This window comes from Cyphomyrmex costatus, unplaced genomic scaffold, assembly GCF_001594065.2.
Source record: "Cyphomyrmex costatus isolate MS0001 unplaced genomic scaffold, Ccosl1.0 scaffold374, whole genome shotgun sequence".
Taxonomy (NCBI): domain Eukaryota; kingdom Metazoa; phylum Arthropoda; class Insecta; order Hymenoptera; family Formicidae; genus Cyphomyrmex; species Cyphomyrmex costatus.
Window position 1 is genome coordinate 29,811 of NW_017277928.1, and position 72,089 is coordinate 101,899.

General features: G+C 33.7%; 1 protein-coding gene across 1 annotated transcript; it reads right to left on the reverse strand.

Annotated features, from left to right (window-relative positions):
- Positions 1-9,696: 9,696 nt before the first annotated feature.
- On the reverse strand, positions 9,697-49,076 carry LOC108776711 (uncharacterized). Its single transcript, XM_018543405.1, has 13 exons — positions 48,914-49,076; positions 27,107-27,243; positions 23,803-24,091; positions 22,908-23,170; positions 20,830-20,982; positions 19,955-20,149; positions 18,762-19,150; positions 17,539-17,775; positions 14,518-14,697; positions 12,694-12,841; positions 11,635-11,901; positions 10,944-11,278; positions 9,697-10,036 (listed from the first exon to the last, which is right to left on the reverse strand). The coding sequence occupies exons 1-13, from the start codon at positions 49,074-49,076 to the stop codon at positions 9,697-9,699; spliced, it is 3,096 nt and encodes a 1,031-aa protein (XP_018398907.1).
- Positions 49,077-72,089: the final 23,013 nt, after the last annotated feature.

Sequence of the window (72,089 nt, forward strand, 5' to 3'; positions counted from 1 at the left end):
CGAATTTTTTTAGGGCTTTATTCATACTTTCTCATCCATAGAGATTTAGGAGATTATTAGATAACCGTTTCACTAGTCATTGATCTTTGTAAGTATATTTTTACAAAATAAACGGTGTATTATAGAATATCATAAAGATAAAGAATCGCGAGATTATTACAAACAATAGCTATCTCGATACGCAAAGACAGCATCGATATCGTTTTATGTTACGAAACTTTATCAATAGCATTGATTAACGTAAACGCCTGTTTTCATTTGTTAAAATGACGACAAAACGAGGTAAGATTACTTATTAGGTATGAGACTTTTCGCAAAGTACCTAGACGCCCAAGGTAATAAGTGTCGAATCTATGCAATCACGCGAGTTTTCCGTCTCGATGTAATATTTGTTCATTTGTATAATAACTTCGGTAATGCACGAGATAATGCATCTCGTAACAAACAAGCAATTGTCATAGTTGTTTGTCTGTTTGCGCAACACAAGTGTATCAGTTTTCTTCGCTTGACATTTTCATCCCTATTTCATTTTGATACAGCGCTTTTCATTCGCTTAACTAATTTGGAATTGATTTCTACAGATCTTTAACGATAGGATCATAATTATAATGATAAGAGAGTCATTGTACTTATTCCATTGTAATAATGCATGAATAATAGTCATTAGTTTTCTGAACGTTAAACAAGTGACAGTGAGAAAAGCGAAGAAGAAGTGAACGCATAATGTAATGGCCAAAAGTTGAAGATACTTCAACGTATAGGTAGGTATTTACTATACCAAAGTCTTTCCTTTCCTAATAGTATACGCAAGTTATATTCATTCTGCTAGATTTGAAATATCTTAGCTCTCTTTCTGTAATTTTGTCCTATATTCTGTATGATTATTTTATTTCGTGGTTCTAGAACAACATTAAACGCCATAGAACCTTCATGGTTACAGAAATTAAAATCGAGAGCTAATAGTAAGAATGAAAGTGCGCGAAGATCCTGAAAGTACGACTTTGCTATGTAGCAACAATCGACAATTCGATCGACAGTTCGATCGTTTGCATCTTTCGCAATCGTAATCGCGGATATGATTTTACATCATTAGTAATGACGTCCAAAAAAAGGAATCGTCGTTCTACGTTTACTGACTTACATCTTGATCTAAAATCGCTTTAATTCGTACGATTATGCTTATTTACAATCGAAACACTAGCCGAGAGAATTGGCCGATAATCATAAATTTGTCTTACATTGACCATATCGATCATCTGTTTAACCACTGATATTTACACTTAGGTGAAGTGACATAGCGGTATCCCTAGAACACATTGTACTCTTTAAGGACTACCACTGTATTCGCAGAATAATTATCACCTTCGAAGATAAAGCACGTGGAAGTATGTGCGAGGCAGTGCGTTTCATCTGCATTTGCGTTTGAAACGTGATACGTAAACACGGTTTGCGACAAATGCGTCTGGCGTCTACGGAGATCCATTTCAGATTGAAGATCTTTCTCTCTCTCTCTCTCTCTCTCTCTGGATAATTATCGAATCGATGCGATAGAATTCGAATTTTGCGTTGATTTTTAAATAATTAAAAGAATGTAAATACATAATTAAAAAATTTTAGTAACGTTTTTGACATTTCCCAAAGTGAGAAGCATGATTTTTTGAATCTCTCTCTCTCTCTCTCTCTCTCTCTAATATTTTTATAAATCATATTTTTAAAAATCAAAGACATTTTTTAAACTTTAAATATATAATCTTTGTAAAAAATTTTATCAGCTAAACATAACATAATGCATGACATTTTATAGTCCGATATTTCGTATACAATAATCCAATAAAAGAGTGCAAATCATTATCTCAAAAACAGTACAAATTCAGTTTATGAAAAATATTAAATACAAATAAAATATCGAGCTGTGCATTGATCTATGCTTGTATCCTTTTTAAATTTGTAATTTGTTAAAACTAAATTTACATTATTTCTAAAATAAATAACTAAATCTATGGCGAGAATCAATTATGCTCTATAATACATTTAAAAAGTATCTCATATCTTCCTCTTTCTTTCTTTCTTTCTCTCACTTTGGTTGCTTGATGTATGAGTAAAGTATCGCATTCTTCAGGCTACATATTTCATTTAGTCATAATTTTGTTTTACATTAAAATCTTATTTAATCCTTAGACTTAAATCGAAGTTTCATTCTGTTTTAAATGACGAGGATTAAACATTGACTACCTTTTGCAAAATTTCAATAAGCAATTGCATATCTGTTCTTGGACTTTTGAATTTTAAAGGATTACTTTGAAATTTTATCTTTTCGTTTGCTGTTAAGAAAAACTACGTTTAAATAAATTATATGAAACTAATTACTCTCGAAAGTTCAGTAGCAGCTTCACGTGACTTTACACTAAAATATATCGACACTGAATTAACAACTTCTAACGAAATATCACGATAAATTCGTGTAATCTCCAATCTATAACAATATTTTAGGGAAATTATTGTCTAAATTTATTGAAAAACAAATGATAAATATATCAAAAACTTTCAGTGACTAAATAATAACTAAACAGAGAAACGGGCTAATGAGAATACAGCGCGGTTATTTATTGATTTTGTTTTGCTGATGAATGCGAGCAACATTTGTATCCGTCTTTATATACGTAAATGGCAATTACGTACGTTGCAATAATAAAATCACTCTATTGGGATAATAAATACACGGAAAACGGTTACGATTGCCACGAAAAGTTGCTCATCAATACATTTTTTGGTTATAAGAACTACAGTATGATTGTAATCTTATTGATAACCGTAAGATTGACACTTAACGGTTATGACTGTAAAGATATATTTTGGTTATTACAACCAAATAATGGGCAAAAATTATGATTATTTCCGGTTGTGGCAATCGTAACATTTTTTATGTGTAACAATGCGATCATCAACGTCGCAATTTATGCGTTTTGATAATACACGGTGCATTATCAAGATTTTTCATTTGTTTGCAGTAAACTTTTACTGTTCTCGGATGTGCGAACGCGGCGGATTTCGAAGGCAGTATTAGATACGTGTGATAATATTTTTATAAAGTCGTTTCTCGTTTGCGCCCAACGAAATACTATTGGAAAAATTTCATCATCGTTTCCATAAAATTTAACTGTTATGAAATTTTTATGCACACACACATACACACAAACAACATTTTTATTAGCGCTACAGAAACGAAATAACTAAATGCGTATCATTGAAATAGATTTTTCCTTCGTGTTGCTGATTTAAAAGGTAACGATTTTTCAATTACAAAATATCAAAGAGTATTATTACCTTTAAAAGGAGGTCACCGCTTGCGTTTGCAGAACAATTATTTTTTTCACTACTTTTATCTTCTCTCTCGGTGAATTAATTACATTTTCATAAATGGTGATGAATTCTATTCATGCGTGCAATTATTCAGGGTGCAGTTAATTATATGTGCTATTAGAAGTCCGTGAATTAATTTGCTCGTGCCAGAAACGATTAACGTAATTAAAAGGAAAACCTTCAATGACCTATTTTTGGAAAAATTTCTCTCCGGGTCGCGGAACACATCAACGGAGTTAGCGTTATAATCTGGGTCATGGCTTTAAAGCCGATATCGTTACATCGAGGCGTAATCATGACTTTAAATTATGGATTAAGTTATTATTACTGTAGATTTGTGTAAAATGTAATTTATAAAATAGAGATCGAAGAAATTTTATTTTTCTTTTAAGTTATGGAGTTCTTTAAATCATACAGAGACATTAATTTTGATATCCTTTTTAAACGCAACATTTCTTTTTATTTTGGAAATTTATTATCACAAATATTGATTGATTTACAACTATCACATCGTAAAAAAATGTTAATCATGGCAGTGTAGTTTTGATAACAGAAACAAAGTATGTAAATAATCAGTCTTTGATTCTCCGCTCGTTAATCAGTCGTGTCAATTTGAATTTTGATATTTATACCTGAGACGTTTTTGCTCAGTTGTATTATGTATGGCGGTTACGTCATTGACAGGCAGATGTTAGACAGTATCTTTGGTCCCAAGTAAATTAAGCTTTTAGAGATAATTAATATAATAGTCTGATACACATATCGTGTGACACGAGCAACGATCTTTTAATTGTAGGAAAATATCAATTTTTTTATAGTTGCATTTTATGACATCGCTTCACGTTTTTAATATAAACTTTTTTGAAACGTATTAAGACTCATATTTTAACATAGCTATCTGGTTACCTTCAGTCATATTATAATGGAAGGACCGAAAGGTTAAAATACAAATATATAAAAAACGAAACGGGTAATGAAACTGTGACCTCCTTTCCAAAAAATTTATATTATTTGTATTACTTTTTCGTGATTGAACACAAAGATAGTTAACTAAACTTATGCTTGCGTGATGTGTGTTGCATTGCATGCGTATATCTCATCGTCTGACTAATCAGTAACGTTATCACTTAAAACATACCGTGATAAATCTTATCTTCCCGCAGAACGTCGGCGGGTACGGCACTTCCGTATGTAACGCACGCATTTCCAGCGATCGGAGAACAAGGATAAGATGAAATTCGCTTTATCGAGAACGTATTAGAGCCAGCCATGATGTATTACATTGGCGATTGTCTTCATTCCTGTGAAGAGCTTAAAAATATTCCACCGCGCGCCTCAAATCGCTTTATTTCGTATCTGTGTTGATTATACGCGTTAATTATTGTTGCATGTATACTCGCAAATAGCGAGAGAATAGTTGGCGGTATTTCCGGTTAGCTGATGATATCAGCATGCGAGATCAGCACGCTGCGTCTCTCTTTGTTAATTCTTCACTTCCGTCATCTTTTGTTCTATTTCGGATGCACTCTATTTCGACAGGATTCTACTTTTTTGAAATTCTACGCTTATTGAGTAGTAAAGCGGCAAAATGCAAACTTCCGCTCGCAATATCAATATGCATTATCGTGCAATGTACAAAAAAAGTCATTGACAACTCAGTAAACACCAACTAAAAGTAACATAATATCAATAATAATTATAATTATAATAATTATATTTTACATTCAACAATATAAATGCAATATAACACATGTATTACATAATAATTCTATTGTTGAACGTGAAATTATAATATTTATGTTGCGTTATTTTTAGTTGATATTACTTACTAGGAATATTGTTTATGACCAAGGAGTTATTTATTTTACACACATCTCTGCTTATATATCATTAAAAAATATTTTTAGTCAAAAATTTAAAAGGAATTGTTCTCATTTTGTTATAAATATTTTTTTTTGAAAACTGACTAGTTTTATGTCTCACTGGTTAATAAAAAGTAATGGCTCCTGCGAGACACTTTCAAACTTTATCACTATAGATAACACGCAGGCCATATAGAGCTGAAAGTTTTACGAGTCAAAGCTGTAAATGCCCAAAGTTTTATCGCTTGACATTGTGACATGCGGGCAAGTAAAAATATAATTAAAATAGATAAATTCGATAAAACGATTGCAGCTTCCATTCGATCACACCCGGGGATTTAGAACTGTTTAAACAACACTTCTCACATATGCGACTACATTTACAGTTTTCTTAGCATGAAAATCGTATCCTGAGAATCGCAATTTTATCTTTACTAATTAATGCGAAATATATATGTAGATAAAGTAGACTCTCGTAATGTCGCCTCTGAAATCGCTGATTAAACTTTAACGTTCGGATGATAATGGCAGTCGTAGAATTGTAAGAAAAGTGCGGGTTGATTTAATATAATTAAAACGAAAATACATTGTATATGTATATACTCGGCAGTTGAACCATGCGAGCGGAAGTACACACATCATTATTCGATACAAATAGATAAATTATCGATTATGTACAAGTATGAACAAGGTGTACAAGCCGTGGCGGTGACGTCGGTGTGCTCGCATGCGTGCTTAAGGTGGCCCTCGAGGTAAGCCACATATTCGGCTACCCGTTTTGCTCTATCTCGCTAAACTTTCGCGTGCTCCGCTCTAATGCTATTATCATTGCGGCAACGCGTTACGTTGAAAATATAGCGAGAGGAAGAAAATTGCCCCTCGAAAAGTTGACATGAACAGAGATCTTCAAGTAAGAAATTGGACACTGTATGTTCGATTCATTGACTATATGTTGATATTTTTTAGAATTTATTTAAGAAAGAAAGAGACAGATTATGACATTTAAAAATATTATAGAATTTAATGTACGATACTTTTAAAAGTTGCACAAGTTAAATTTAATTTCATGACGTTACATTTTTAAATTTAATGTATCTGTAACTGAAAAGTATATATTTATGTACATGCACATAAAATTTAATATATCTTATAATGTACTTTCCATAAAATTTTATGTCCATTTACGTGAAAATAAATGCACGTTTATTACACTTGAGATTACTGTAACTTTCAAGTAAATCATTCATTACTTTTCAATTACCTGCTTACAGTCACAAACTTCCGTTACATGATAAATTCATTAAGAAATTTCTAACAGAGAATGAAAAATTCATGAATCTCATTCTATTTTACGCATTTATTACGAGCAATATAATGAATTCAGGATTTATACATAACGGTTGGTCAATATAGATAATACCTGCTTTATTGGTAGACCAAATGCATATTGGTCGGCCAAAACAGGTGTGCATTATGTATATTGGTCGATCATTATGCATTATACTTGAATTAATCAAATTTCCTGTAAAACACGTCTGTTTCATTCTATCTTAACGAAAGTCTGAAAAATACGACGGATTAATCAGAAAGTGTCTAAACGGTGTGTGTGTCCAATCTTTTACTTGAGGATCTCTAGACACGGGTGTTCAGCCCTTCGGAGTAGGCGCCGTTCGCCCGGCGTAACAATAATGTCGGAGCACAGCTCCGAGGAAAACAGCATTTATATATTATCACATAATTTCAGGCTACTGAAGTCTACATATTATCCACCCCCCTCCGAGGTGGTGGCGCTAAAATGAATAATTAAGTCGCCTAAAGTCGGCTATCGCTTTAAACTTGGTCAGTATATCTCTAGCTGAAACTTTTCCTCGTCGGCCGAGGCTGCGTCTCAACGTGAGCTCGCTGCGATAACGCTGCATTTTCACAATCAGGACATATATTTCTGATCGATAACTTAGAGCTCCCCTCTCGTAGAATTTATTAGGATTTCTTCGCTTGCTCGGCCAATAGGGTGAGCAAAATTTTCTCCCTTTTCATCACATGAATTACTTCATCCATCGCACTCGTAGTTTAAGTTGCAACTTCATGCACTTGCTCACGTCGAAATGAAACCTGAGCGCAATGCAGACGTCTGAAAGAAGTCCGCGGCCATGATACGAAAAGGAGGAAATCCTTGCAATTCCTGTATCGTGTGTTCGGTATTTTTTTTTACCGCGTTTTCTTTTAACGAAATAATAACAGTTAGCGCAATAAAACGATTTATAAAAACTGATCGGATTCTATGAATAATACCGAACACATATAACTGTATAATACATTTATATGCAACGCACATGTAAATGCAATATTCGAAACTTTTATTCGCTGTCGGCGAGGTATAATCGACTACTTTTGGCAGTAAACGATAAGTGGTAACGGTTGAAGTTTTTTTTTTTTTGCGTCACCACGGCCGCAATATGGTACGTCAAATTGCGATAAATATTTAACACCTCTCTCGATCGACGTCTTGATTTATCTAGTAACGTTGTGACGATTTGACGCGCGACGTGCGCGACAACCATTCTGAATTATCTATTTTTTACAGACAATGTCGTGTGAGTATGTCACGCGCGACCAAAAGGAAAGAAAAGTATGGAGACGAGACAGGAGAAGTTCGCCTCGGCTCTAAAATTGCTTGTCTACTCTTATTCCCAAGGAGACCTAACGTTTTTAGTACTAACACGTTGCGCGCGACGCTCGATGTCTCGGATTTCCGAACGAGGTGTTTTTTTTAAACGAGACGTGTCAATCGGACCGACGTGGCGCCTTGGCAAATTAACGTCGTCGATGCGAAAATTCGTTCTGCTACGATCCCTCGAGCGTTATTTCGATAACGTTCGCGAAACATGTTGTGTAATATCAAATATAAATACTTTGTATATTTGTTAATTGGAAAAAAGTGGCTCTATATGTAAGACGATTTTATCTTCTAAGTGATGTTAATGTAAACGAGAGGTAATATATACTAGGCCAGTTTCATCAACATCTGTTAATAATTATCGTCTTTAATAGAATCAGAATTACATCGAACTTAACCGTTAAAACGCGGTTGAGGTCAACGCGATGTTGATGAAACTGGCTTATGAAACTTGCTATAATTCGCTAACAACGCATTATCGATCTGCTAAGCCTCCCCCGTCACATCATTTACTTTATAGCGTTCTCGGCATTGCGTCAAAATGTGGCAATCCCATACTACATGTATAATCATTCAGCTGCGCTAATCGTCGAAGTTCAATCAAGGCGCAGCGTCGTTCGATCGTCACTAAGCCATTCTATCGTAATAGCGACATACTACTAGGATTTTATTACTTATTGTCCTCGTTAAAGTAGTTCCACTTTAGTTTCTCTGCGACCTACATTACGCGATTTTCTCTCTTTCTTTTTAACTTTTTTCCTCCTTATTTTAGATGATTTTCGGGCAGCTCGACGGGGAATCATTAAAACTTTCTCGTGGATCCGGGATGGGACGTGTAACGGTACTTCGAGAAGTAATAATGCTTCGTGCGAGAATAATAAGATCTTGCACGCGAAGATAACGAAAGTATCAGAACTCGAGAACTTCCGGAACCCGCCGGTTATCGCGGCAGTGATTATTTCGATGTCTGCGAAGATGGATCGAGGCTTCGACAGAGAACTCGATCGCGCGTCTGCTAAAAATTGACAATCGAAAACAAGTATCTCAGATACGTTAAAATTTGTTTATTTATTATAAAACGATTCAGTCTTTTAAAATGAGAAGATTCGACTGGCAGTATATCGTTAGAAATTTACTTAAAAAAATAGATGCAGACGACTGTGTGACGTACTGACCAATGAAAAGTTATACGTCATAAACGTTGCATCACACATCGCCGGATTAATCCGCCGTTACACGTTTGACTTCGCACTGTTTTGTGCTGCGAGACGTAGTCATCACCAAACTTATAATCCTAAGCACGTCCCAGTCGCTGCTTTACAATTCACGACGTCCCCTGTAATCAGATCGCCCGACTTTCCATCAACTCACTCGTCATTATTCCCTGAATTTAAAACGAGACCTACCTCCCAAGAACAACCGACCGGGAACGAAAGCATATGCGTTCGGTAAAAAAAAAAAAAAAAAAAAAAAAGAAGAAGCGTTCTCCCACTCGCCCGAGTCATCGAGCATCGAACGCGTTTTTCTGATCATTATATAGATGAGCTCCGGTTTTTCCATCTAACGTCCCAAATCTCTCGCACACGACAGTTCTGCGCGTTACGCGGAGGTAGTTCCGCGGATCCTCCGGTGGCGGCCGGCCCAGCGACTCCTTCAGGAGAATAAAGCCGAGCAGAGTCTGACCGCTGATCTGTAGAGGACCGTCGGAACTCGTACCGACGACGACGTGGACGACGGCGATCGTCACACAGTGGTGACCCGGTCGACCTCGACGTAACGCACAGAACTGTCGCTGTGTCAGCATATCACTTCCTTGCCGTCGATTATCGCCGTCTCGGAGGAGATGCTCTTCAGACGGTGCTGGGATATCGAGCGGCGACCGCGCCGTCGGCAGGCCCGCCAGACGATGAAGCAAATGACACCGAGGACGGTGATTACAAAGAGCGCGCCCAGGGCCAGTTGCAACGGCGGCAGCTGCAGCAGCACGGAGCAATGCGTCAGGGCCTCGTCGTAGCCGGACGGACAATGGGACACCCCGTCGCACCATAGCGAGGCATTTATACAGGCGTCCAGCTCCGGGCACCGTTGCTCACAGTCCCGCGACATTTGTAGACCCGCCGTTGACGTCACCGACGGTCTGCGGGTCAAACGGAGGATCGATAGAGTTGTATTGTTTCGCACTGCGTAACGACATACAATAATGATTTCCACCGTCGCGCGAATTCCCGCTTCCGCTTAATCGAGGACAGATCGGTCGTCGGATATTAATTAAGGTATTTTCCAGAGAAACATTCGAGTGGCGCTTAAACGGTCGTACTATCACGATACTGTACTTCCACGCGCGGTTCTGATGCTCTATGATGACGTAAGTCAAAAAGCGCATGAAGTCTCCGGGCAAACTCAAATCGATTTATTATAACAAAAACAGTAAAATTGCAATTAAACGTCATTATTGTTGTCAACATATTATTCTTTAGCAACACATCTTAATTTTCACTTATCTTTATTCCGAATATAGTTTGTACTCGTATAATGCTTCGCAAAACTTTTAATATCACTTCATTGTATATTTTTCCTCGGAGAGTTTTGAATTATCAATTATCAAGAACATTTATAGCGAACTAAAACGTTGTAAAACTTTAGCTATACATTTTGTATACAGTGAGTTAGCAAGAGACCTTTTGCAACTTTCTGGCAGAGATGCAGATACACCGTGCAAATCTATTAAGACAATCTTCGTTTCTACGAGATTAATTATTCTGCGCAAGAGATTGCGAAAGTTATAGATAAATTACGGCGAAGTTTAATGAAGGGTTCTTTTTTTTTTTTTTTCTCCTTTTACAGAGGAGGTCGCGTTTATAAAGACTCTATTAATTAGGTACGGTCTTTGTCGTGCTCGCTATCAGAAGTGCTCACTATCAGCTTTGTTCACTTCCAATAATATTCGTAATTGACATAATACCCGCGATCCATATAGATATACCAGATTCTTTATTTTACTCTTCCATTCTCCGATATTCCATCTATAGAAATTTTATTATTACCTTCTGGTGAGCTCGAGCCATGTCACAGTGTAGGAAGCTGGTTCTTTCACAATAAATTCCACGGCGATAGTCCTGATTGGATCCTGTCCCGGCGCGAGGATCATCGCGTTGCTACTGACAGCCCAACCGTCGCTAAACACCTCCACCACATGATGACTCGAGTCAGCAAGTGGTTTCGGGCATACCGACACGTGTATCGCTTTGCCTGTGTATACGATTATGCGATTCTTGGTCGCGCACTTCGTGCTATTCGATATAATTATTCCATCCATTTTCACGTATAAATATTGTCCCGGACCCGGGTCAATTAGCCACGGCTGGTTTTCGCAATTTTTCTGTCAAGGATACAGAAAAGCATTGAGAGATAAGACATAATATATTATATATACTTGCACAGTTAACTGTTCAAACTATAATTAAAGTGTTTCTTATTCATTATTTTGTTTCGACGTTTTAAAAAACTGAAATCGTATTTTCAAAATACGATTTTAAAATTATATGATTATTTATGTTATAAAACTTTTAAGCATAGTCTGAAACTAAACGATGTTACACATTTATTTAAAATTCTTTTATCATGTATTGAGAAAATAGATTTCCCAGCATAATTTTATCTCTTTTTTAAAATAATGTTTTAAGGTTAATAAATAAAAATTAATTTAAATAACATATTAACGTTTATCTCGTTTACCTCGTCATCGTCGATTGGTGGCGTGTATTTAATTTTACCGGACGGCCCTCTGACTCTACGTTTCTGCATGCAAGGCATCGTCTTGACGAAGTCCCAGGTGCCCTCGAAGAAGAGATTGTTGTAATCATCCAAGGCGTCCATAGATCGAACGGTGAAATGTACCTCGGCGATATTAGAGGTAGATTTGATATTGATGGGTAACGATCGATTCGAACAGAGACAATCCCGCTGGATGGGCGGCGCGTTTGGCCAGGGTAAATCAAGCACCTGTAAACAGACAGTAGACAGATGTTTCTGACCGTCTTTCGCCTCTCGAAATAGTCATAATTTATTACTTTTTGATCAATATGTCAATATTTCATTGTTGAAGAAACTATTTCAGATAAATGTTATTATCTCGCTACTATTTTTGAAAAGTGCTTGGCAATTATTAAATAAAAATACTTTAGACTACAACTCGTAAAAATAAAGTCTCGTATTGATAAATCGTTTCGTTGAATTGCGATTCTAATATCCGTACTCCATCTATCTACATTATTAAATATCGAGTTAATAAGACAAAGCGTGGCACACGCCCGAGTCTGATTCATGTCGGTATTGACTACTTAGAAACTTTAAAGCCTGTCTGTTTACTCCGGTTTACCATGTTTGGATTCGGAGATTGCTGATACTTGCTATCGCAAAGCCACCGTTAATTACTCGATCAAAGCCACCTGTTAGTACTTCTATGTAACTTCTATTGTATCTCCAAGTTTATCGCTGATAACTTTCCAACTTGGACTTTCCAAGATAATTCGTTCCAAGACAATTCGTAACTCATAGAAAACTATTGTTTAAAATGTTCTATATAGCAATTCCTCTTCTTTAATATAAGTTCTCAAATTTTGTTGGTTCAAGTTGAAGTAATGTCAAACGTGTACAAAACTGTATACGCAACAGATCCAAACAAGTTAATAATTTTATGATATATCGATGGTAAAATTTAATTTTCGCGCGAGAGATTGTATAACAGCTTTGGCATGGGACTAATTGCAATTACTAGAAGTTTCAATTACGCACCTTAACTGAGAAGTTCTCTGAGTCAACGCAAAGCAGCCTATTGAAATCGGAGTTACCAACGCTGCGGCAGGTGCGATTCCCATTGAGAAGCTTGTTGAACCTCAGCTTCACCACCTCGTCGTGTTCTCCTTCGAAGCGGTACACGCAGCTGCAAAACCAGTTCTGGCCTGCACTTTCAGTATTTAATCGAATCTACATGCCTCACCAGCCAGGCAAAGGAGCCGGTTCAGTGATCGATACTGCAGGAAGATTACGAGGAGCGTCGAAGGTTGGACGCTCGTTAATCGGAAAGCGACCAAAGTGATTCTAGGGGTGGATCATGGCAACGTACAACCACCATTACCGTGTTTCTGGTCTCTTTTAGGATATCGGGGTTGGATTATCTTGCCAGAGAACATTCCTGCTTTTCATTACTTGGATTGGAAATGAATTTCTTGGCAAATGCAAATAGCAGTATTAAAAAGATCAAATAAAATCGATTTTAGTGTCTCCTAACACACATAGAAGTGATTTAATAGCTCAGTGAATAAATTTATATGAATAAAACTTCAGTTTAGAAAACTTAGTTGTAAATTTATATTCTGTAGTATATAATAGCCGATTTCTAAATGCAGACACATCGATATTTACCGCATTTCTAAAGCATTACGTAAGAAAATAGTAAGATAAAAATGTAGCTGTGTGTATGATACCGATGTAATAGAAATTTTGATTTGCTAGCAAGAAAATTTCGTTTTCACGGCGTGAAGTTCATTTTACGATTGTCGTAAAGCCGCAGTTTAACTGATATTTTATCGAGATTGTGGAAGATTCGATCCTGCGAATAGTAATAAAAGATCGCGCGGCTTTACCGTCAAAGACGGGGCGTAATATATTTGTTCCGTAGGTACCTGCTCCGTACCTCACTACACATCTCGGTCAGATGCATTTGAACGAGGTACAATAAAAATTTCACGAGATTTCAAGATTTGAAAAATAATTCGACGTAGATTGCGACAAGCTTATTATTGGAAACACAGGGCGATTCGCCAGAAATAGAATTGTAAATTGCATCTCACACATCTTTTATATCCTCAAATGTAAGAAAAAGTATCAGATATCTATAAAGTCCTTTAATTATGATAATACTCCATAATATCGATTTGATATTCGTAAATAAAAACTTACATCTTAATCATCAATATACGTAATTCTTTTATAACGAGAGTACTAGATAACACGTGATAAAACTTATAGCCTTTTGATTAGTGCACATTATGTATGTTTCTAATCGTCATTTAGCGTGTGGCATTTGCGTTTTTAATCTTATCTTCAGTTTCGCAATATGCCAGTCGTCGATCGTAAAAAGAAGATATATGGAAGTATATTTTACGACAAACCGATCTACGACACAATGCGGTCTGTTAATAGTAGACCTGTTAATAATAGGCTGCCACTTTGACGAATGATAACGAGCTGACGATATTGTAATGGCGTCATTATATCGTTGCGTTAGCTTTCATGACGGTATTCCGAACCGATCCAATACGATTCTATCGTAGACGATAAATATCTAACTGTCAGTATAACGCTGTATCGGCGAATAAATTAATCACAGATAAACGATATCGTATCAATAAAAAAAAGCTATTACACGATCATATTACCCATAAATTTCATAATACATTTCAAGACACGAGATCCACGTACTTGGTAATTACCAAAATTAATCGATGAAATTCTTGTACAATGCATATTTTCGGTAAACAAATTCAAGGGAATATCTCTCCTTACTTGAAGACATCTCTAATTTGCTATTACAACAGCAAATACGGCAGCTCTTACCTAATGTTCTTCGATCCTCCACGACCGTATAAGAATATGTCGCGCGGTCCTTGGAATTTACGATCTGAATAATGGTCTCGAGTCCGACTATAGAAAATGCGGGAACACGGACCGCTGCCGTAAGGATCGCCATCCTGGTGAAGATCGACGAATTCATACAGAGCGCGAAAGTTCACAGGTCTGGAAAAAAAAATCGTATGAAACTAATTTATGTTAAAATTATTTCATCTAGAATTTTCTTTTATTAAAAATTAGTTTATTGTGTGATACTCTCTCATTAAGCGTAATCCGTAAATGTGTAATATTTCTGTAATTATTTTTATTCTTCGAGATTTAGGCCACACTCTTTTGCTTCTACTTTTGGCTACGTCCATGTATTTATTTTATTTCTATGTATTTATAACATCAATTCGCGAAACAAAGAGATAAATAAGAGAAGGATTTTATAATCAATAAATCTTCATTATCGTAATAATAACGCGACGTCTCCAACGTTGTCGAATGACGAATTAAACTCGGGAATGGTAATAAACCTCATGCGGGGGAATGTATATGTATTAACGTGACAATAATAGCGCGCGAGAAAGGGTTAATAGGCGGCGGTGTCCGGAGCGGGTTCGGTGCACTGATGAAGATCGACGAACCCCAGCGGATTGTGAAAGGCGGCGGGCCTTGAAGAGAGACGTTGCACCGACGACGGTTGCGGGGATGTTATTAAACCGGCTCGAGCTTATTATAAAGCGCCGGTAGGCTTTACCTCGCGCGGAAAGGATTAACTAGACCGTGCGATGCATCCGCATTGCACGTCACTCACCGTCGGCTATCACGCCCGAACACGCCATATCCACACATCGATAGACACGTGCGAGAGGGGAAAAAAGACTTAGAAAGGGAAGAGGACGATGACATGCAGATACTCTCGTTAGACATGGCATGATAAACGGATGTAACGCGTGCAAAATGTGAATCGGAGTGTGTCACCGACAGGCACACGCCACCATGGAAAAACCAACTCTCAATTATTCATCGGCAAACGCCGATCTGAATCTTTGTTCGCGTTGAAGGATCGTCGGAATTATCGTGCGCGAGCACGACGGAAAACAACAGGGAGTGGTGCGAATATCCCGATTAACGCCACAAAGACCGATGTAATCGCGATTTAATTACCATTCAACAGAGATGAACATTTTTACGATGTGTACACGCGCGAATATTGCGCTTTTAATCTCATTTTTAATAGCAATTTCGTTAATATTCAATCGGCTTTTAGACCGTCAGCACTTTTGCCTCTCCTTTATTTGTAAATTAATTATCTGCAAAAGCTTTCAATGAAGCATACAAAGCGTGCTATTTCATTACATTTAGATTAACATCCATGAATGGATACAACGCGCAGCGCGATGTAGTGCACGTAGGACAAATTACTGGTACATATAGCAAATACGAGCGCACCTGAAATTTTTCATGAAATCTGCTTCTTCGTGTTATTAAAATTCACATTTTCTCATGCGCGACACGCGAGTTCATTTAAATAATTTTTATATTTGCGGAGCAACGAATCAAGAGATAAATGTAACACCTTTCGCACAGATGAGAAGAGGAGAAGAAGGAGTAAAAAAAAGATGGAAAGATGTGGAAAGAGCTGCGTATAAAATTAAGCAAATGGGATGTGGAAGCCACCGTCGCCGCGTGTCTCGGCATTCCTCTGAATTCCGCTATCCTTCCAGGGCGAGGGAAAGGACGGGAAAAGGGAGAGAATCCCTCATGAATAATCTATATTGTAGGTAACAGAGAAGAGCAAGAGAGAGAGAGAGAGAGAGGGAGTGAGAAAGTAGCATCACGCGACGGCGAATGAAACGTGCTACCGTGGCAGATATTGCGCGTCGTATTTCTATAAAACGTTTCCGCATACTTCGCTTGTAACGCTCCGGTGGTTCGATCCGGCAGTGTTGTAAGCGAATCGAATGAAACATGAGATTACAAGTACAGGTTGGAGCACTGCTTCTTAAACGTTTTACCATTTACCGATACAAATCGCCGACATGTCCGCTCAAGATTTTCAGAAATCTCCATTAAAATTCCATTACTTGATCAATTTATTCTTGATTAAAACAGAGAAACATCAAAGAACATTTAAGGCCCAGTTGTGCACCAACGTTACTTCGACTTTAAGTGGGATTTAAAATTCTATCTATCTTGTTTTAAAGCCGAAAGACAGAGACAGAGGGAGTTTTAAGTCTTGATAAAAATCAAGATAACGTTGATGCAATCGGGCCTTGGATATTTTTTGAGCTTTTGAACTTTTTAGAGATTTGCAGTTAAATTCACATGGGTGCGCTTTTCAATTTTTGTTACTTTTTCTCCAAATTATTTTTTGAAAATAAGTACTTAAGTAATAGTTAAATAAATGGCTGTTAAAAAATAATTCTACGACTAATACTTATAACGTATTGATATTTCTCATTTGTTCGTTTAAATTTCTAAGTATAATTAATTAAGGAATAAGCTGTGAAAATTATATAACTTTGCAAACATGTATTAAAAGTTTTAAGTAGACTAGTGGATCTGCGACTAAATTAGAATATAAGTGATACTTAAATTCGAACATTAATTTTACTTTTAATATTAAGAATATTAGAATTTTTTTGATAATTAATTATTTATAATAAAATATGATACATATACTAAAAGACACTTTGTTTAAGCAACCATGAAAAAACGTTATGGAATATTGCAATAAAAATTAAAAATAATAAATAGAAGATACACTGATAAATAAATAATACAAATAAGAGAAAGAATTTTATATTTGGTCGAATGAGAAATCTTTCGCGGTACTTAATATTCAAATATAAGTTTTGCATAAATATATTTTTTAGTTCTATAAACTGCTTGCTGATTTGGTTTGTCAGACTTAAAAAGCAATTATAAATTAAAGTTGGAAATATTATTACAAATTACATTAATCGTCAATTTAATAATGATGCTAAAAAGCATCTTAAAACAAATAAAAACACTTACCTGAGTGCTGTCGACTCGATCATGCGCATCTCTATAGTTAAACTGCTGCCAGAGGAGACAAAACTTTCTACCAAAGAACACGGACGACTGGTGTTCTGTAGAATAGCATGATCGCAAGTCTTTGGTACTTTGTCCTTACAATATCGCGCTAACAATGTGGTATTGCTCGAGGGACGCGCAAGAACGGGTTGAATTGGATCGCCCATTCTTTCAGCGTAACGTTGACGTTCTTTTTCACTGAAACAAATGTTGAATCTGCAGTTCTTTTCACAAATACTGAACGTTGGTAATTGAGAAAATCACCAAGGATTAAGCAAATTAATATTAATCATTAATAAATGAATTAAAAAGAAAAAAGAAAACGTATGTCACAATAAAATTAACGAGGAATTTAAAAACTTTGTGGAACATCATTTTGCAATACTAGTGTGAATGGTCATTTTCAACGTATTATATTTTTGTCTGTTAAACATGAATCCATTGACAAAAATTAGTTGTTACGTTGCAATTTTGAAAAAAATCGCATCAAAAGGATAAAAAACGTGACTATTCTTTTTTCTGGCATCATTTTTCTCAAAATTATGAGATGATTGTTAACTTTACAAATAATTTACAAAAAAAAAAAAAAACGCTCTTTGATTCGTTTAGAATTTCGATCAAATTTTGTCTTTCTAACGCGTTAAGACATTTTTGTCAATTTTTATTTTTAACGGATTCATATTTAATAAACGAAAATAACTGGTCACGCTCGTGTTGCAAAAAAAAGATATAATTTTGTTGGGTAGTTCGTTACATGGAAAAAGAATTACTTTTAAATTGTTATATCTCGGAAACAAAAAATTGTACCAAAATGAATCGAAATGCACTTTAAAGCCAGAAATTGATTTTTTCAACAGCATCTTCAAAACTCTCAAAATAATTGATTTTGCCTTTTCGATGCCTTTTTTCTCAAAATTGACGTGACAGCCAACTTTTGCAAATGGATTCGTGTTTAACAACCAAATACATCTGAAATCACTTATATTTACACACGTGTGGTAAAAGAGAAGTTAAATTCTGTCCTACAGTGCAATAAAAGAAGACGATATAAACAGTAATCAATCTGAAAGTGGAATAGATCAAGACAGTAATTCTCTTAACGTCAAATAAAACAAGAAATGTTTCTCTGAAATAATAGCCAAATCAAAGCTCCTCGAATTACTGATCAATTTGTTATCATTTACCAGGCAACATCGTTGCATTCTGACAACGGCATCATCTCGCCATCCCAGACCATCAGCGTCGTCGAGCAATCCTCGTCGGTGCTAGACAGACTGGTGCCTACGTGGAATTTAAGGATAGATAACCAGACGCGGAATTGCGGCTGCGGTGGTCTTGGAGCCGGTCTTCTCCAGACTGTGCCGGGTCTCTGCTCTGGGAACTTCGGTAGCGGGCGCGGTGGCGTCGGACTCGGTAAGGTGGGACCGGCTCCACGAAGATGATACAGGCAGGTGCTGTTTCTTGGCAGTGAGTGACGTGGCGACGCCAGAATACCGCCACCGGTGCCCCTCAGCCAGAATTCGCAACGCTTATTCTTGGCATAGGTTGGTGATTCAGAGTCCACAAACGTGACCTGGAAGCCGACGCGGGTTCACGTTGCGTGCAGTCTCGATAGGGCCGGGCTTCGCGTCGTCAATTTACCCTCCCTTGCCGGAGGGGTGAGTCCGAATTGTTCGAGCGATCGCGTGTTTTGCAGTTCTATTATCTGATGTGAATGCATTCGCTGCAGTGTGTCGTTAGGAAATTTTATATAGAGTAATACAAATGTCAGTGATATTGTTGTTTCTGCTTCAACAAAGCAGAGCCCGTTAGATTTCATGTGCGATTAACGAGGTAAAATGAGTTTTACCTAAACGATTTTTTATTTTCGATAATACGGTAAAAATAATTAGATTTCAATCTTTGGTTGTATTAGCCTATCAAAATCCTATATTGACATTGCGGATAGGCTATATTTATATCTAAGTAAAGAATATAAGCAGAGGAAATTTTTAATGCATGTTATATAATACTTAAAAACTTTGCTCTCCTTACAAAGTTAGGAAACAGATTTGTGAAATCAGCTAACAAAAATACTAAAAAAATATCCTATTAGTTTAATTTAACATAAAAAGTGTGAAATTTTGCCAATCAGTGTAATCGATTGAATAATAGTACAAATTATCTGCAATCGATTAAATAGTAGTATTAGGTATCAAAAAGTTTTCACACGAGACGCGATTTACTTTATAAAATTCTCTGTTTCTCCGAAGCTAAAGTATGTTACGTTTACACACCAAAAGCATTGAATTTTGTAGGTGATTAAGTAGGAACGGACACGTTAGACATTAATTAAGGCGGCCATTATGCAATTTATGGAGAGAGCTTGCTCACGTACTTGCACTTCTAATTGAAACCCATGTAGGGAATGGGGCGGCGTTGGATGTAAGAAGGTGCCATAAGGAGAGGTAGTAAACTCCACAAGGATTTCCGGACCGCTGCTGATGGCCTCCGGCACCGGCTCCCCACCGCCACAAAATTTTAGGATCACGGGCTCCCTGGTGGTGTATCCGTCATACACTGTTACGTAGTCCTATAAAGACAAATTTCTCTATCTCGAAGGAATAGATAAGCATAATTCAATGATAAACTTTCGTATTTAGACCAAGTTTCCAACTATGAAGATTACCATGAAGATCGATCCTAATTTTCATAACAATATTTAATTTCATATTAAATTATTACAGAAATAGTGAACGTGTTTTTATCAAATTATATTCAACGTTAAAAAATTATTCCGTTAATCGTTAAATATTATATTTTAGGATTACACGATTGGAAAAAAAATTTAACGATGTATGTTAACAATATTAATAAAAAAAAAGCTTTGTAATTTCGGAAGGCATAGTAAACTATAAGGTATTTAAAAAAAAACGGGCAGGAAGCCTTGCAGAACCCTCACTCGGAATAAAATCACCGCAGGGGTGCTTAGTTAAACTTGTGTGGCTGCATTTAATTCTTTGATTCGCGATTGCACTCGATCCCGTCTATCGGTGACGAAAGTACCTCGCATTCTCGTGGTTTTTCCGGCGGCGACAAAGAATGCAAAACTGAAAGTTTCTTTCTCTGGCGGGAGATCACTATGCAAAAGTAGCGCGGCTGCTTGGTATACTGGTCACGTTGCCCAGCGTTACGGCCGGGGTGTTTTCTCTTTCTCTGTCTCCGTCTCGAATTTATAACAGCTAATCCAATTTTCGCGGTGGCTTTACGTACCTGAACGACGTCGCAATCTTGCCAGAGACGCAGTTCCCGGGGTGGCGCCTCGGCCTGAGTTGCTGGTCGCGCTCTTACAGCTACCAATTGGCCCCGGGGCTGTTTTACGTGTATTAAAGCATGCTTGCCCGCCGGCACCTCGTGTTGTCTCACCTATACGAAATATGAATCAGTCTATTCGTATCTATACGAAATTTCAATTCTTGTCGCATAGAATTTCTTATCGTAATCTTTAAATGCATCTCGTGTGTTGCATTTATGCACAGCGCAGCATGATTTCATTTATATTCCTTCAGCGACATCGCTGAAATTCAAATATAAATGTAAATGTAAGTGTTGTGAGACTTTACACCGAATATTAGCGTCAATTTTATAATTCTTTTTATCATTCCATTTTTCATACACAAAATATAGATTTCTATTTTTTAAAAATTGTCTTTGTTTCTTTATTAAAAAAATTATATATTTTAAAAATTAAATAGATTTAATGGATTCTTTACAAAGTGTTAGTAATGAGATGCTGAATTAATGTTTTATATTATTCTTTTTTGAAAAATGTAAGTCATAATAACTTTTTTTTACAATTAGAATAAAACAGTTAAAAATGCGCTTTATTAAAACAAATTATATATATTTATAAGTATAACATAAAGATAAATTTTAAATTTGATCTTTTTCTAGATATCGGTAACTCTACCGTACTCAGTTAGTGTGCGATATAGAACAGTTGTATCAGAGTTCTTAAATAAGATAAACTTTCGGTAGAAATACACCGATGAAGATTACTTCCTCTCGTAATCGAAGTCTATCTAGTGCAAGTCCCACGAGTGTCTGTCTGTCTGTCTGGTTGTATGTACACGTTAAGAATAAATGACCATCTCCAGCATTGAAACGAAGGCCGTAAATTCTATCAGAATCTTCACGTATCGACTTTCGCCTATCGAGAATCCTCCGGAATGACTGAATAGAAAATTGATTAGTTTCGCGATATATCCATTCCCAATAATATATCAAGAATGTTGATATTTATCGGTGATCCTTACTTTATGATAAATTACACAGCTTTCGTATGAAATAAAATGATTTACCAGCACTAGTAGAGAAGCGAGAAGAGAATAAAAGGAAAGGAATAAAACTGAAAGAGAATAATAAAATGGAAGAGAAAGAATTTTAAATTTCTTCTATTCTTTTTAATTAAATTTACGATAAAAACAAAGTTTGGTGGCGCCTTTCCAATTTCTTGTAAAAACATCGCCAGTCTGTTTTGCTCACGTTTAGCAACTTTGTGCTTGGCTACTGACCAATTTTGAATCTTCCACCGTGCAAAAAAAATTATACCGACCAAAAATTCGTCGTTCGCGTTGATTTACGTGACGAGGGAGGGGCGGCCGACCTGCGCGGTGCCGCGAGATGCTAAGAGAAAATAATAGTCACAGGAAAGAGACCGTCCGAAAATTTGTTAACCGCGTACGAGAGGAAGGGAGTCATTTTTACGACTTCCGCCGCAGGTGTGTCTGCTTGAAACAGAAATATGAGCCGTGTCAAGGCTCTAGGGAGAGGCTCCCCGTCTGACTATGTCGATCGTATATCACTGCCGCGCATCTGCTCGACAACGAGCAAATTAATTCGGACGATGATACATTACGCTAACGATACATCCGACATGGCGAAAGCGTTTCTCTAATGAGCAGCCAATTTTTTGCATATTGTTACTAAGAATGCACATTATTTTTAAAAATTCTATGAAACTCGAAAGCGTTAACGACATAAATTCTTTGTAATATTAACGTTATTAATAATAAATCATATGATGGTAAAAATCAAGCCAATATAAGCCGACACAAAAATATATGTTTGTTACTTTATTATAATAATATCTTGTGGCTTATATTAGCTTCATTTTTGCATTTATATGGTTTAATTACTATAAAGTCTTCTTTCTTGTTTTAGATATTATTATGTAATATTATTTGATACAATCATTATCATTTTATAATGGTTTTCTTTATAAAATTACAATGTAGAATAAAAATGCACCGCGTTTTGCCAAAGATGACAATAATTTAAGTGAGCCTTACCGCGTAATAACAGGTGAGATTGCGGGGATAAAGACCGGGAAAGTTAGGCGACTGCAATCTGCACTTCTTCCGGTCACAGTCGGTGAATATACGGGAGCAATAAGTCCCGGATATTAGGTCCCCTAAGAACTGCTCGGAGCTTGGTTTTGTAGGTGACGGCACGTGTTGCTCGACCATTTGCACCGGCATCGCCATCGACGTGTTCGCGTACTCAGCGGACGTGCGCTCGGTCGACGCCGGCGTCCCGACGACCTGCGTTATTCCTGACCACGTGACATTGGAATTTTAATCATCGACGGCGAAAATATCGGGAAATTCTTTGTCCGCGCAATTTCAATCGCCGTGCAATTTTGCGAACAGGACAGGTACAAACTTCGAACAATCCCTCAAGTATTTACTCGAGAAATATCTTCAAGTGTTATTAATCAATCAAGGTGAGAATTGTACGGCTAAATTGAAACGTGTATTAAAACTGTCACAAGTAAAAGTCTTCAAAATCGAAAGACTTATGTATTTTACAAAGTCTCAAATATAAACATATAATTATAATTCGTTGTTGTATAACATAGAAACATTATAGAGAATAAAAATAATGTAATAATCTATAATATATACTTTCTATGTACATTTACGATTTTTAATAATATGCATTTTAAAATAACAATAATAATATGTAAAACAGAATAAACCGCAACAAATAAAAAGTTTCGTAAAATTTTAGTCAGCGCTTGTTGCGAATTGAAAATATCTAACATATATTTCGAAACTGCAGATTTCAATTCAAATGAGTATACGAAGCTTATCGAAATTTATTGTAGGATAAATGTCGAACGTGTTCGCGGACCAAGCTTCGATAAACGTGCTCGAAATCTGTAATCGAAAACTGATCACCTACCGACGAAGGGATTTCCGTAGCGCACCACCGCGTCGGACTTCTTGATCATCTTGTACGCCATTCTAAAGTCGAAGTTGAATCCCGTCTGATCTTTGCTGAGCCTGAGCAGCTTGAGGATGATCGAGACGCTGGGTGTTTCGCTGTAGTAGATCGCGGGTCCCCAAGACGTGCCGCACCAAAGACCGCCGACGTCGGGACGCTCCACTTCTGAGATTTGCAGGGACCCGTCGGGACATCCTGCTGCGGTGAACGATACGAATTTGCCTAGAGTAAAGCTATCGAAGGTCAGCTGCAATCAAAAAACATGACATGAAACTTGTCGCCGTAGCAAACGATGAATAAGCTCCATGACGCCAAAAACTTAAGCAGTAAAATATAGAAAGGAAGAAAATCAATATATTGGGATTTGCTACTGCTTACGTTTTTACTGCTAAAGTTTTTCTGTGTGTCATGGCCCTATTACTTAAGTTAAAAGATAGGATTTCTGAGTGGTATCATAAAAAAAGTTAGTTTGCAATGCAAGAGAGCAAAACTTAAAAGAAGGTTACTAAAATTTCATATTTTAATCTATCGTAATATGCGAAACTTCCTGCAGAGATGGCACTTGGTTTCATTATTTATCGTGTTTTATTAAATATTTTCCATTTTTTTAAATTAAAACTTTTTAAATATTTCTTTGTTTGTATTCCATAAAACTTTAACGACTAAGTTCCGTAAGGGGAAGTAAAACGGATGAGTGATGTTACTGTAGAGGCTTCTTTTTTACACGATGCCAAGCAAATAAATTCGCATCGGCGTCATCGACCATTGCTCAAACTGTCAGCAATTGATAGTCCGTACAGTTTTTCATTCCGCCCGTCCGCTCTGTGCGATTAAAACATCGGCGAGTCCCACTTTGACAGTGATAGAAAGCAGTTTGCAGACGTGAACGTCGATGATGTGATAAAGATTTGAAATATTTGTTATACGAGTGCAATGCATAAATTGTCTACAATTGTCTTACATAAATAACGAAACAAACTTTAAGACTATGTAAGTATTAATTAAATCTCAATCTATTTATACTATTTTTTATTACTGTTTCTTAAGTATCTTTAGGCTATGTGAAGTTGGCCCCCCCACTATTGCAAATCTGAAAATGACCATGACCATTCGTTTGGTGGTCTTTTGGTGGTGTTTGGTAGTCCATTCCGGACGTTTGGTAGTCAAAGATATAATGAGAAATGTCAAAAAAAGAAGAACGCGCGTGAAGTTAGCCCCCCCATTTCTAAAACTCGGCTTTGCAGAATGCAAATGCAATAATGGCTGTAAGCATTCGTTTGGTGGCCGCTTACTGACGTTTGGTAGTCCATTCCCGATGATTGGTAGTCGAAATTATAGGCGGAAATATCAAAAAAAAGGATACATGCGTGTGTTAGCCCCCCCATTTTTAAAACTCGGCTTTGCAGAATGCAAATGCAATAATGGCTGTAAGCATTTGTTTGGTGGTCGCTTACTGACGTTTGGTAGTCCATTCCGGACGTTTGGTAGTCAAAGTTATAATGAGAAATGTCAAAAAAAGAAAAGACTTCCAAACGTCCGGAATGGACTACCAAACGTCAGTAAGCGACCACCAAACGAATGCTTACAGCCATTATTCCATTTGCAGTCTGCAAAGCCGAGTTTTAAATATGGAGGGGCTAACTTCACGCGCGTTCTTCTTTTTTTGACATTTCTCATTATATCTTTGACTACCAAACGTTCAGAATGGACTACCAAACACCACCAAACGACCACCAAACGAATGGTAATGGTCATTTTTAGATTTGCAATGTGGGGGGACCAATTTCACATAGCCGTATCTTTATTAGTCTGTTATTCACGTATACATGATTCAAATAAATGATATTCAGGCAGTGGAATAAACAGAAACTTGTGAATTCGTGTTGACTTGAGTGTATTGTCAGACGCACAGTTTCTGCCTTGCTGCCGCACATTTTGTTTTGCATCATTGTGACTTTTAACACGGTTGCGGCCTCTTTGACGAGACCAGTAAACATCTGCATGCAGACCACTGGCATGTACAAGGGGTTCTCATGACTTGCGCTATGCAGATATGAGAAAGCCAGCAAATATTGCTACGCAAATAATTCGGTAGCCGGAGGCAGCAGAGTTTTTGTGCACTCGACAAAGTTTTCGCGCTCTCGGAAACTCGGTGTACGGTCGTTTTTCAGTTTCACGTAATCGTCGGAAAATGCGCGGCCGAATTAAAAATTCCTCCTTTAATTCCTCGGCGAGAGCCGAACAAAAATAATTTCCTTCATTGCTATACGAGAAATGAATTTGTTAAAGTGACGTTTTTCGAAATTGTTAATGTTCTGGTTATATCAACCATTAACCCTCTGCCTAGAATGTTGGACTTTGGATACAGTCAATTTTTTTATTGTGAATTCTGATAGATAAATTTAAATTTGTAAAAAAATGAATAAATATAATCTAAAACTTCTATATTTCAAAAATTTATAGAAACTTTATTTAATGTCTTTTTTATCGAAAAAGATGTGATATTTGGCATTTTTAACATTTATATTTTGCAATATTTATTAAATGATACAAATATGTACTTACGACCATCTTTACTTTATGTATAAATAACACTGATACATATACTCTCTCTCTCTTCATTAAAAAATATTTTATTTCTTCTATTTTTTATGTACGTGTAAAAATGATGATTAGTTTAAGCGATATTTTATAAGGTATTTTGTATGTAAAAATTGTTTCAGATATTTATATAGTTAGAAGCAATCTAAAAATCTGTACTAAACATTCAGCTTGTGGACAAAGGACAAAAATTTCACGTTGCTGACTAAGAGAATTAAAATTTTCTTTATCCAATGTAATTGGTTTGCGATTGGCTACATAATTTATTTAAAACTTTCCCGAGAGAAGAATTTGAGAAACGCGTTTCCCGGAAGCGACCGTTCTGCTTGTGTGAGAAAGATAATCATTTGTTGAGACTCTCTGCATGGTTTTCTTAATATACGATTCGATAAAAACTTAAGTATTCAGAATTTAATTTGCTACATAAATCCAACGCCATTCTATTTTCTTCGTTTCTTCATCGAACTATTCGTTACTTCGTTAATGCATACTTTAATTAAAAGTTTGATTCAGTATAGCGTAATTTATTGCAAATTTCCAAGCCGCGCTATTTCTGATACTTCATGAATAAATCGTCTAACGGTTCTTACAACACATAATAGAATATTGAATATTTTCGTATATCTGATAATTGGATATCTTAAATGTTTCAACGACTCACCTGCACGATATCACCGAAATCGTCACCTGGCGCGTTGAAGGTGAGCCTGCAAATGTAAGGCACCTTATCTTCCTTCGGTCGATGCAATTCCAGATCGTACGTCTTCCCCACATCGCCATAATACGTTTTATTGCAAGCTGCAACACATCAAGGTACTTCCATTATTCTTAATGTCTTCACATACGTATTTCTTCTTCACACATGTAAATATATAATTATTTTATTCCTACTTATTTATTCTTATAATTAATAGCGTTATTTTTCTTAAGTCTGCGAAACTTATAATTAATGTATAAAGTGTTCACTATTAATTAGGAATTTATTCTATCGCTATTTTAATGGTTACGTATGATTTTTTAAATAGAGACGATTAACACATGATTGATTACGTCCCCAGATATAGATTTCATAATATAAATAAATAATTGACATTGATAAGAATAGATTATATGTATACAGCGTATACATCATGTAATTATTTCGGTAATTCTTTCATAAATCGTATAATTCGGTCTTGACAATTTTCTGTTGTCCAATAATAGAGAAGTACGTTGTCCTAAAGTGGATTCCTGTCTTATCTTCTTGAAACCGGTTTCTTACTGCAGCCAACAACGCTGTTACGGCCGTCCGTAAATTTTCTTTCGCGAATAGCATTTTTCAAACCCGGAAGTGCACTTCCCAGGCCCGTGAAAAATCGTATCTGTGGCTAAAAATTTATGAGAAATGAAGGTAGTCGAAGAGTGTCTCCCGCTTCCGCGATACTTTCATCATGTCCTTTCTCCAGAAAAAAATATGATAAATGCACAATGCTGACATTTTCTATTTGTAAGAACGTAATTATGTCATTTGACGTGCCTAATTGTATAGTTGATTTAATAGAACAAAATGTAGGCAATTATTGGATTTGCATTAATCAATTTGTATCTTTAATCTCGATTTTTCGTGGATCTGGTAATAAGTCATTATCTCGTTGGCTATTGCAACGAAACTATTTTAATTCTCTACTGAATTAGTATTCTTGCGAACAGGAGTCGCTGAAATTAATTCGATTACAGGGTTCTCAATACAATCACAAGATTAGAGACTGCAGATTAAATAAAGCGTCCATAAATTTATCGTAATAATTTAAATAACATGGGATTTATTTAAAATTTTAATAAAAATCACCAATACATAGAACGGTAGGAAACGTATAAATATAACACCTTTGCATATATTTAAATATTTCTCACGTAAGTGAATTCACAAAATATATTTTATCGACATGGTATTTGAAATATCTTACATCCGCTGAAAACGTTTATGTATAGGCTGTTTCTAAATAAGTGCGAAAAATTTTAAGAGTTAAAATCAACTAAATAAATCTAGGTGTCTGTTTATTACAAAATAAAATGAAATTTATTATCATGAAAAAATAAAATTTATTATCATGTGAAAAAGCACTTGTTTATTAAAAATATTAATAAGTATTCTTTTTCATTTTTCTAACTTGTTGAAAATTTGGGAAAACATAAAAATTTTATTTTTACCTATCTTTTTGAAAAAGTATCATTCCTCAGAGAGAATTAAAAATTTTCCTTAATTTTCGACAAAGAATAATTTTTTTTAAATTTTCGTACTTATTTAGAAACACCTTGTATAAGATATCGGTGAAAGAAGGTCCGCCGAAAGTCACAATCCATAGCGCGAATTCCCTCTCCCCCTCCCTCTCAAGCCACAAGCCGATTCCATCAGAGAGATTACGAGGGGCGATCCCTCGCGGATCGTAGAGCATGCCAAGATAAGAAATTGATGGAAGATGGTAATGAATTATCGATGAACCACGTCGTTTGTTTCGTGCCAGGCATTCTGGTTCGATGTTTCGGACGGAGAACGGAAAAGGCATCGTCCGAGCGCAACTCTTCTATTTCTTCATTCATATTTAATGGCAATTGCGATGGGTTTGGAAAAACGGTGCTCAATCAAAGATTGCGAATAGGACTTTTCACGAGGGACCGATGAAAGACACACGCGATCAACAGGATATTTCCAATAGAAATGCACCCAAGGGAAGTATCGAGTACTTATTTATTCAAGATAGATTCTCGCCACAACGGACCAACATGCGACATCTATAAACTGCCCAGGTGTATATTATTAATTCAATGAAGACAAATTTTACCGGATTTGTCATAATATTTTATATTTATAGATGTGTATGTATATATATACGAGTATACATATATATATATATACGTAAAGACTTTTCTTCATATATTCGAGAATAACATGATACACACAATATATCATGATCACACTTAGAAAAGCTATTTTGTATTATTACGTAAAAACAATTATATGATGTTTCAAATTAAATTTAAAAAACAAATTAGTGTTAAAAGTTATTTATTTTAATAATTATTTATAATAATTCTTTATTGCTATCAAACATTTATATATAACAATCTTTCTTTCTAAGTTTTTAATTCTTCTACAAATATCATACAAAATTTACACAGATCGAAACGCTCTCCTAAATCGAACTCGATCCTAATATTTCAGGTTCCCTCGGTTCCATAAATTTATCTTTAATATCTTTTTTCAACCTCCTTGCTATGAAAAGTGTTCTTCAAAATAACAGTTGATACGATTCATTTATAAGAAGATAATATAATTTAATATTGGATAATAGAATTTAATATTGCAACTTTTCAGTTTAATCATTAAACTGTCAAAAAATTAAGATAGGAACTTCTTGTAAGTTTGCTTCAGTAACGTTGGCATCTCTCTTTTCCTTTTATCATTTCCTTAGTTCTTATCGCTCTTTTAGGTATGTTCCATCGTCTCAGAGAAAATGTTACTGCTCACTTTGGTAACTGCTTTAAACTCGCCCAACTCGCTCACAATTCCTATCGATTAGACAAATCTGGAATGTACTTGTCGATCGAGTTGCTTTGGCTTCCTCGTTCCCATCCTACTCGGAATTACCCCCAGTTTCGGTTGGTTACACATTGGACTATTGTGAGGCTTCAAGGGCTTATAATGGATGTATAGGAGTGGAAATCAAGGGTTCGTCGGGTAGACGAGGACGCCGTAGAATCAAACGGCTGTCATATACACACAATACGCACCGTTTCCAGGCACGGGGTCATTCCTAATCAGAACTCTGACTTGGTGATCTAATGGGTCACCTCGGAGTGTATTTAGCCTCGGCACAATCCCTTTAACGATCAGCTTTGATATAGACTTGGAATAGACGACAGATAATGATAATTGAATGCTAAATGGTGATAAATCAAATTCTGTCAAAATTTCAAATTAATGCATATAGTGTTAAAAAATTCTGCTTATTTTCGTACTGAATTGTTACAAATAAATGTTTCATTTTGACAATTTCCATTTTATAAAAAAATTTTATAAAAAAATAAGCTACGTAATAAATTGTTGAAAGTTGTATTTTGATATTTTTTATTTTATAAAAAATTTTATAAAAAATAAGCAAGCTAATAAATTGTTAGGTAAGTGTTGCATTTCGATAGTTTTTATCTTATAAAAAATTGTGCAGATAATTTCCGTTCTTTTTAATTGTATAAATAATTCATATTTTAGTAAAAAAAATTATAAAAAATTATAAAAAATGAGTTAAGTAATGAATTATATTTGCACATCTTAAAAAAATTATTCATATTATTCCTCAATTATAATTAGTCAGATACTTCTCTCGCGTATATTTTATATTAATATGTATAGTTTGAATTTAATTGGACATTCGATATTCTGATATCTCGTGAAGTCTATTTGTTAGCGTAACAATGAATAGAAATTTCAGTTCTGAGCGATTACGAAAATTACGTGCGCGTCTAACTGATGGTAGACATAAACCATTTCGTTCTGTCAGCTCGAGACGCGTCTGGCCATGGGCTGATGTTACTACTGCGGCGTCAAGGAGCCTCTACAGTGGTAACGTCTGACGAATGACTGGTTTCTGTCACTGCCGTTGCACACTACCGAGCATCCTGTTTCGAACGTTTAATGAAACAGACTTTATAGTAATATTCTGTAATTAATAACACCATTCTTAATGCAAACTGTCGTTCTATTTTGCCTAATACTAAGCGCGATTGATTCACTCCGCGTAATCAATTCTCTCTATTACAAATATTTTAGCGTAGATATTATATATGTATTTGAAGGTCAAATCTATTGTGAAGATTTGTATTATTATAAAAATCAAGTATATTAATTTTTTTAATGAAAATTAGTGACTAATCTTTTGATATAAGAAGCAAGAGATTGCGTAATAATTTATGAAATAATGTAATTATAAATATAAATAATATTAATTAACTCTCTTGTGTGGATAATGTAATTACTTATATATCAGCACTGTTTTGACAATATTAACAATTTCATGTCAGAAGATAGTTTAGCTAAAACGTATATAGTGCAACTGAATTCTAGTTGGCAAATATGTACGCCATGCACAATTGGCGCTGAGTCGAACGTGCTTAACAATGTCTGAAAATTCGAATTCAAAATGAAAGTTTGTTCAATAGTCAGGTCAAGTGCTGCGGACCATAGATATTTGTAGCATAAAGTTTCAAATTTAGAAAATATTTGTTGACTTCAGAACTAAACTTTGTTGGACCAAAAATTTGGTCTGAATATATTGCAGTTTCAACTGTTCTCTGAAAGAGCATGAATTCAATTTTCTACAATATATTTTCGAGATTGTATGATTAGGATTGTCCTTTGCAAGGACGACGAACAATAAAAGAAGAAACGACCTCTTGACGTGTCTCGTCTCGACGAGACACGAATTTTTCGCAACCGGCAAGAAATAGAGGCGCGCGTTACATACGCGAAATTCCATGACACGTAGTTGCTGTCAAGCGATGAATTCGCGTCGCTTCACTTGGCGCCGTTGGTGTAAAAGCTGTAAAAGTGCACAACCCCAAGAAACGAGAAGAAGAGGCGTGCATGGCGACGAGCGCGGAATGAAACGAGAGAAATCAAAAAATGCAAGCTCGCAAGTGCAATGTGTGGTACTTCGCTGTTTAAAAGCACAAATATAATGGCACGTCTGCAGAAAAAGAAATAAATCGAATGTGTGCTTACAAGCGCAATGTGCTAAAATGCACTGATTAATACGTTAATGTTAGAAATGGCGTAATGCGATGTATTAGTGCATTATTATTTTTAATACAAAAGAGCAAACAATAAAATATTATCGTTTAAGAGATTCTCTAAAATTAAATAAAAAAAGAATATATAAACAGATATAATCAAATTGAATATTATCGATTTCATTTAAAATACTACAGATGGCTTTCGTGCCGTAAAAAAACTAATACATATATCTTGTTTTACGTGAAAATATTCTACATATTTGAAAAAAAGAGTAGAAGTCACGTAAAACAGCAATAGCTAACGTATATACACGTACATTATATAATATCATCTTAATAAAAAAATTTCCGTGTGTATACAGAATGTCCTATTTTAATTTATCTCGAAATATCAAATATCTTGGAAAATATGGAAGATAAAAGTGGAATAATTTTGAAAGAGACGTATTTTGATTATGTTGTTTCTTTTCTAAGTAAAAGCGCCAAAAAGACATCAACTTAAAAAAATTTTTTTTACATTATATGTAAAATTCCTTTAATTATTCTACACATAAAAATACATAATTTCATTTAAAAAATAAAAATAAACTTCAAATATTTTGGCGCCTCCACTTAGAAAAGAAACACGTCCATTGTACGTCTCTCTCAAATCAGTTACACTTTCATCTCAAATATATCTTCCATATTTTTCGAAATATTTGCTTGAGTGAATTAAAATGAGACACCCTATAGAAAGAGATAAACAAGCTTTCCATTAAATATAAATAAAATAAATTAAACTAAAAATAAATTATATTAATAATAAATTAATTAATTTACGTAAAGGTAAAATAAATAAAATAATTAGCAACTCTCGGAAACACTAAATGTAAAATAAAATAATACAAAGAATGTTGAAAACGAGTCAAGCGCGGCAAGCTTGTATTCACCTATTTTTTTATCTTATTCTATAATATTACACAAATTAAATCTTGTCAATCAACCTGTGGATGGAATGCTTAAATTACATTGATGCATTGTAACATAAATTACGATTGTTCACTAACAATAGCCAATTTATTTCCGTAATCTTGCATCTCTTCTATCTATAGACTTCCGTCTTTCGCTCCATGTAGTCGGCGATAAATAATTGATTTCGAATAAACGGTGAGTGCGTTTCACTGTTGCGATGTTAAGGGAGTGTAACGATATCAAAGTTGAGTAACAAGTGTGCCGATACTCGCGAAATTCAGTTATCGTCTCCGCTAGATAAGATATATCTTTCTCTCTACGGATAATACGTTACGTAAGACCTTAATTCGCTCCGAGAAGTAGTTAACGTATTATTTATTAGAAGCTTATTCTCAGCGAAGTTGTGTTTCTGTTGTTTCGTCAAAAGAGTGAAATGACATTGAAGCTGGATTAGCATAGTGCGAGACAAGGCGCTGCATGCACTCGTCTCGCTGATGCATTTCTCGCAACAAACGCAAGATTAACGTCTACAGGCGGCTGTAACACTGCGATAAGAGTTATCGCTCTTCCATTGCAGGAAAAAGCAATTATATTTTTTATACTTTGCTTCATCTCGAAGCAAATAACGTCTTTTTAAAAACAATTTATGTATAAAAAAATAAGTTAAATGCGTAGCGTGACATGAAATAATTTCAATATAAATAGCATTTAGATTGAGAATAAAATTTTGCACACGTGTGCAATTCTCGTCCTTGTTGCATAGTTGCATAGTTTAATTATACGAGAGAAAAATGACGGCAGACAGATGATCTGATAAGCATTATTCGTTCTACAAACTAAATGAGACAGTACATCCAGCATAGTTTGCACAGAGACAACAGGATTATATTATATAGGATTTTTTATAAATGCAATAATTTTTCTATTTATTTTCAAGCGTCCATATTTTTATCTAAATTTTTAAAAGTGTTTTAAAATATTAGCTCGCCATTCGTAAAATAATGTTATTACATTAACAGTAATGGTACTATCTGTGACACCTTTTAGTGACGAGAAAATTTAAATTTAATGAAGTTATCAACAATGTGCGTTAATTCTACGCTACAAGATATTAATTAGTTTGCGATGCACTATTATACAATGTCAGGTGACAAAACGAATTACCGTCGCTTTGTGATAATAAACCCGTTTAACAGGTGGTGATCTTTTTAATGCATAGGGCAACAGAATAATGTTCTTATCCTGGGATTATCTCCGGAAATGAGTTTCGGGCGAAGATTATGCCCCTTGCCGCTTTCCTGATTTTCTGGCACGTGCGGTAAATTCAACAAAATAACAAGAAAACCGTGATGCAGTTTGAAGACAACGACATTGTTTTGATGGAATAACTTAAACTTACTGCGGACGATTTAGGTTAATAAAGGAACTGTATCGGTAGCATTAAAATCCGGTTGTACCGATGTTACTTTGACTTTAAGCGAAATTTAAAATTTTCTCTGTCTCTCTTTAAAGGGAAAAAAGAGATAGAGACGAAGTTTTAAGCTTCGCTTAAAATCAAAGTAACGTTAATGCAATCGGGCCTAAGTCATATTTTTTTAAGGTTGCTGATATCGCCAGATTTCTGTCGTATGCCGGCATTTTCGCTGATGATATTCCATCGGATACTCAGAGAGAACTTTGATCGAACGCCCTATGTAAATTGCCCTACTTTCTCTCGCGCTTGTTCATCTAGCTTCACACCGTTGGCGTCAGTAGCGTTGTTATTATCTTTTTTTTTTATCTCCGTAAAGTCGGTGCGGATATGATGTTGCGAGAGATCGATAATCGAGAAGCAGAGGAAGATAGAGAGAAGAAGTTAATCCTTTCTCTTGCACAAGGGGACTTCAAAATATGTTGCAAAGTAAATTCACGAATTTATTTCTAGTCTAAAACCAATTCCCGCGAAGTTTTATTCGCCCAAAAATGCAACGGTTCGAGCGATATAAAAATTAACAGAGAGAAGAGAAGCTTTCCGACGAGTTCTTTTCATTCTTTAGCTTTATAGAGTTTCATACTGCAGATGTATTGATTTTACTTACACGCAGCATAGAAAAATAGATAATGAAAAAAGCGTTGGACAAAATAAAAAAAATAATGAAAGAGGAAATTAACCGTAGAGGTTCTTCCCAATCCTTTTCTCATTTTATATTAAATAAAAGATGTCATTTTTTTTTATTGAAAAATATAAATCTGGTTTAATATTTGTTATGTGTGTGTATGTATATGTATTTTAAATGACAATAAAAACCATTTTTTATTAATCAGTCATTTTGCAAATTATAATTGCATTCTATAATTGAAGTAGAAAAATAATTAAAAATTCATGCTATTGCTTTGTACTGAAATATAACAATAAAATTACTTTAGGTAAGAAAAATTATCAATAAGAGAAAGTGTTATGGATACTTTCTTTTACAAATCTATATTTTACACATAATGTGTTACATTATTAAGTTACTTTCCGAGAGCTCTTTTTTCGAGAATAAGGAACGCAATGTAACACGATGAGTCATTTATTTATTTTAACGACTGACCTGATTATATATATACGGATAGTCTTCTTTCTGACAAAACAAATTACAAATGCCGACACAGCTATTTTTATAGAATAACAAAATTACCCTTTATTTTCAGCGAGGCATGAAAGAGGCGCCGCGAAAGATTAATCAGTGGTTTCCATGAGACCTACTTTCCCATTTCCTTTCTACGAAGTTCCTTCTACCTCGTTCCCTCCATTGAAAACTTTTATCCATTTATAAAATCTACTGTTGTTCACGTGTGTACCCGCTTAAAGGGTCTCCCTATGACAGAAAATTACTCGTTGCACGATGTAAACGAGTTGGAGTTCCTCCGTAGACGGATAAACTCTTCCACTTCGTGGAAGATACACGGTACGAGGGGCGCGACTGTTCTTCTCTATATGTGTGGTCGCGGCGGCAAAATCGATCTTGGAGATATGCGCTGGCTCGACTGTTTGCAACGGTATTTATCCTGCGTTTTCGTGCAACGTCAATAGACATTCATCTACGTTCCAGCGATCAATTATTGGCGCAGCTGTGAAAGGATGCCATTTCGAGTCGTGCTGCTTTTTATTGTAGCACTTCGGTCCCGTTTCAATTTCGTCGGAGCAGGAGCACTGCCGTCCATGAAAGATTCATAATTCCGATATTTTGTTATCGTATGTGTCTGCCTGCGTCGCGAATAAATCTCTCGCGCCGCTTCCAGCAAAATTTCCCTCAAGAAAACCGATTCGCGGGATGAATCGTGTGAATGCGTTTGAGCAGGTTGTTTGCAGAAAATCTAAAGGCTTTAGAAATCAAAATATTCTTACGGAAATATTATCATAAATATATACGTACGGTCGCTTTTAACGATGCTTATACAGTTAATAAAAGGTTCTACTTTTTTCCATAATTACGTAGCAAATATTACGTCAAAGATCTCCCCTATGATTATAAATGTTATAAAAAACTGTCAAGAATATGTACACGCTAAGGTGTATTATAGATGCCTTTCAGGCATCCTTTGGATCTTTCTGTTGCTTGATTTCCACAAAGTAATCCCCTCAGGGTAACAAACGATGAAAGAGAGAGGGAGAGAGAGAGAGAGAGAAATATATCTGACCAGAAACGTTATTCTATTCAATGATAATCCATTTTAACATTGATAACTTCGGGCATTTATGGGTGCGGTATAGACAGCAAGTTCTTTATAGGTTCTGCTCACGCTTTCCATAGAGTACGATTTCCATTAGCCTCAAAGAGGAGTAGAAGCTGCCAACGAAATGATCGCGCTATAAATTATGCCGTGAGCTTTTTAACAGCTTCTGTTGCATATGGCATGATATAAAGCAGTAATTCCTACCTTCACGTTTGTTAGCAAAATGTTATATTTAACTTATTCTTTATTTATAATATATAATTTAAACCGACTTTATAAATAAATAATAAAATCAAAATTTTAACGTAATTGCATTATTGCGATATCACCTTGGATATCATCAAAGACATCACATACCTTAAGTGCCTCTTCAATAAATTGACTTTCCGTTTCCACGAATGTCGATATGACTGAAAGCTCTTCTAGATTATTCATGCCACTCGCCGCGTTTACAAACCTTCCACAATGAAGTGCGCCATTCCGAGAGAGAATGCACCGTGTGTTCGGATGTAAAAACGGAGCGCACCGACTAAGGGTCGGTTTCACCAATGTAAGATTAACTTTAATTTTAGTTTAACTTACTATTTAGCTTCCTCTAATTCTTACAATTAGAAAACAATGGAGATGAAATTGAATCAAGATTAAAGTTAATCTTACATGAAACAAAAAAAAAATATGCGCTATAATTGTAGTAAATTTTATGGAATTAGTAGATGAGTCTATATAGGGACAGGCACCTATTTTCTTTATTTTTCTGGTAAATGAGCGATCGTCGTGTAGATATATTATAAAGATACTCTTTACATTTCGTAAAGTATTATACGGTATATATATATATACTATATATTATATATTATGTATTATATAATAATATACCGGACCTACCTAGGTCGTTTATGCTCTGTGAAAGAGGGAATATTAGTACATCACTCTCTATCCTCTACAGAAACGAGGGACAGTGATGCGGGATCTCTCGGATCCCAACGAAGGGTGGCGGAGCAGGTCAGTTTGACCCAAATGCGGACTGGGTTGGCCGACAGCCAACGTGGCATGTTCCCCGAACGTCCCTCATCAACGTACCAGCACGCCAGCTTGAATCTTTACTTATATTTTTCCAATGGAATCGCCGCGTGGCTGAATACACGGCGCGCTGGATATCAATTTTTGGAGCCGATAAGTTGATCGGCTGTCACTCGCTTCCATTAACTTGCAAACCGCGTCGCTGGTTTCTCCTGTGTACCTCCGCCATTGACAAAGGGAATATACAGTCGGATCAATGTTTAGTGATGGTCGAGACAATTTAAACGATTATTTCGTTATCAATGATGATACTTGAATTAATCTATTATACTTCACATTAACTTAATGTTTCGGATCAGAAATCAAAGTACACACGAAACGTTTTATGTAAAATGTATGATTTTAAAATATCAATAGTTTAATTTTTTTTTGTTACTTTCAATATAAAATTGATTAATTAATTAATAAACAATATTTACATAAAGTTATTTAGTTAATATTTATATATAAAGTTATAAATAAATATGTATATATTGACAGATTTCTATGTAATAGTATTTCAGAGATTAATATTTTAGTTCAAACAAAATTAACTTTTGTTATTTCGTCAAAAAATGTTTGACACAGTATGTTCCTATAGTCTATTTTTTCTATATTCTATTCTTTTGAAGCTTTTTTTTTTTTATATCACTATTCAGAGTTTCCAACCGTCAAAATTCAACTGTCTAAATTCTGAACAATACATATATTGGAAATTTTATCTGTTTTACATGTTGGTGGATTTATCAAAGTTCACGTTAAAGAGTTTCTTTCAAAACATAAAGCGAAAAAAGTAATAAAAGAACTTGATTGATATACACACATTATTTTTGTTGTTCTATTATATCTTGTTTTTGACATGTAGAATATTTCGTAAAAATGTAGTTATATTTTAATATCCTATATTTATTTTTCAATACAGCATAATATTGCCTATTATATTGTTGTACTTGTCAAGTATTTTTATCTTTTTGACAATTAAGTAGGCTCGCCATTTCGTAAAGAACGACACTTACTATGAAGTATATTATACGCATAACGCAGGCTAATTCGTCCGAATTTATGGTCAATTCGGCCATATTTTTCGCCCGCTATCTTCACTCCGCACTCGTGACCACCGTCGTCCCTTTCCGTGATCGAGACCACATTTGTGCCAAAGCACACCGCAAGGATATATGGTCTGGCGTAGGATCGACCCGCTTTTAACGAACCTCAATTTGAAGTTACGGCCGTTTGGCAAACAATCGAACTTTCGCGGGGTAAACGCTGCCCGTTGACTACCAAAATTTTTGTGCAAAGGCGAGACAACGGAAACATATGGTTAAGTCTCTCCATCTTCGCTTTTCTTTCACCTATGACGGTGAATAGACGCGTGTTTATGGTACACGTTTCGTGCAAACTTGCAAGTTCCGCGAGAAGTTAGTCGCCGAAAGTGTCGCGAATTGAGGTCAACAACGAACAACTAAACAACTAACTTCTGTTGCGTTCGTTCCTGTAGAACTAAATAATGTTTGCAAAGTGATCGATAACTTTTATTATTAATAGGAATGTATAAATATCTGTCAAATAAAATTTAAATTTTGCATTAAAAATAATTAAATTTACTCTCTAAATATTAGGACTATATTATGTTAATTGCGAAAACTTACTGTTTGCGATTGTTTAGTAGAAATACCGAACGGTCATTATTGACTATTTCTACTTTTAAAATTAATGTTCTGTTTTTTGCGGATTCTAGAATTTTTCTACTCTTTATCAATTATTTTCTTTATTCTGATATATTTAATATTTCATATTCATTTTACTTTTATATATATATATATATATATATATATTGTAATTAAATCACTTAAATAAAAATAAATAAAATATTCAAGGTTTTCAAGTTATAAATGAAGCACTCTATATATCCTGATGTTGAAGAGAGAAAGTGGAGAGTTGAGTGCAAAAAGTGCAAGCAACGCGAACAGACTTTATGTTGGTACTCCTAACGTTTAAACTTCAAACTGTTCAAGAAAGTAGCGTGGCTCTAAAGGATATCTGTATATGTATAATTGCGTCGTAAGATACAAAAGTAATTTTCAACGAAAAAAGAAATGGATAGAGAAAATCAGGAAAGTCACGATGATCCTCAATTTGTGAAAGTATTAGTAACCTGTTTGAAGATGGAAATTGCGACGATTAAGGAAAATCTCGATGGTAAGTAAAACGCGGCATAGCAGTTTGTTTTATATTTTTCCAATGAAAAATATAAAACAAGAATATAAAAACATATAAAATATAAAAACAAGAGAGAGAAAAACTTTTTATACATTAATTTTTATATGTCCCTCTTTCGAGTCTTCAATTTTTCTTTGCTGCTGCTCATTAAGAAAAGAATATATATTATCGATAATTTTTAGCCAATACAGACGAAATAAAACAATTGAAGACAATAATACGTAGCGAACTTAACAAAAGAAAGGAGCTCAAAGGAAAAACAGCGCAGATGAACAATATTAAATTAATATTAAATGACACTTTAACAAAGTACGAGAAAAAATGACTATTATTTTAATTATTTTCGTATTGCACTTTTCTTGAACATATTAAAATTTTATTGTATTAAATAGGTTATATACAAATATCAACGAAATCTCGGATACGTTAGAAACCATGAAAGCAAATGCCGATGATCAGTATAAATTGAATCAACTGAGGTCGCAAGAGTATCAGGATATCGTCGACGAATACAAAAAAACATGGAATGAATATCATGTTGGTACAGTAATAAATCTTGAGTTTACTCGTACAATTTCAGAATTTAATCAAATATATGTATAATCGTAAACAGACTATATACGAGGAATTTCCATTGGCGAAGGCCAGAAACGCGGCTAAAATCAATTTGGAGAAACTTAAAATTAATTATATGGTCATGTCTTACAAAAAAACGGAGATGATGACAATTATCAAGCAGAGACAACGTATTAATTGGATTCGCACACGCTGCAAAATAATTGAATTTGCCACTATGATGTTGAAACATTTAAAATTAGAAGTAAAGTTTACGAAGCTGAAAGTAAATGTAAAATATCATAGAAAAGAATTACAGTCAATCGAAGCGGAGGTCTGTAGACTAGCGTGTTAAGTTGATTTTTCAATATATAATTGTTCGAAAAATTTGTGCAAATTTTTAAGCAAAATTCAAATAAAATTCCGGAAAAAAGTTTTATATGTATGGACATATTTTACATATAATTATATATAAAATATTTTTTTTCCAGAGATCTTTTATTTAAAAATAGTTCAAAAAAAATTTTTTTTAGTTTTAAAAATAGTTTTAGTCTATATACACAATTTAATATATGCATTATTTTATTTCACAATATTTTTACATTTTTTTTGAGTGATTCATAATTCCTCTCTCGTATAGAAATTCTGGATTTTTAAATATTATCTACTGAAAAATCCGGACTTTTTCCAAGCAATTCAATATATTCAATGTATAAATAGACTTCTAATTCATCAATTTTCGTAGCTGCAAGTATTACGTAATAAAGAGGAAGATCAGAAAAGACAGAGGAAACAGAAAATGTTGGAAATGGCACCGCCGAAGATTAATATACCGTTTCGAGAAATGTATGCTCAAAATCAAATGCGCGCGAAGGTGCAACGTCAAGTTTCAGTTCACGAGTCCTTTGATGGTGAAAATTTATTTTATACTTTATAATTCCAGATAGGACAAGCACTTTAATTCACGAACACACATGCATATGTATGCGTTGTGTCCTATATATTGAAGTCATTTGCTTTTCAGATATCTCCGTCAATACCTTGTTTCTGGAAGAATTATGCATTAACGAGAACACTGCAGTGTTGCCGACGAAAATAGATGCAGAAGTGACACATGACAATGATTATACACTTCCGCCAGTCGAAACAGACGTGTCTAATTCCAAAAATACTATTGTTTCGGAAAAAGATGACGCGCACGCTGTTTCGGTAACGTTGGGTGCGGAGCCAAGTACTGAACAAGTGATTTTAACAGACAACGACGTAGAAATGAAAGAGATTCACCACGAAGATACACAGAACTCGCAGGAATCCTTTAAAACGCAACTAAGCTGCCGTACAAAAGAAAGCTCGCTCAAGCATAGCGCCATCAACAATACACAGGACGAAATTGAAGCAAAAAGAATTCGACTTCAGAGGCAGGAAAGTATCAATAAAATAACTGCTCCTCAGCTGTCAGCTATTGTTAAAAGAATGGATTGGAAATCACCTCGGTCAGTACCGAAGATTAAAAAGATAGAAACTGTACATTACAATGTTACACCGTTAATGCCGATATCAAAATCTCTCGAGCGCATACCTATCACCGCAAGCAGTATGTTTTCTCCGATGCATTATGAATATTGTGAGAGCAATATAAGTTCCATCGATCAGGATTATCTATCAAAAGGTTGTAAGTTGTAATATTATTGTACAATTAAGTGCTGCTCGTTTTTTATACATATATAAAAATTAGATACATTTATTTGTTATAAATATAGGTAAATTATACGTATGTATCATTTTTTAAATATAAACATAGAGAATTTTATAATAAACATTATTGTAGATCAATCACGCGAAGGATCGTTATGTAATTATAAATTATCTCCGACTTTCAATATATCTACGTGTACCGATGAAGACATTCGAATGAATTCTACTCCGAAATGTGCTGCGCAGCAGAATAATAAAATGGAGATTGAAGACGAGATATCACGTATTAAAATTTCCTCATCTCTTTCTGGCTCAATTAATTTTATAATATTAGAATATACTTTAACTTTTAATCTTACTTTTTTCAGCGTTTAAGTTTGGTAATTATACGAAGAAGACAAGTAAGAACAACTTGTTTTAAAAAAGAACTAAAGAAAGATTATTAAATCCAGTTCTTATACTCATATAATCCAATTTAATTTTGCAATTACGTGTTCAAAAATTATATACATATATATATATATATATATTATTATACATAAGGTAAATTATGTCATTAATAAGTAAAGTATATTATTTTTATTAGATAAATATTAAATTCTTATATATATTATACATTATCATTAATTAACCAAAACACAGTGTTTATTATTATAGTTCTAATTGTATACAGAAAATAAAGAATATCAAACAAGAATTAATCTCTATATACATGAAACTCGTTTAACTTTCATTATGTTACTTAAGGTATCGTTTAAGATTGTCGAATTATTAGTGAAGAGTTAACAGTGTTTATGTATTCTTGTAATGCTAACAATAATTATGTACTTTCAAAGTAATTTTGGATTCTTACGAGAAGTTAAATGGCTAATATGCATTTTGTATACAGGTACATCTCTCTAGCGCGTAGATATCAACGGCGACAACTTCGCGGCATGTATTAAATAAATGCTTGCTCACCGAGTTGCGATTATGTACTCTCCGCGAGTTTCGGTCTCCTTTATTCGTACATATACCGTGCCCCCGTGTAATTTTGGCTCCCGTAATTTTGCTAGAGAGCTCCGAGCGAGTTACAGCCGTTTACTTCCGCCGGGGGAGAAACGAGACCGTAAGAGAAATAAGATAGAAAGGAAACGATACCCCTCATGCTCTTTCTGTCTACAAGCAGTGGGAAAAGAGGAGGCACTCAGCTTTTATAAAAATAAGCTCGTTAAAATCCTACTTTCTGCACTCGCTTTGCAGAACATTGTGATGTGACTTGTATATAATCACACCACGCGGATAATGCACAATAATATTCCGTAATGCTTTACAAGCTTTTTAATTACTTTTGAAATTCTTATTGTTTCCCGTCTAATGCTCCCGTTGCACGCAAGTTTTATTTCATTACAGAATAAAGTTAATTTTAAAAACAGGGAAAAGAGATGTACGATGTCTTATAAATACTATTAATACTATATTATATCATTAATATTAATAATATGAATAATATGATATTGCAATATTAATAAATCAATATTATTAATATTAATATACTATTACTAATTAGGATTTCTCTAATTTAATCATATATATATTTTTATCGGTCTAAATTCATCATAATTGTTTAATAATATACATTTCATATCTCATATACACTTTCAGTTGATTTTGAAACGTTTATAATTGTAATCCTTTTAGAGAAATTATTCTGTGTTCCAGTTTATACGTTTAAAAAATTGTTTCTTCATGCAAACGACGCTTAATTAGACAACAAAGGAGTAAGAGAGAAGATTCTGGATGGAATTGTCCGCGGTTAGACGGACGTGTTCGCGATCTTTCTTTAGTAATTAATAGAAAAAGTATCTCAAGTACACGCGATATGAGGGATAACTTCTTAATCCGCCTCTTCGCTGTCCTTCTCAGGTCTAATCGCATCAGCCAGTGTAATTGATATAAATTAACCCGCTCGCTCGAGCGTTTCATTTGTGTCGCAAGGAGGAAGAATACGAAAGTTTGTTATTACCTGTCGTAACTTTGGCGAGCCAACCTTTCCACGAGAAGCCAAGACTTCTAGTCGAGAGAAATTGTGTCCTTTTATAAGCCAATGTAACGGCAGGAGGCCGACTATCAAGCTATTTTATTTCAAAAGTTTCGCATTGAGGTACGAGGAAGATAAATGGGACATTTAATGGCGCAATCATCGAACCGACATCTTCCGTGGCGTGAGAGGACTTTAATCGATAATATCATTCAGAGAATTCTTAGTCAAATCGCACTTCGAATAATCGTTTCTCTATTGCTCGCAAAATATATTATTGTATGTAGATTTTCTGTTGCGCTTTCAACATCATATAATATAATTATACTTTTGTACAGACATTTGATCAAATAACGACTTACTAGTGTTTTCTGTTAAATTTATCAAATAATATTAGCCATGAATGAGACATATTAAATGTTAGGTCATACAAGATCTGGTTACTTTATTAGGCAAAAAAACAAACCTAATTCCAATTAATCAAGGAGATTGTTGTCAACTGAGATAGGAAACTTAAGCGCACTTAAGCAAACAAAATTATAGTCTGTATATAATGATAAAAAAATTATGGCTTTTCTCGTCTGATTTCGATGCTACACGAAAACATTGCATACCTCTTTTTGCAATTTTTCTTTCTGGTCCGTACAATACCTGGCTTTACGGATACGTGACTAGAATGTTTCGCTTATACCCTCGTACTAGGAGATAACTCGCAATGTTCTTCAAGCAACCCTTTCCATCCTGGCGAAACTCGGCGTTACTCGACTGAAAGTGGGAACTTAGTACGTTCGTAATGTACATTTATTAACTCGGCGCAATGTTGCGTATATTTTGTTAACAAGGAGAAATCGCTTCCTGCAATCGAATGTTCTTACACCAATGAACACGTTTATGTATTGCACCCCGTTCTTACGCCGCAGGTGGTAATTTAGGTTAATTACTCCCTGTGCACGGAGTTAATGATGTCTTTATAACTTGTTTAAGGTCTACAGTCTGTAACGGGGTTGTACTGTATGTTAATTAACGCGAACAAACGATAAGATTTATAAATCGCGAAGTAATTGATTTTCTTGTAATAATATTACTTCCAGATAATAACCTAAGATACTTTTCTTACAAAGAGCTTAAATAAATAATAGGCACAATCATTTATCATTTATGAATAACGCAACAAATTTTATTTCCTCTGTTGTACGAAAATTGCTTACTTTTACAAACGTGAGATATAGCATATTTTAGTCTAAAAAAATTTATTCTATCAATTAATGTATGTATACACGTGAAAGATGATATTTAATCTGTTTTCATTTTCACATTATTTCATAAATGGAGATTGATTCAGACTTTAATGTCGATCAACGAGAAAGTATTTCGAAGCGAACAAAATCAGAAATATTCTCATTTCACGTCTGCAGCTAAAAGTTCATTGTTGTTCAGATAAATAAAGGAATGTTCGCATTGCCAGAAATAATTTCCTACCCATGCCGCGCCGTTGCATATACGCACCGTGTATAAACGCATCTCGTAACTTGGGTTAATTACGACAAGCATATACGTGATGCTGGATTTTGGAAAGGGACGGCTTGGTTGGTTGGTTGGCTGGTGGTTGGTTGGTTGGTTGACTGCTTTTGCACGAAGTGCTACAGAGGTGAAAGGGGGATGTAAAAGGCAGAGGCATTCCATCGTACACGCGGGGGATTTAGGCAAAAACCCCTGGTAGATTAAACGACTACGACGTTGCTGATGGCCTTGCCGGAGTATTCAGTAAATTCTGGCAGCCATGGAAACGTCCGCCGTGTATTCTGGCGAGCGTTTTATTGTGTACACGTGGCGAAGGTTGATTCTCTTAGGAAAAAGAACCGATCGAGAATTTATCCAGGACCCTTCTCAAATGCAACTACTTAAATTGTAATTGACAGTCGGATGAATTATATAGTTCTAGACAGATTATACAATGATAGAGAGACGATAATTTATTTACGAATCAGATAACTTTCAGAAGAAAACCGTAGAGAAATAATTAAATTTAAATTAAATACTTTAGTTAAAAAACCTATTAATATAAAACGTTTTTATGCATTTATTAGGAACTTACAATTTGTCCCTAATTTTTTACACAAAAATTAGCCTCTACTTCTTAGTCTCTAATTTTTAATTAGAGACTTAGTTTATTCAAAACAGAGGTAATTTATAAAAATTATAAATAATTATTGTGTGAGCACCTAAATTTTGATAAGCAGACGCGGCAGTTGGCACCTTTAATGGATATGCTGAGAAAGAAAAATAAATCATGCGAAATTAGACGATGTCGAGAAAAAGTAGACACGTATATACGCACGACTAAGGGACGAGTCCGGTTTTTGTCACCAAATTGCTCGTTCAAACTGCTCTATTTTATCACGATCTGTCGATAACAGACAGGTCTGACTAAGGGGAGCTTCTCTCGTCTTTTACGTATAGAATCATCTCATCGGGCATATCGTAGATTCTCAAAATAAAGTGCCTGCTGAATTTTGCATACTTGATTTTTATGTTATATGACGATAAATCGTTATGTTAAACAATCTTATTTTTATAAATTTTGTGATATTTCCAATTCTCACCGCGCAATAATAGACGCACTTCTGTGCATGTAGATTTTACGACCAATTTACGACCGTTTAATTAAGATGAAATTTATTTATCCAACTCATACAAAACTGTTGCTTATAGTATCTTTAGATAAATATCGTAAAATTATTTGCGTGTCAACTGTCGAGAGTGATATTGCAGCTTTTTGTTACAGTCAATTCATTTTCAACGTGAAAAACGTTATGTTAGAGTGACAATTGAACATTTCAGTCTGTCCCAATATATTTTTATTGACAATACGTATACTTTTTGATCTTTTTTTTTGTTCGCTGTAAAATGACAAAATAGTTATTGGACAAAATGTATTTATCAAAGTTATTACTCTCACCACATTGACGGTTGGTTAGTTTCCATCACAACGGCGAAAAACAGATTATATTTGTACAAATTACTTTTTGTTAGTTTTAATAAACCTAATGCATTTTTGATTATTTTTTTAAATACAGTTTGTTTGTTTGATACTCTGTCGCAATAGAAAAACAGCAATACATAAAAAAATAAAAACATTTATTTTTCATAATTATTATTATCTTCATAGATTATTTATAGAGAAGCGTTTGCAACGAAAGATACAAAATGATTGCCACAAATATTACGCATGCAAATGTGATGGGCTATAAATAAATTATTTCGAAAATAAATATTTACGACTTTTATTTTTTTACGTAAAAGAGCTTTTCTGTTTTACGTAAAGGCTTAGGGCCATCAGTTTATGTCATTTTGTGTGTGATTACTTTTACTTTTAAATCTTCATTCAACCAATTTTATTACTATATAAATGCAGCTTTTCATATCTAATCTATTCTGTATACTGCAACTTTTCTATAATAGTCGTATTATAATTTTTAACTTTAATTATTTTAAATTTATAATATTTAATCGTATTATAGCATTAAAAATTTTGATTTAACATTTGCGAAATTTATATGACGTTGCGTGAAATATTGTGATCCTGTCACCGTCTTTCCTTGAACGTTGCGTTGTAATATCATTCTTGTAACACTATAGGAATTTCATTCTGTCTTTACACGTTACGAAGCTGCATCGACTGGCTCGTATGGGGAAGAAAGCGGAGAGGTCGGCATTTCTGACGAAGTAGAAATTCCTGCGCACCCCTGGCTTTGCCAGCAATCGCAACAAGGCACGTTTTGAAGCGGGTATCGAAGCGGATATCGAAGCTACCTGCCAGAGAACAATGAAGGGATCAATTACCGTCCTAGAACACCTCGCAATAGAAATTGAGACCAAAATACTGGCAGTTGCGAGCTGGAAACGGACGTTTAATTCGGTCACTTGTCTTCGCACAAACTGGATTAGTGCGTGACAAAAAAAAACATTTAATTAAAATATACAAAAGAATAAATTTTACTGAAAATACAATTTTAATTGTAGACCGTTCATATAATTGTAATTTTCATGAAAATACATAAAATCCTTATTGAAGAAATTTAACACTAAACGGTAGTGATTGATTACTTACTTTGAATATTATAAAAGTATTATTATTTAGTACTTTAACATTAAAATAAATAATTTCCAGTATCGACTAGCATTTTCTGTAAGGAAAAGTGATGGAACTATTTTAACTTATTTAACCGAATTAGAGAGCTTGTGAAACTTTCTCTGCTCGTCTCTAAAATTTTCTCTCTACTAGTTCATTCTCGACGTTTAACACAACAGATAGTAAACATTTCGAAATGAGATCCTTCGATCCTGGATTTCATGCCAACTAATTTCAGCGATCCATTTGTCGCGCTATCGCGGTTTCTGCATTAGTTCGTCGAGTGGATATGCATTCGTCGGCGCGTTAAAAGCGTTCTTCAAGCTTTCTACGGCGACAAAACCGGAGGGGGTAAAAGTTTAACTTACGCGAGCATGGACGCGTCTCGTCGCTCCCATCTCCACAGTCGTCCACAACGTTACAAACTTTGTTGAGGGCGACGCAGTGCCCGTTGGCGCACTGAAATTCGCTCTGCCGGCAAGAAAGCACCGTCGTCGCTGTGAGGATGCAGGTGCAAATGAGCCAATGCATGTCTGAAACAATATAAAAAGTAGCATGGTTTTAGTATCATGGAAAAAAGAACTCTTCGCGCGCTCGTGATCTGAATTTTTCATGTGACTTGAAAATTCCAAGCGAGTTACGATCGTCGTTATTGTGACCAAAGCGTATCCCTATTTATATCAAAATTCACATCTTTTATATATAATGCATAATTTTTACTTATATTTATAATATTTACAATATTTGTAATATTTATAATATTTAATTAAAATGTAATAATTATATACACATTTTCAAATATTTAAATAATGAGGGTACAGCGCTGTTAGCATGGCGCAAGTTATAATGTCAAAATTTTTATTACTTTACAAGAAGGATAATGTCACGATCATTCGTAAACCAATTTGGAATAATGATGCGACATCATCTCTCTCCTTTTCGTAAAGTAATAAAAGTGTTGATATCCATAATTTGCATCTGTCTAATCGCGTTATACTTTCATTAGCTTTAAATTTCTTTGTTCATTGTGTTTTAATATACAATTAATTACGTTTAATTAATATAATACTACATAACATACAAATTACATGTAAATTATACATATAATTAGTTCGTGAAATATAGTAATATTTGCAGAAGCGTTTTTTAATTTAAACGACTTGCTCTTTGGAACGTGATTCATCACACATTTTTGATTAAACAATTTTTTTTGTGAAAAAACATTTGTCTACCATATAATGGTATTTGAATTTCGTGAATCAATGAAACAGCGAATCGCAGAATTAGAAGTCAGCAAAATGAAAGTATATTTATACAGAGAATTAGTCAAACTAAGTTTTTACGTGCAGATTATGTACGTCGATATGCCACTTTATACTGTGATTCAAAAAACGTCATTAAAATGTTATTGATTTCTGCAAACTTTATTTACTTTACCTTGATTGTTTTACTAAATAATAATATAAGAGTTTGTAGCTTTATTATTAAAAAAATATATTTATTTTACGTTAAAATTGTGACAAAATGAAAAGATAAATAAAAAAGTGAATGTACATTTTGCTTATTGAACTTAATTCAACTAGTATCACTCAAGAGAACTTAAACGTCGTACCCGACTTCGTCTGGGATTAACAGAGAGTTGCTACCACTAACATAAAAATATTATTGTTGTGGTGATGATAAAGTTTCGTAACAACGTGAACGCGCGCAACTTTGTCCTTCTCCAAGTTAAATCGAACAGGAACACGAAGGATATCAGACCACGTTCTCTCGATTTCCGGCGTCGCCTGAAAGCGTCGACGTCGTTCACCCAATTGAAGCGAAACTTTCGCTATTCTCGACTCCCTGACGTAACCCCTGCTGTTTTTGTTTTTTTTTCTTGAGGTCAGACCGTGCATGGTAACTAATCAACTAGTTCGCTAATTACGATCTATAGGAACGAATTCCGCAATTCGCTTGAACTGCAATTGGTTTTTATAAATAGACATAAAGAAAATATAAAAACCAGTAAGAAAAATTAACCGTTGAAGAAGAACTAACCGTTAAAGAAAGAAACATTTGTATTAAGATCTCTCTAATAGAGATCTATTGAACATCAACATTTAATTGTGATATTATTTCAGTGTTCAGCTGCGTTTTTAAATCTGAAAAAATTTCGACGCGCAATTCAAAATGACTATATAAATATGGTGTATGTATATTGTATATATATAATATACATACGCGGTATATATATATTACATATATTATATTATATATATTACGCGGTAAATCTTCATTATCATAAACTGTAATAATCTGCGTATATTCTATCATCAGCCTCTTACTCTCGAAGTCTATACGACAATGTTGTAATCTTTTTTAAGCAGAAAAGAGGAAGAGACATGCATTTTTCTTTTCGCTCAATCGGCTCGATGCGTAGCTAATTTCCATCGCCACAAAGAGAAAATTTAAGTGCGAGGTAAGAAAGGAACAATTCGGTATTCATGGAATTACGAAGACTAAAGAGAAGGGAAATCAGACAGACAAGCAGGGAAAAAGTAAGTTATCGTTGCGGCGAGCTGGTATACATTCTCGCCTCCTTCTTGTCTCGTCGCTCGAAAGTTACGTTGAATAAGTTTAAATGTCAGGAAATATGCAGAGCTGTCTCTGGAAGAAAGCGGGAAAGTTTCTCAAATGTCGCCCGGTAAGAAGACGACCCATCGCCCATTTAAACCTCGATGCCTCTAAGTGCTTTAAGTCATCTTTGCATTAAAATCATGAGATTCTAGTGCGATATTTCTAATGTCGTTTACAAAAGTCTAATACTTTAGCTTTCTTCATTTGTATCAACAGTTCTTCCGATACCCCATGCTAAAATATGTTCAAACATATAGATACAGTAAACTTTAATTTAAAAATTAAAAAGAAGTGTAAAGCTATGTAATAGTAATTTTACGAGCAATAAAATATGAATTTTTATTATTAATTTTTTATTCCATATTTATTTTTTATTATTAATAATATGTATCTATTGTTCTTTCGAAAAATTTAAATATTTTCTTTTTACTGCTAGAGATACAATAAATATTTTCCATAAAGTTTAAAACAGCCTGCTACTGAAACTGTCGTTTCAAAATGCTAAGTCTAGATTATTACTTTCGCGTTTCGCGAGTTTATATCATATGTGTCACCGACTATGTCAGATGCTGTATAAAGAGAGAGAGGAACGGGAAATTCTCAAGATATCTCCGAGAAGTTGCATCGAATATTCAAACGTTTAATGCGGGATTCGAGCTTCCGCTGCGTCAGCCAACGTCTTTGCCCATTGCGACTTTTTTTTATCTTTTTAGCCTGCAATTTCGCGGGCGAATTTCACGAGACACCAGGCATCCTTCTCGCCATGCACGCATTTCGCGTGCCATCCTTTCTCGTCCCGAATTTCCACAATTTCTAGAAAATTCCTATAAATACCTCCCGTTGGAACTTTAAACAAAATTAATTTCTTAATGGCGACACGCTCGCGCAAATAATACAAATATATTTAACACCGGAACTTGCAACTTTCAAATTGCTAAGAACAATCTATTAGATTAAATTTCAAATTATAGTTATTGTGAATTCTACTAAATTTATGCATTTACAACGAGTAATCCAATTTTATCTGTATAAAGAAATGAATATTCTCCTAATAATAAATATAATCAAACAGTATTTAAAAAATATAAACGTATAATGCAGAAATTTATTTGATTCAATAATAATTGCAATAGTTATTTTAAAGTATAGTAAACCACTTTTATACAGTTTTCTAAATAAAGAACGATCGCGTCGCCGCCATCTTATAAGACATTTATCTCGTGTCTATTTGGTTTCATTATCGATCTGTTTGACTGATGTAATGTATGTGTGTTCGATGATGTTTATTGACTTGGTTTAATTAACTACACGGACAGGACGACAGTCTAACTATTTGTGGTTTAAAGGCTAAGTCAGCATTAATTAATGATCAAGACGCTACGTACAAGATCTTATAAAAGTATATACGATTGAGTTTTTTGAGTTAATACTACTTTATTAATAAAAAGTAAAAATATTAATTAATGTATCTATTGATTAACTTATGTGGATTATTTTTATTTGCTTGAAACGTTTGTTTTTTCTTATAAAAAAAATAATGAGTGAAAATGGAAACAGAAGTATAATTCACAATCAAATTTATTCGACACGCAAGTGTACCATTGTGCGTTCACTTCCGATGTTTTCGCTTTTCGCGGGAAAATCTATGGCTGTATAATTTACATAAACAGCGGGTTACTATCGAGACTGTTTTAGTAATGCAAACGATGAGGATCTAACGAGGGATGGGGAATGAAAATTGTGAACTCCCAAAATCAGTTAATTATCCTTTTCGAACGAATTCGGCTATAATATTTAAAATTAAATTTGTATATTTTTTTTAAATGTTACGAATTATATTAAATCTTCAAATTAAATACTTTTCTCTTTACTGACAAATAAATTAATATAATTATCTATACACGTAATTTTATATGTATATCACATAAAAATATTTATGTATTTAAATAAATACCATTTTTGTGTAAAACCTCAAGAATTCAAGTTTACTTTGCGTTTTCTGAGAAATATTTATTTTACTTAAGAATAGTATCAAACGGTGAATCGATTTTACTTATCTTGAGTCTTATTCATAACGGAGGAAAAGCTCTTAAAATACTTCTTAATGTTGCAATTCGGAGAAAGTGAATGAGATCGAATAAAATATCAAAGTAAACAGGTCGATTGAATAGAAAGGAAATTTTTAGTTTAGCTTTTCGAAAGTTTACGTAGCTATGGCGGGTACTAATATCATAGTTGATCGCTGATCTTGTTTCTTTGTCCGTATTAATTATTCATTTTACAAGCAGATGTCCTTGAGTTAAGTCTAATTTACAATTTCAGAAAATATTTTTGCAACCATGATGTTATACTGACTGAACTTTCTGGAGATTTGACCTGAAGCCTATCACGGCAAGCACGAAGATGACTGAAAAGCCCTTGTCATCTACAAGACAGCATCAAGCTTAGTTACTCTGGTGAAAAGTGGATGCTGAAATTTTAAGCTTTTAATTACCGCTGAGATTTAACTATTATCTTATATAGTACATCTTTAGACACACATTTAGTCGATTCTTTCCTAATTTTTTAAAACAAGTTTGTAATTAGTACGACTATGCACGTGAATTATAAATATGTACTTAAGAATATAATTAGATTTAAAATATTAAAGATTACTTCATGTTAATAATTTAATTATTTTTATATTTTTAATTTATATATTTCTAATTTGAAAAGTTATATATTTTTAATATGAAGTAAACTTGAAATAAAATTGTAAACACGTCAGTGTTTGGAAATGCAATGAAGCAATTCTTTGCGCATTAATTGCTCATAAAATTTTCTGTGAAATACATTATGCGTGCCTAGATTGTAATTTATGCCGGCGTCACAGTGCTCAACTTTTAATTGAAATCAGATTCGAGCGATAAATTCACGATACCTAGTTACAGGAAGATTACGTCGTGAGTATTGTGCGTGTTTCAATTATAATACGGCAAAATTCAGATTGTCATCAGGCAAAATTACTAACCGCTCCGGCACATAACCCACACACACTGGATACACAATAGCTTTTTGGAAACTTCCCCCAGGTACAACCGCAGGCCAAACTTCATCAAAGTTCTCTTCCGCCGACATCGAATATAATATCGCGTTGTCGTTGCATGCACGCACATACGTACACTCGTGGCAAATGTCATGTCTAAGTCTGGGTGCACATGTATATGCCAATAGTCACTGAAACTTTAAGCTAAAAGCACTATCCGCGTCTCTGAACTGAAGCTTCCGCCATTATAATCTTAGCCTTTCAAATTCAAATGAAGCTGGGATTATGTAGAATTTAACTATCTCAATGTTCTGATATCAATTTAAATCGTCACAGTTCACATTTGAAAAACACATGTAACAATTTCATCCCGCCACGAGAAATTTTGCTTTACATCGGTCTTAAATTTAATAAATTTAGTGGTAATTATAATTTTAAAATGCATCGTACATTTCAAGATTATTTTCATTTATATTTTTCAATTTGTTACCTTTGATTTGTGTTATAGAGATTAATTTGAATAATTTTATTATTCAAATATTTCAGCTAAAGGTTATACTTATTATTTAATTATAATTTACATACAATTCCCGACATGATGAATTGCATGTAAATTTATGGATATACAAAATACATATACATAATATATAAATATATTTTAATATTCAATTCGAATAGCATTTTTTATGTACTATTATACTATTGTATGCATTTAATTACGTTATTTTAATAATTTATAAAAGCTTTTGTTGTAATAGCAAAATTATTGGCTCAGTATTAATCCGATATATTTCTAATTCATTCGACGTTTAACTAATTTATTATTAATAAATTTTTATTATTGAGATGAAATGTTACTCGGATCATCGAAATATTTTGAAAATAATATTTTGTTAAGAAGTATGTCTTTATCTAATACCGTTGCAGTCAACATATATTACATCACGATCGAAACTTTCTCCTATGACTTTTTTCTTAATGCATCTTAACGCTGTATCATTTTTCACAATGTCTTTCTACGGGAGACGCGTCATTCGGTCTCCCTCATGTCTAATCTTTTGTTATCGCGAGAAAGGATGGCTCGCGTAAAAGATACAACCTGTGTGGTTCCTCTCCCTTGTTTTCGTTTGCTCCCCCTGTTTTTTTCTACCAGGCAACGACAAAAAATCTTCTAGAACGAAAAGAAAAAAGGTTTTTTTATCGCACCAGCCCTTTTCATACCTACCGTTTTCTTCCTATCTTATCTCTTGTAACCCTGTATCTCCATCTTTTTTTATCTCTTACTCATCCCAGTCTATTTCCATTTTCGTTTGAGACTGAGTGCTGAATGCAAAAGCATTCAAAATACGTGTTTCTACTCGGTAATAAAAGAGAATCGATATGAATGGATTTTGTCAAAATTTCTGCTAAATGCTTTTAAGACTACGCAAAGATGAGAGAGAAAAAGATAATAACGATTCGTATAATAAACTTTTAAAGACTAGTTGTACCAACAGAATAGGTTTTAGTTTGAGTATCCAGCATAAACATCTCGAAAATTAAAAAGGATACAATTTTATTGATTTTGTTTCCCACTTCTTTCACATGAATTCTTGCAATTAACTTGGAAAAAATATATATTTCTTTCTTAGTTTTGAAAATAAACGTTTCTGTAGCTATAAAACTTCATATTGTAAAGTACTTTTCTAAAATTTTCGAAAAATTGTAGTACAAACCACCGCTCATTCAATTATTCGATCTTATTTTATCAGAATAAAATAACTTATAATATATATCGACTGTATTTTCAGTTTGGAATGTTTATCTTGCGTCTTGAAATGTCGGTGATAAAATTAAAATATCTGATGAAATAAATAATTTTTGTATCTGATGAAATCTTATCACCATTTGGATGTATTGTGAGGAAGGAGAGATAAAAATCCTATATATTGTAAATGATAAGTGTATTTTATACATATACGAATGTCTGCTTTATTATTTATTTTATACGTGTTAGATATAGATATCTCTCAAAGTTGAACGGAGTGAAGCTTGATTATTCATATCTTCGAGCAATCCATATCGCAGATAATAGTATAGATGTTTGAAAATGAAATACTTGAGAATTAATTACGACAATTGGCATGCTTTAGAGAATATTAATTCGTAGACTTCTCAAATTAATTTCGCGAAACGTTATGGAATTAAATACATAGAATAAGCTATATTATTTCATTATCACACACATTAAACCATAATACAATATATTATTTAATTATTGATTGTATATTTTTTTATAAAAAGCGTATAAAAACATATAATAAAAAACATTTTTTAACAGTTTTTTTTTATCGTAACCCTAATTTCTAATTCAAAAAAATTCTAATAAGTTTAATAATTTTAATAAAATGTTTAAAAATATATTTAGATCTAAATTTTTTAAATAAATGGCATAGTACAATATAATAACAATTTATTCATTATTTATACGCGTTTAAAAGAAGTATACTGACTTCATAGTTTTAACAGGACAAAGAGAGAACAAGTTGACTTTATATTTACATTATTCGCGTCATGTCTTTTCGAGAAAAAACAACTTTTAAAAATTTTCCAATAATTCTCACCGAAGAAAGTTTATGCATATATATACTCGACAAAGAAGAGACATATTTCATTTGAATAACGTATCTTCCTTCAAACGAATCAACGCCCGAGCGTGAGTGGTGAAGAAGAACGGAAAGAGTTTCTTGCTCGCTCGAGGGCACAGAGATATATGCGAATGTGGATGAAAGGTAGTTTCAGAGATCTTGCCTTATTTCGTGAAAGCCTCACATTTGCATACGGTTTAAATCGTATATTCAAACAAATTGGAATTTGTAATCTTAGTTCTTTGTCAACGGAATAATGAGCGACTTTATGTGGCAGTATGTGCTGCAGTAAATATTACATCGTAGGATTGTACAACAATAATTTACTTTAATGTAACAACATTGAGAAATTCACTTTACAACATATTAAATCAGCTTACCCAAAAGAAACGTGTTCAATATAACAGAGAAACAAAATAACTTATATACAGTTGAGAGGTTTTAACACACTGCAATGTATGTTAATGAGAAACTCGTTTTGCAACGAATTATATGATTTTTAACAATAAGTTTAGGTTGGTTAACTTTGACCCCTAAATTTCTCGATTATGATTTCTCAAGCGATTTCTAGAGCTTTACCAAGGAGAACGGAAGCGACGATCCGGAAATATTTCGAGGAATGCGCGAAGATCCACTATTCGTAGAAATTGCGCGATGGAACTCGGAGAAACGTCGGATTGAATTTCAGGTATAAATTTTAAAGACGATAGTCTCTCATCAGGTGACCTCGTAGTGAGCTCGTATTATAACGAATCTGTTTTAATAACTGTTATTAAAAGACATACGATACTTATAATAAAAAACATGAAAACAATTTGTATGCTTCACGGAGACACGTATTTTACTAAAAAGTATATATATCCATTTTTTTATATTATAATTTATATTCGCGAATAGATAATTATAAATGAGCTAATTATAGCTAGAATAATATAAAAAAAGAAAGGAAAAAACATCTCTCTTTCTCTTAATGGAAAGTAATTTAGCAGAATTACAAACGCATTTCTGTTTTTCATACGTGTAAGTTACATAAAATTAAGTACGTTGGAGTTTGCTCACTGAAATACGATACAGTAATTTGCTTTTGTCTGGCTAACTTTGCGTATACCGAGTATACCATCGACGATACTGGAACGTTACGAGCTCAGCGAGCGCGTAATTAGCTGACTCAGGTGGACAAGGTAAATTGCGTGTATTTGGATCGCGAATATTAGGCGGTACGCATATTCGTTATCGATTACCTCGATAAACCGTGTCAGATCGACACCGGTACCGTGGCGCCATTAGACGATCATTTTCTAGCATGCCACACATCGAAAATAGCCCCGTTGCTATACGAGACGCGCCATTCGATTTCAGTATGTAATTACCATCAGCCGAGTTATCCTAAATCTTCAGTCGAACTGAATCGTTCTAATTCGGTGCAGATCGCAGCAGCGATGACGGCGATAGAATGTTGCGAATAATTTCGTGGCAAAATTCAACGAGATTCATGACTGAGGCAATAATCGTCTATGAAATTTATTTACTTGCGTCAGCAATTCGTTCTCGATGAATTAATATGATTTGGTGCAATGACTTTGCTAATTTTGACCTCGGGAATCGATACCTGTGTATATAGTGCCTGAATTGCAGAGAAAAACGACGAAACTTTATGTCGTATGATCAGAAAACGTATACAATCTTTAAAAGTGCATTTCAATCACAGAGATGGAAACACATTCAGAAAAGAAAATCTTTCTTCATTTTATTGAAAAAAATATTTTATGTATCTCGATGCAATTATTAGTTACAAATATGAATAAAGCTGTAAATAAATTATACGGTTAATGCAGAAATATTCGCATGAATTCTCTTACTTTTTTATACCGTATACTTTATGATTTTTGACAAATTTCTCGAGTATTGAAACGTCACATTAATCCAACTAAAGCCATTAGCGATACTATCAGACGATAAATTAGAGTCACGTTGCGTAAAACGGTATGTTCTTCTATATGTCGATCAGATTTCGTGAATAATTCGTCGGAATTTGGCGCTGAAATTCGGTGCATTAAACGTGCGAAATCCTTTCAGTGTTTGGCACATACCGAAACGCGTTGCGGGTGAACATCCATCGAATAAACTTGTCCCTGTTGGTCGGGGTACCAGGGGCACTCTGGAAACACAGGCATTTCGGGGTCTACGCTACAACCAACTATTGTTCTATCTGTGAGGTTAACAAGGCGCAAACTATCGCCGTTGGATAGCACCGCGTGCCATGGACACTGTGTCCACGGAATAGTTGGCATTCAATATTTTTCTGTAGATTTCTGTGCATTTTTGGAATGTGGCTTCGAAGGAATCAACTGTCCGTTTATATTTACGAAAATTTCAGAGATTATACAAAAGAGACAGAGAGAGAGAGAGAGAGAGATGACTCAGTACATCATATATGTATATAACGTTTTATACAGATTACACTGCAGTCCCTCTAAAAAATATAAATTTTACAGAACTCTGAAATAATAAAAATCAATCTTTCTTTGATAAAAATTTAATAGACAGTTTTTAATAGGCATAAATTATGTCGTAATTGTACATTTCAATTTTAAAATATTGTTTAATCTGAAATTTCAAGTTACTTACGAAGCTCATTTAAAAATGAATTGTAATTAAAAGAGATTATAAATATATGTGTTGTGTATATGTGTGCTAAAGAATATTATTACGCAGTTATATGTATATAAAACATTGACATTATTCAAATAATTTGCGAGCAAATGAAATATGAATAAGCGAGAAAATTCAATATTTTGTAATGTTATTCCAATTAAACGCGTAGATTGTAGGTATCTGGTTAAAGATGAAGAGAACGACATCACAAATGAAAATGGTTCTCTCATATATTGAGTATTAAATTTCACAAAATATCAATTGTTTCCTGAAAATACCGTTAAACGTAATGTGCTCAATCCGCGCGTCGTGCATTTAATGTGGGTACTTAATACAACGTATTCTCAGATGGCATTAACCACATTTAAGGTCTGTGGCAAGTTGTGGACAGTCTAATTTCGCGTTTCAGTGTTTCGCGGTTTTCTCTGTGAGTAGTTGCAAATTTTCAACGACCGTTAAAACACGCAAGCCAGCGGTTCCCGCGGACCGTCAATCGGATTAACTAAATCCATTTTCGTTTCCGACCTGGAGAATCGCGGTTACTGTTACCCCAACGCTTTGAGGCGTCACAAAAGAACTCGGCTATAAATTGAACCGTGGTCTCTCTCTCAAATATTGCAAAGTTCTACTATTAATTGTTTATCAGCATGCTGAAAGGTGAAGCTGTTCCTCTAGTACAGTAGTCGAAACTATGCTGTTAAAAAATATAACAAAGTTAGCATGGAATAAACCATGGTGTAATGTTGTACTATCTTATATTTTATGTAATTAAAACATTAACCTTGAATTTATATCTAATTTTCTTTTTGTGTAAAGATTTGAAAAAACGTTTTTATAATTAATCAGAAATTATTTTACTTATTTTAGATTTTCTGTTTATTTTGCATGATATTTTACGATTTTCTCTTCAAACTGCACTGAACTGACTTAAATATTTATTTAAAGTTTATTTCAATCATTTTGAAATAACTTAAACATTTTAAATAAATTTTTTAAGCCAGATTATAATTGTTACAAGGGAAAAAAATAATAAATCATACAACGTAGCATAACTGGTTGAAAAATAATTGATATAACATTCGCAGTGTTTCGCATTTTTTTTTATGCAAAATACGCAATGCGAAACATTGCGTCGACCAACGGAAACGAGTTCGAAACAAATTCGCGCGTTAAAACGAATGGTGGAAAAATGGCATAGGAAGATACGAGATACGTAGCAGCGTAATAAAACTGCGTGTAACCCTGCCGATGCGTAGCGTCAAAGGGAAACGATTTCGATTTGTTCCGACAAACACTACTAGCTTACTCTTGCGTGATAGAATTTACCAGTAGCTTGTAGTAGCGCAAAATCTTTAAAAATAAAAGGTTCAAAATAATAAGTAGGTGTTATATGAGTCTTATAATATATAGTTGTTCCAAATCTATACCTATTTAATCTGAAATTATATTTGGAGCTGGAAAGCGTCTTCGTTAATATTAAAGAACATGATTCTTGATAAAAAAAAACGAAATCTTATCACTGTTTAAATATATATTTTGTAATAGAAAGAGAAGAAAATATAAATGTCATTCTCATAGATACAAAAATTAGGAAGAGTAATAAAATGTGATAATTGTAAAGTATCGTATAAAGGCATTATTATCTTCTTCTTTTTATTTCTAGAAGAACGTTATCAGATTTCTAACAACCGAACGAAATAGAAAAGGAACAAAACCAACGTGAACCGAAGTTTATCTCAAAGGAAGAATAAAACCCTTTTAATTCTTGATAATAATATCTAAAGCATTTCATTACTCGTTTTAATAGGATTCGAATATTCTCCTGTAGTTTCAAACAAAGTCACACAAAGTATTAAAGCTCGAAGTAAAGACTATTTAATTATCAAACCTATTACAAATTTTGTCTTTTAAGTAATTACAATTCTTCTCATACGAAATATAATATCTGAAAATGTTATACATATGTTTATACTCCTTCTTTATTCAATCATTGTTAAATCTTTTCTTTTTCAATCTATTTATTACTTTCGTCAACGAAAAAGATTTTTTATTTAAGAATCATGAAAACAATCAAAATAATTGAAACAACAAAGTATTTTTCAAAAAATTTTTGCTTTTATAACACTGAAATAATAACGCTGCAATAATTTCAATAATTGATTATCTATTTCGGTGTTGCGTACTAATTCTTTGGTAATTAGTAATTACCGAATAGTTTATTTGTAAATTAATTTCAACAAAATAAGAATACGATTAATATATGAATACATTACACAAGTATATAAAGAGTTACCTAAGATCAAAGTTAAATAATAATAATTACATAGAAATTCCTAAACATGTTTTCTCAATCAGTTTGTGCGCCGCATAAAATTAATAAATTAGAAAGGTATATGCAAAAATATAAATAAAAAAGTTTTCCATGTTTAAATTATATACTTATAATTAATATATAGTACAATTAGTAATACAATAAAAAGATTATAGGAAAATTTAGCCACATATGAGAAAAGTTAATCACACGAGTATATACCGTAAGATTTCCACGGATCTAAATTTTCTCTGTATTTCTTTTATATTTTTTCAATTAACTTATTCTGTTTCTTTTTCATCATAATGTAAGTTAGAAATTGATTCGCCATTCCACGAATCCCCGCTTCCTTCTTTACAGACTTTCTTCGGGTCAGAGAAAGAAATTCGAAGGACGACGTAATTCGATAGTAAGTTCGACCGAAGGTCGTGCGAACTTCATTCTCGTCGATGTAGGATGAAATAGGAGGCATTGCGGAGGTGCCATTTCGCAGGTCGAACGAAGGCGGTTATTGCGTTTTCCAGCTGGGTCCGCAGAAGGAAATCCTGCTCGTGAACAAACTAAGCTCTCTCTTCTTAACCTTAGAATCAAATAAGAGAAAAGAGAAAATTCGAGGTGTCACTAGTGCAGCAAAATCGAAGCACCCGCCCAAGTTGCAACACTCAATCCGATTTAACGAAAGACGAAATAAGTTCCTCCTTCTTCGGTTCGTTCTCATCTTATTTGCTACTTCAAGAAAAAGAACTGCACTTATTCTTGCATCGCATTGATAAGGAAACTGTTGGAATCGTCCCTCATCAATTTTGATAGGTTTTGAATGTAGAGAGAGAGCATAAAAAATAATTTTATTATCTATACTTATTTCAAGGTTCGGAGGTAAAACAATCTCTCGAAAACAACGGATTTTACTCTTTTTAGCGTATATCTTCAAAATTACAATATATAGATATATATATAAATGTTTTATACAAACTTTTTATAATATTGTATAGTCTTAATAATAATAGAACATATTTTTTTCGAAAATGTCAAAAATGAAAAATCAAATTTTTGAGGGATGATGTTAACACTTCTAATTTTTTAAGATAAGCAGATAAAAAAGTATGGGTTTAATATCTTTTGATGTATGTACTACACATCAAAAATCCATCAAAATCGGTAACAATGCGACAGTTACTTCTCTTATGAGCATTACATTTATATATTACGATTCGACAATTTGAAAGTCAGTAATATACATGATTATTTGCTTTAATATGTTATATAGACATATCGTTATATGTACATTTGGCGTTTCTTTCAAAGAATTGAAGCTTTGAAACAATATTATAGAATGTATGTAATTGCGATACAAGCTATAGGTATATATCCGAGAACTCATACAACTTACAGCTTACAGAACGGGAACAAATATTTGATATCGATTATATCACCAACCACCTTCGCGTTTTCCTTTGTCGTTGACATCGAGCACGGAGGAGGACAGACCCATCCGGCTGGTAATGAAATTGTTCTGTCAGCACAGCCTAAGCTCTAAAACTTTAACCCACGCTTTCTCAGTTACTTCTCTCTCTCACTCCTCCTCATTCAACTTACTATAAGTCTTCCAGAGATAAAAAAATTCTCTGACAGGAACTAATTTATAGTTGACATTAAAATAAACCATTGAATTTTAATTACTTCTCTTCTTTGTGACTCAAACGTTGATGTCATTTTGAAACAATAATACTGACAATAATAATCATAAAAATTAAAAAGACCATTGCTGTCATTATTGATTAATATTAGTTAGTAATAGTTTATTTAAAAGTATAATATATCTTCTCGTCTTTCTTTTTAGTGTGAATATTTTTTTATACAAAATATCATAAAATCTACAAAAAATAACAAAAAATGTCTAAAAATAACAAAATCCTTAATAATTTAAATAATATCTTAAAATGATAATCAGAGTCAGTCATATTGCGAAACATTCGGTATGTTTACATTTACAGGAGTATAACATGATTTATAATATCAATTTCCAGTAATATTTTCCGCCATACGAAGCTAGCCAAACAAAGATTTATTCTTACCGAATATTGAGCACGAATACCTCACTATGTTTCTCTATTATCCGCTAGTTTTCTATTGACCCTTGTTTTCGTCCGACGCATATTTTATACTGCGTCAGATTTATAGCAGTGCACATAATAGAAACGTATTTCGTATTTTGCGATAAGATAGAAATTCGATGGTGTGCGGTGTCAGGTAGCGCAGAGCAGAGGGATCAAATGGCCTCTGTATGTATAAGTTCTTTGTGTAAACCGATTCGCGTTCTACAAAGAAGTACCCGCCAAAGTTGTGCATTGCTCGCAGATATATGTACGGTTACTTATCAAAAAGTATCGATGGAACGTGAGAGGTATAAAAAATAAAATATTAACATAGTTCCTACAAACGTACGTTTTCGAATTTATAAAATTATTAGGAAATAGTACATTATTTATTTAAAAAATAAGCTCGTATAACGTCTACTCCTATATTACCTATTATATAATGGAATAATAATAACGTTGTTACTTTATACTTTTTTAAAAAATTGGATTTGATTCGAATATAGAATAATTTGGTTTTCCAAGCTCGCGTTTCTTGCCCCCGACCAAATTATTCCGAATTCCGTCGATTCCCCAATTTGCGATTTACTGTATCTCAAATCGTCGTCGTTTGGTTCGATAATTCGTGCCGTTACCAGCGGCCGGATCTTCTTGTCAAGCGCCATTGTTCGTAGAAGCTATTAAATTGAGCAAAGCTCCTTGTCTGTTCGATGCGTACCTATATGCCGGCGCCGAATGAGGCCTCGCTGAGGACTTCCGATGACGTCTAAACGTCTCCACCACTCTCAGATCGGAATGGCTCGCGAAATGCGTGGCGAGGATTAATTCAGTTTTGCGGTTGGATCGAACGTCAAGTGAGATTTCGTCGTCGTAAGCGCCGGAGCTTGCGGTTCGTCAAAGATGATGACTACGGGCTTAACGTATGACAATCTGATTTAGAGGAAACGTTTTCGTGGGAGTTGTGCCAGAAAGACGTTGTCGCTAAATTAATTGCAGATGTAGCATGATAAGAAAGATGATAATTTGCTAGATCAGTTCTCGTAGAAACATAGAACTTGGCAGATATTGATTAAACTATCTAAACGTCATGGAGGTAAACCAGATTAGAGACTCTATATCAGAATCTGGCCACAAGCGATTTCGTCAAATCAGGAATAAAAAAAGGGTATATACTGTTTCTTTTTAATTTATATTATTTTACTTATTCTAACTTATGAAATTGACGAAAATGACTATTTTTAGTCATTTTTGAATCAAATTTAATATATTTTCTTGAGTTAAATTATTTAACTTTATTGTTTTAGAAATTAATGACATATTATGTAGAAGCAATGGTGATCAGAAATGATTAAAAATAATTTAATTAACTTAAATTGAATATATACTTTGATATTATAAATTTAACATATAGAAACCTTATAACAAAGTCTGTTATTTTTAACAGACTTTGTTATAAGGTTTCTATATGTTAAATTTATAATATCAAAGTATATATTCAATTTAAGTTAATTAAATTATTTTTAATCATTTCTGATCACCATTGCTTCTACATAATATGTCATTAATTTCTAAAACAATAAAGTTAAATAATTTAACTCAAGAAAATATATTAAATTTGATTCAAATTTAATTTATCAGCACATTTACGCGTTAATAAGTATTTATGAACGTCTTACTTATTTACAACGTGAGTCGTTCGATAAGTCCATGTAAAGTCTAAAATATAGCACCACCAGTATGTATCGAGATTATTTTTAGTATTCGGCAACTTTTGGAGGGTCACACGCCAAATTTCAGTGTGATAGATCTATTACTCTGTGGCGTTCATTTGAATTGATCAAGTATTTTGATTTGCGAAAAATGAATCAAAAAGAATTTCATGTAGTGTGATCGCAAAACTGTTCGATTTACGCTATAAAGTCCTTTCACATCTCCCTTATTTTCTATTTGAACTTTGATATCTGACAGTATAGACCAGATCAAAGTTAATCGTAGTCAGATAACTATTTCTAGAGATAAGGATTTGTACTGGAGTTTTTCTGTTTTTTTCTGAAAAATCAGTAATAATGTTAATAAACTCCTAATTAAATGGTTTTATTAATTTGGATGACACAGACTAGTATCAATTTGGCCATTGACTTAATTATAACTTGTTGAAAACTAAAAGGTAATAGTTAATTCTAGCAGCTGAGTAACAAATGTTGGCAATTTCATTGTGCGTTTCGCACCTCGTTCGCGGAACATAATTAAATATAATATTTAGAGTGACCGTGTTTAATTTAACAGAGGAAATATTAATGCGCACGAACAGTATATATTTAATGAATGTTCGCTCCAACCTGTGAGTTTAATTAACTTAGCGTAAATACAGCAAATAGTTTCTCTAGTCTGTTGTAGACAGGAAAATGTCTTAATTTGCAATATCGAGAAACGATTACGTTTGAGCCTCCTATGATCTGAGAAAAGTATCGAGAAAGATCGTAACGGATTCTATGATAGATGGATTCTGTAACGGAGGCTAATGGAACCACGTCATGTGCTGCGATGATCGGAAAATTAATTCTACTTCACTTCGAAGGGACAAGCTGCGTCACTTCGTTAAATAATCAACCAAGCTTTAATGCAAAAGTCTAAGTACGTATGTGCCAATAATGAAAGCTGAGCGCGGTACAATCTCTTCTTGACAAGTCAGAAGTAAATCAATTACTAATATTAGCAATTAAATCTGAGCTCATTTAACTGAAATAACGTAGGCGTATTAGTCCGCAAATTTAATTAACGGTTGCTTTTATATGGTGCTGTGCATATTAGTTTCAGCTTTGACGTACGTACGAACACCCGTTCGCGTTCATGGAAAGCCGAAAATTAATTTGATCTGTGATAAGGCAACGCGTGTGTTGTAATTTTAGAACGGTGAATACCTCTACCGATTTTCGACGGATCAAAGCTAACAAACGTTTCACAACAGATTGATCATGTAGTCTGCGTAATCATGTATAGCGAAATCTGCAGGAAATTAATTCTGCGCTGCATCGATCGGACCATCATACCTGTCAGCATTTTGAAGTAATTGTTTCACTGAAACATTTTTCCTTTAAATTAGACTCACATGGAAATCTTTGAATTTTTACGCTATTTTATCTTGCAAGTAAGTCAAACATCAGTATATATATGCAATTAAATCAATTCTTTATTAATTAAACAAATTATACTTATTAAAACAATATTTATATAAGTACGTAATCTAATTAAATTTCAATTTTCATTCATTTAAATTGTTTATTTATTATAAAATATTTTATTCTTATATATAATGATCTTAATAATTACACAATTGTTATCTTATATCTAGAAACAAATATCTCTTTTTTTCAGGAGCAACTATTATACTTATCTGTTTACCTGCGTGTCTCGATTATATTATATTTTCTTTACATTTATTCGTTGCATTGCAGAGAGTTTGCTTTTATTGAAACAATGGGAAAGATAATATCATTCTGATCGTTGGATGATATAAGTATGCTTGGACGGAATCAAATTAACGTCCGTTCGAAATAGGGTGCAGTGAAACTATAAACATCACACGAGCAAATCGTCTTTCTCATGCTTTTGTATAGCGATCACGCGAAGCACGCGTAACATGACGGATCAACGGCACTACAAAGGGCCAGTGATTTGAGAATTTTCATCACGGAACGAACACACACAGGAAATATCTCAACATGTTTTTGCTTTCCTGTGTAACGATACAATTTCCAATCGATTACTTTTTTATCCTCTTTCTTTTTTTATCGCTTCTTTTCTTTTTTTTAGAGACATTTTAAACGGTACGTATATTCATTTTAATTATAACACTTTACAATTTAATATTATGAATAATTTTCTCTTTATATTTTTTATTATTTATTAATTTTATTGTCGTATCAGCGATTAATTTTATTGGACGTGCTTTATCGCCTTTTGCGATAATTCTCACCAAAATGTAATACAAGTATCTAACATTGATTAAATAATACAACAGGGAATCACAATGCACGTGTCCTATATGTTATACGCGGAAACATTATTGTTGCCATTACTAAATAATCACAACGTATCAGAGTCTTCACGAGGCATTGTATTCCTATTCATACCGGTGTTATAAGTCAACGTCTAACGCTAACTGTATATAACATTGCTGCATTATCGGCTCGCGTTACTGCAATGCGATGACAGAGCACCTTATGGCGCTCAACAGTCTTGAAACGACTGGAAGATAAACGGAATATTACCAAGCAACCGTACATCGATAAGGAGGTGAATATATTTTTCTTATAAAGTTAAAAAAACGAAATATCATTTAAAAAATTAGTAGAATTGAATGTAAAATATTGACATACATGTAATGTAATTACAAACAAGTTAAAAATTATTTATAGAAAAAAAAGAGAAACTGCTTTTTTTTATGTAGTAATCTCAGAGTATTATCATTCAGAGAGAGAGAGAGAGAGAGAGAGGGTGTGTAAAATTTATTATTTTTCGTCAGTAGACATAAAAATAGACGTTTGATGTATATAAAATATGTAGGTAGTTTCCATTCATCTACGGCTAGGAGTAAAACTGTGCCAGTGTAGTAAAACTGGTGCGATCTTTCTTTCTTATCGCGACAATAAAGATCGAACACGTCGAACCATCCGCTATTTAGATGTAATACACACGTGCTTCAGCTAAACAACGACCAGTATATTTCCCTCAGAGAGAACGTAAATTAAAAAAAAAAAAAAGAAAAATAAATAAATAAAATACCACGAGAAACAGCGACACAATTTACAATATTGCTTTATCAGGCTAATTCTGAGCGTTTGGAATTATGGCTGCTGTATAAAGCGGCTTACTATAGCATGCGGAAACTAAGGCGAGCCTTGTGTAATTTCATAGAGAGCACGTTCAGCCGTGTGAAAGTACATGCGATAAAAATGAAAATTTCCCACTTAGCGTATCGGCGAATCTGTTTTTTTCCACGACACAATTTATTAAAACCTACTTTGAACCGGATCTATAATTTGCAACAGAGAATTCCATTTATAATTTTATACATTGCGTAGTGTAGAAAACATCAGACTGTACATATTTTACAATTTATATTCACACTGAAAAGTATATATACAATACGATGAAATTAAATAGAATTTTAATTTGAATTCTGTTACAAGTTATGAATCGTACAATACGGGCTTTTTTAGAACAAATGTAATAAAATCTGTATGATGAAAATGTACACTTTTCTGACATAGAAAGATATGCTTAATAATGTACTCTTTAAAACTTTTAGAGTGAATCTTACTCTGTAGAGTGGAACCTCACTTTTAAAGATTAAAAATTGAGCCATTCTTTTTCAAGACTCTGGCTCAATTTTCACTCTTTAGAATGAGATTCTACTTTAAAAAGTTTAGAGAGTACTTCAGTAAAATAGCAATAACATTGGGCAATATATCGCAAATGTGTTCATAGAAGAAGGATATTTTCTGCGTTTTACATGAATTATCCACTTCTATTTTAAAAGGCACAATAATATTTATTTGTTGGCACACGATTTGGGGATTACGCCATTTTCACTTAGAATCCGAATACATTATGTACATGCTTCCGCCGTATACCACACTGCATATCTAGTGGAAACAGGTGTTTGCTCGATAACGCATTGAGACGCCTGATTCTGCATGATCTATGTCGTGAATTTCTGTTATGAAACTTCGCAGCAATGATTCATATTCGATATTACGTTCCACCACACCAGCATGATTAAATTGACTTACAGCTATAGTCTAATTTTATATATGCTGTAATATTTGATTCTAATTTTACAAACAGTCAATATTTCCATTTCCATAAATATCAGAATTGAATGTACGGGTTCTAATTGAAAGATTTTGCAACTTGACAACCAATCCGTGTATATATATTTGCACACACATATATCCGCATATATATAGTTAGAAAGCTTTCCTACATTCGTATCACTGTATTGAGAAATCCGTTTTAAATGGAATCACTCAAGGCCGGAAATAAGACCAATCTATTTCTTTTCAAAGATATGGATCAACGCAGAATCGAATTCTTAAAAATCGAGCACATTACGGACTACGTCAAATATCTTCAAGTCTATCGATTCTCAAATGTCTCGTTATTTTTTCAATATTTTTTGTTCCCATCCATATTAATACGCAGTTATTTTTATCTTGCACTTACGAAGCGAATTATTTTCGAATAATGAAAAATTTATCTTCTTTTATTATTGAGAGATATATAGGAAATGTATTTGTTTAAAAATGTATATAAAAGACATATCGTTGTTTCAATTAATATTTTCGATTTCAGAGCTTGGTGTTAAATTAAGTGACACTCGGCAGTAAATAAAATTTTTAAACGTAACATTCTTATATAATAACTACATTTAATAACAATGTTATACTATTATATTATGTAAGTACATAATACGGTGATGTACAATATAATACAAGAGGTAATAAAATAGCTTCATTATGAAGGTCAATTTAGCATGGAATATGTGCACGCAATTTTGCACAATTTAACGATATATCATGGTTGATCGACGCACCTGCAATAAACGATAAAACGGCATACAAGAAATATATAGGAAAACGACTTTGCAGTGTTGCATTATCAAACACCGATCAACCGCGATAGGAATTGCAGCATTAACGAATCAGATAAAAATTGTGCAAAAAGTTTTCATAAATAACTCTAAAAAAAAACTGTAAAACAAACAAAAATTATATAATTGAAAAACGCTAGGAAATTGTGGGAAAAAATCGAGACAGATTTAAAGTTTAATTAAAAATTGTAATTGTTTAATTAAAAATATTAATTGAGAAATAATAATTAAGAATATTATAAATTTAAAGAAAAAAAGATTATATTGAAAAAACAAAAACATATTTAGAAAGCATTATGTTAAATGCGTTAAATTTTTAATACATTCTAATATTCTTTTAAAATGTAAAATTTATATTATAACATAAATTTCTCAATTTTCTATCGTAATTTGAAAAATCGTAAATATGTTGCAGAAACAGAAGCATAAATAATATCACTTTAACATCAACATTACGTAACTTTAAACTTACTCAGAACGCACACACATTCACACATGTACTAGAGGATATTTGCATTATAGTAAGAATATTCCATAAAGCTGAAACTTTCGAAATGGGGAAACACATTTCATGCGCAATGACCTGTTACAAAATCAGTGAACTTTAGAGTTCTATTTCTGTAGCAATCGTGGAAGAATGATGCGATCGGTTCGAATTCAATTCGTGTCATCGCGATAATTCGCAGAAGCATGAAAGTCGATCGATTCTGCCTATAATCAGCGGGTGTGTAAACAAAGTTGAGAGAAGAATTGATAGCAGAAGACATGTCACTTCACCTCGGTGCGTTAATTGATTGGTCCAAGCAAATTAGTATATATCGCAATTAGTCGAGTTTACGCGACAGTCGAGTAATTTGCTTTTATGCAGAGAGCCGTGCAATCATATCGTTTGGGCATTTGAGCGTTTGGGCGACGACGACGATGATCGGCCAATTAACCTTCGCTAATTAACCGCTTGTCGAAGATTGAGACAAAGAGTCGATCTTTGCTGGACGTGATCCAACTATTCATCGAAAGCCGATAACGAGCATTTTCATGCAAAATATCTGTCACGATAATCTTCAATGAGAAAAATTTATCAGTTTGACCGTTTTATAAATGATACTGGAAAAGCCCGCAATAATTGGAGCATACATTACATCAATATGAGAATGCTTTTTCGATATAGAAATATTTCAACGCAACATTTCATATAATATATTTGAATAAAAATAAACTCACACACAATAACTCTCTTATACAAATGAATACATACTTACAAAAATAACAAATTTATAAGCTTCAAGAAGATAAATTAATAAATTAAATGATTAAACAATGTGGATAATACGTAGATAAAAATATAACCTTTGTTTAAAATAAATCCTTATTCTATAGATGCTTTTTAACATAAAATAAACATATAGATTTATAAATGTAACTAAATTGTGTGTTGTAAGATATTTTTATTTTATAAAAATAGATATTCAATGAGCGTCCAACGTTTTCAGAATGACTTAAGATAGTTCAATATTTTATCAAATAAAAGAAAGTCGCACTAAACCGATGAAGGAGAA

Bases quoted from the DNA above. Each gene is read 5' to 3' on its own strand.
- LOC108776711 (XM_018543405.1), bottom strand. From the start codon at position 49,076: ATGCATTGGCTCATTTGCACCTGCATCCTCACAGCGACGACGGTGCTT. The intron at 19,151-19,954 runs GTACGTGAGCAA...GTCGGCTTCCAG, and splicing joins GGTTTCAATTAGAAGTGCAA to GTCACGTTTGTGGACTCTGA. The intron at 10,037-10,943 runs GTAATAATAAAA...TTTGACCCGCAG, and splicing joins TGGCTCGAGCTCACCAGAAG to ACCGTCGGTGACGTCAACGG.